The 72,089-nt window shown below is 36.9% G+C and overlaps 1 protein-coding gene across 1 annotated transcript; it reads left to right on the forward strand.

Moving 5' to 3' along the window:
* Window positions 1-24,632: 24,632 nt before the first annotated feature.
* On the forward strand, window positions 24,633-25,496 carry LOC149183960 (uncharacterized). The gene has a single exon (XM_089415159.1). The coding sequence runs from the start codon at window positions 24,633-24,635 to the stop codon at window positions 25,494-25,496; it is 864 nt and encodes a 287-aa protein (XP_089271285.1).
* The last annotated feature ends 46,593 nt before the right edge of the window (window positions 25,497-72,089 follow it).

The raw sequence follows: 72,089 nt of genomic DNA on the forward strand, positions 1-72,089 counted from the left end.
GAAGAAGATAAAGGTGTTGAGGACAGATAATGGTGGAGAGTTTTGCAGTAAGGAATTTTAACAATTCTGTAAGAAGTGTGGTATAGCACAACAGAAGACTACTCCATATACACCTCAACAAAATGGAGTTGTAGAAAGAATGAATAAGATGTTGATGGAAAGGGAAAGAAGCATGCTCAGTGGTGCCGGGTTAGGACAAGAATTTTGGGCAGAAGCGATGGATATTGTATGTTACTTGGTCAACAGGTCACCTTCATCAGCGTTGGAGGATAAGACTCCACAAGAGGTATGGATTGGTAAGAAACCCTCTCTTTCACATCTGAAGGTATTTGGATGTGATGCATATGTACATGTTCTATAGGAGAAATGAACCAAGTTGGATAGTAAATCTGAAAAGTGCATCTTTATTGGGTATAAGGATGGTTTAAAGGGTTATAAGCTTTCGAACCCAATCACACGAAAGGTTCTGTATAACCGAGATGTGGTGTTCAGAGAGGTAAAAGATGTTATTAAACATGAAGTCCAAACAAAGGAACCTGAGAAGATAGAGATTGAGCTAAAGGAGGAAGAATCAGACTCTACAGCAGAAGAGGAATCAGAAGAAGAAGAGCCATAAACTCTGGTTGTGAGAAGATCAATTCGAGAAAGAAGGCATCGAGAAAGGTATAGTCCATCTGCTTTCTATTCAAATTTTGCTTTGTCTGTTACTGATGATGATCTCAGATCTATGAAGAAAGCAGTGGATTCAGAGGATGGAAAACTATGGAAAGAGTCCATGGTTGATGAAATGGAATCTTTGCATAAAAATGAGGCTTGGGATCTAGTGGAGTTGTCTGCTGGAAGGAAACCGATTGGCAGCAAATGGGTATTCAAAAAGAAGACAAATGCAGAAGGAAAAGTGGAGAAATACAAAGCTCAGTTGGTAGCAAAAGGTTATTCCCACGTGTCGGGAATTGATTTTGGTGATATTTTCTCTCCTATTGCCAAGGTAACTTCTATTAGATTACTTTTATCTGTTGTTGTTGCTTTTGATTTTGAGGTAGAACATATGGATGTGAAGACAACATTTCTTCACGGGGATCTAGAAAAGGAAATCTACATGAAGCAACTTGAAGGCTTTGTGGTGAAGGGTAAGAAAGAACTGGTATGCGAGTTAAAGAAGTCTCTGTATGGGTTAAAATAGTCACCAAGAATGTGGTATCAGAAATTTGATACATTTATATGGGGACTTGGCTTCACCAAAAGCAAAGCAGATCACTGTGTGTATTTTAAATTAATTGGTGACCATGTTATTTATCTTGTCTTGTATGTGGATGATATGTTGTTGGTTGGAAATGACAAAGAAATTATCCAGGATTTGAAGACCTAGTTGTCCTCCAAATTGGACATGAAAGATCTTGGTGCTGCAAACTATATTTTGGGCATGAAAATTAAAGGAGATCGAGCAAAGAGGAAGCTATGGTTAAACCAGAGGAAGGATGTCGAGACAATACTGCAGAGGCTTAATATGTAGGATAGTAAACCGGTGAAGGTTCCTATTCTTGTAGGTGTGAGGTTATCTGTTGAACAGTATCCCAAGACACAAGAAGAGGAAGAGGACATGTGCTGAGTTCCATATGCAAGTGCAATCATTAGCTTGATGTATGCAATGGTCTATACTAGCCCATACATTGAACATGCAGTGGGAGTATTGAGCAGGTTTATGTCAAAACTAGGGAAGGAGCATTGGACAACAATGAAGCAGGTTTTTATGTATTTGTGTGGCACCAGTAATTATGGTTTGTGCTGCTACCAAGGAAGACTAGGATTGGAAAGAATGTTAGATATTCGTGGCTTTGTTGATGCAGACTGGGCTGGAGATCTGGATCAAAGAAGATCTACAAGTGGGTATGTGTTTAACCTATTTGGAGGTGCAGTCAGTTGGATGAGTAAGAAACAATCTGTAGTGGCACTATCAACTACAGAGGCAGAATACATGGTAGCCACTCATGCAAGCAAGGAAGCAGTTTGGTTACAAAGATTGTGTTCAAGTATGGGGTTAGTACAAGGAGCTATAAGGATAGATTGTGACAGCCAAAGTGAAATTTTCTTGGCAAAGAACCCCGCATAGTATTCAAAGAAAAAGCACATTGATGTTCAATATCACTTTGTGAGGGATATCATAGAAGACAAAAATATGTTGCTGGTAAAGGTGGAGACTTTGAAGAATACTGTAGATGCATTGACAAAATCTGTGAGCTCTGAGAAGTTCTCTTGGTGTAGAGAGACAATGGGCATTTCAGGGCTAGAAAAATGCCTAAGCTCTCTTGTGGCCCCCTATGGAAAGAAAACAACAAGTGGGAGAATGTTGGGTTGTGTTATATTCTTTCCATGACTAGCCCGCGTAGTTAACCAGGGGGTTAGAGGGGGGCCAGAGCCCCCCTTTGTTGCGCCAATTGTGTACCGTGGGGGCCGGGGGTCACAGGGGGTTTGAGGAATACCCGTAATCCCACTTTATGGGATCCAGGGCAACGCCCCATAAAATTTTGGTTTTGGACCCTATGTTAGGTTGGGCGGACCCACCTATGGTTTTGTGCATAATTTTCGCACATGTTTTTTTGACGTGATGGTTTTCGATCCATGGTATTGGACATGATGGTTTTCAGACCATGGTATTGGATGCTTTGGCATGTACAAATATGTATTATAACATTGAAAGGAATATAATGAAAAATCAAACTGGTAGTCCCGGTTTTGGAATCCAGGGGAAATTACTGTGTATATGTGTTTTATGTGTTATGCTCTCGCATTGTTTATTTTCTGTGTTTTAGAATTCGTATGCAGGTAATTTCTGTACGGGGTTAAAACCTACACCCTCAAAGAGTATTTTGAATTCTTTGATCTATTTCTTCTTCTATTTCGTAAGTTGGTTGCATAACATTTAGTATCAGAGCTTGGAATTCGAGGGTTTCACTGCTCCAAACATACCATCGTGGAATTTCGCTATAATTTTTTCTATGAAGTTTAAGAAGCTAAAACTAAAACCCATTTGAGAAAAAATCTTGATGAACCTCGTGGCTGAATTTTAGATCTTGGCTTGATATATTTGCGAATATATGTGATAAGGAATTTAGGGTTTTTGGAGGCTCCAAAATTCGATTTCAAATAGGTCACCTTGGGAAAATCATCATAACTTTCTCTCTAAGCATCAAATTCAAATTTCGTTAAAAATGACAGAAAGAGGACAAAATGTAGTTTGTTTTATGTCATTTTCAGGGATGAAGGTCGAAACAGTGACACGTGACACTTCATACAAGTTCACTATACTGAATTAGTCTATAATCAAGTCATCGTGGAGATTAGGCATAACTCTTTCTTTTCGAATCTAATCGTGATCAGACCAGTGGGGTTAGAAATAAGAATCAGAGGTATACCACGTGATGAAATTTTAGAACTTGGAGATCCATAATTCCAGAGTTACAATCATTTCAATATCGAGCTCCTAAAAGAAAGAAAAATATATACAAGGAAGTTTGATGGAAAAGGACCGGTAACTTGGATACTACAAATGGAGCAACATTTTGATCTACATGGTGTGAACCGTTACAAAATGTATGCAATGCATCTTTATATTTAGAATCGATTAAGTTTGTATGGTATAAAGGACCTTGTTCTCATAAACCACTTGTCACTTGGTCAATTTTCACGAAGGAAATGATAGCACATTATGAGGATACAAAGAGCAACACCTTCTTTAGCCAATTGATAAATCTCAAACAAAAGGGTTCAATGGTAGAGCACATTGAGGAATTCCAAAAATTGAATATAAGGGTAAATGATATTCCAAAGAAGCATAGGATTGAAGTCTTCATAGTTACTTTAAAGGACAACATCTAGCATGAGGTTTGCCTTTGGGAACTTGATTCATTGGAAAAGGCATTCAGGGTGGCCAAAAAAGTGGAAATAAAAATTATGGCAACAAGGAAGTATACTACTCACAACTCTAAAGACGAGAGTGTTGTTGCTCCTAGCCTTCCACAACCTACAAGGTTGACACCACAACTGTTGGAGGAAAAAAAAGCAAAATGGCTTTGTTACAGTGTTGACAGAAAATACACTAAAGGTCATAAGTGTGCTGAGAAGAAATTATTTTACATAGATTATGAAGAGGAGGAAGAAAAAGAACAAGAAATGTCAAAAGAAGAGGATACACCAAGAACCCACCCCAGAGAAAGAAGAAATGAAGCTGACCATATCTTGTAATGCATTGACAGGAATTACCACTCCTCAAACTCTCAATATAGAAGGACATATCAAGAAGAAGAAGGTAATAGTGTTGATTGATTTAGATAGCACCCATAATTTTATTCATTGTAAGATAGCCAAGGAATTGAATTGCTTCCTATATCCAGAACCAGAGTGTCAAGTGATGGTTGCAAATGGAGGAATCATAAATTTCTCTGGAAAGTGCCATAATGTCAAGATATGCATGGAAGAATATGTATTGAATAGTCAAATGGTTTCCATTCCAATGGGTGGTATTGATGTTGTACTAGGAGTCCAATGGTTACAATCTTTGGGTACGATAGGTTTTAATTTTCAAGAACCTTTTTTGAATTTCTTTTTTGGAAGGAAAGGAAGTTGAATTAAGGCGTATTGCAGGGAAACCAAGAAAGATAGTCATTTCTAATGGCATGAAAAAGCTTAACAATGGGGCGTAATTGCACAATTATGTTCACTAGAGATTCAAACAGCGAAATCATCTATTTCTACAGATCTCAAAAAAGTATTTGGAAATCATTCTAAGGTTCAAGCATTGGAAGATCACATCGAGCATCAATAAGAAGTTCTCCAACTCTTAAAGGATAACCTCACTTCAGTGCATAATTGAATGAAACAACAGACATATCAACATCACAATGAAATAAGTTTTGATCTAGGAGACTAGGTATTTTTGTGGCTACAACCATAGAAACAAATGTGCCTCAAGCAAGCTAAGAAGGATAACAAACTATCACCAAAGTATTATGGTCCTTACAAGGTGTTTCAAAATATTGGTACCATGGCATGCAAATTGGAGCTTCCTACATCTTCCCAAGTGCACCCAGTTCTCCATGTTTCATGCTTAAAGAAGCTTATAGGTGACAAGCTTCCATTTCAAACAATATTTCCACAACTTGATGAGGAAGGAAAAATCATATTGGACCCTAAATCAGTCACGGAAATAAGAACCCGACAACTATGAAATCAATCAATTTCAGAGTATCTCATCAAGTGGAAGAACTTAATAGCTGGAGATTCCTCATGGGAGGATGATAATTTTATAAATAAGCATCCAGAACTACTCAAGCATCGAGGACAACACTTTTTTGGAGGAGAGGGACATGTTAGGTCCCTATACTACTAGTGTAGCTCCTTATTGTTATTAGTGAAACCCCTTATTGTATTGTTGTGCCCATGTAGTACCCATGTTGTTATTATTGTGCCCCATAGAAGTCCACTATTGTTATTGTTGTGCCCTTACAATATTATTGTTATGTTGGCTTTGATTATATTCTGACCCCTTAGACTCCTATATATAGAAAGGAGGTTTTTCCATTTGTATCATCCAAGAATTATTCATTTGTGTAATGTAAAGGAGATTTCCCCTCTCCAAAAGGATTATTTTGAATTTTTTGATCTATTTTTCTTCTATTTCGTGAGTTGTTTGCATAAAATTTGGTCTTAGAGCTTTGGATTTGAGGGTTTCACTGCTTTAAACATATCATCGTGGAATTTTCGCTATAAATTTTTTTCTACGAAGTTTAAGAAGATTAAATTAAAACCCATTTGAGCCAAAATTTTGATGAACCTTGTCGTTGAATTTAGGATCTTGGCTTGCTATATTTTCAAAGATATTTGCTAAGGAATTTAGGGTTTTTGCAGGCTCCAAAATTCGATTTCAAACATGTGACCTTGGGAAAATCATCATAACTTTCTCTCTGAGCATCATATTCAAATTTCGTAAAAAGTGACAGAAAGAGTATGGAAATTAGTTTATTTTGTATCATTTTTAGGGCCGAAGTTAGAAACAATGAGACGTGGCACTTCATACAATTTCGTTATACTGAACTAGTCTATAGTCAGGACATTGTGGGAGATTAGGCATTACTCTTTGTTTTAGAATCTAATTGTGATCAAACCAGTACCACACAATAGAATTGTAGAACTTGGGGATCCAAAATTACAGAGTTACAATCATTTCAAGATCGAGCTCCTAAAAGAAAGAAAAATAGATATGAGGAAGTTTGATGGAAAGGATCCGGTAACTTGGATACTATAGATGGAGCAATATTTTGATCTACATGATGTGAAACTGTTACAAAATTTATGTGTTGTATCTTTATATTTAGAACCGAATTAGCTTGTATGGTATAGAGGGATTTGTTCTCATAAACCACTTGTCACTTGGTCAATTTTCACGGAAGAAATGATAACACATTATGAGGATACAAAGAGCAACACCTTCTTTAGCCAATTGATAAATATCAAACAAAAGGGTTCAATGGCAGAGTGCATTGAGGACTTCCAAAAATTGAATATAAGGGTAAATGTTATTCCAGAGAAATATATGATTGAAGTCTTCATAGTTACTTTAAAGGACAACATCTAACATGAGGTTCGCCTTTGGGAACCTGATTCATTGTAGAAGACATTCCAAGTGGCCATAAAAGTGGAAAGAAAAATTATGGCAATAAGGAAGTCTACCACTCACAACTCTAAAGATGGAAGTGTTGCTGCTCTTAGCCTTCCACAAACTTCAAGGTTGACACCAAAATGGTTGGAGGAAAAAAGAGAAAAATGGCTTTGTTATAGTGGTGATATCAAATACACTAAAGATCATAAGTGTGCTAAGAAGAAATTATTTTACATAGATTGTGATGAGGAGGAAGAAAAAGAATAAGAAACATCAAAAGAAGAGTATATACTCCAGGAACCAACCCCAAAGAAAGAAGAAATGAAGCTGACCATATCTTGTAATACACTGACAGGAATTACCACTCCTTAAACTCTCAAGATAGAAGGACATATCAACAAGAAAAATGTAATAGTGTTGATTGATTTAGGTAGTACCCATAATTTTATTCATTATAAGATAGCCAAGGAATTGAATTGCTTCCTATATCCAGCACCAGAGTGTCAAGTGATGGTTGCAAATGGAGGAATCATAAATTTCTCTGGAAAGTGCCATAATATCGAGCTATCAATGGGAGAATATGTATTGAATTGTCCAATGATTTCCATTCCATTGGGTGGTATTGATGTTGTACTAGGAGTCCAATGGTTACAATCTTTGGATACGATAGCTTTTAATTTCCAAGAATTTTTCTTGAAATTATTTTTGGAAGGAAAAGAATTTTGACTAAGGGGCATCGCAGGGAAACCAGGAAAGATAATCATCTATAATGGCATGAAAAAGCTTCTAAAGAAATAAGAATGGGGTGTAATTGAACAATTATTTTCACTAGAGGTTCAAACAACGAAATCATCTATCTCTACAGATCTCCAAAAAGTCTTGGACAATCATTCTAAGGTTCAAGCAATGGAATATCACATCGAGCATGAAAAACAAGTTCTCCAACTCATAAAGGATAACCTCACTTCGACGTAGAATCAAATGAACAAGTAGATCAACATTGCAGTGAAATAAGTTTTGATCTAGGAGACTGGGTATTTTTATAGCTACAACCATACAAACAAATGTCCCTCAAGCAAGCTAACAAGGATAAGAAATTATCACCAAAGTAATATGGTCCTTAAAAGGTTTTGCAAAATATTGGTACCGTGGCATACAAATTGAAGCTTCCTGCATCTTCTCGAGTGCACCCAGTTCTCCATGTTTCATGCTTAAAGAAGGTTATATGTGACAAGCTCCCAGTTCAAACAATATTGCTGTAACTTGACGAGGAAGGAAAGATCTTATTGGACCCTGAAGGAGTCATGGAAGTAAGAACCCGACAACTATGAAATCATTCAATTTCAGAGTATCTCATCATGTGGAAGAATTTACTCATTGAATATTCCACATGGGAGGATGATAATTTTATACAGAAGCATCCAAAACTACTCAAGCGTTGAGGAAAACACTTTTTTGGAGGAGAGGGGCATGTTAGGTCCCTATACTACTAGTGTAGCCCCTTATTGTTATTAGTGCAACCCACTTATTGTATTGTTGTGCCCATGTAGTCCCCATATTGCTATTATTGTGCCCCATAGAAGCCCACTATTGTTATTGTTGTGCCTTTACAATATTATTGTGATGTCAAATTTGATTATATTTGTACCCCTCAGACTCTTATATATAAAAAGGATGTTTTTTCATTTGTATCATCCAAGAATTGTTCATTTGTGTAATGTAAAGGAGGTTTCCCCCTCGAAGAGCTTATTTTGAATTCATTGATCTATTTCTTCTTCTATTTCGTGAGTTGGTTGCATAACATTTGGTATTAGAGCTTTGGATTCGAGGGTTTCGCTGCTTCAAACATACCATTGTGGACTTTTCACTATAATGTTTTTCCTACGAAGTTTAAGAAGTTGAAATTAAAACCCATTTCAGTAGAAATCTTGATGAACCTTGTGGCCGATATTAGATCTTGGCTCACTATATTTTCGAAGATATGTTCTAAGGAATTTAAGGTTTTTGCAGGCTCTAAAATTCGATTTCGAACATGCGACCTTGGGAAAATAATCATAACTTTCTGTTTGAGCATCAGATTCGAATTTTGTAAAAAGAAACAGAAAGAGGACAAAATATAGTTTGTTTCATGTCATTTTCAGGGCCAAAGGTCGAAACGTGACATGTGGCACTTCATACAATTTCACTATACTGAACTAGTCTATAATCAAGTCATAGTGGGAGATTAGGCATAACTCTTTCTTTAAGAATATAATCGTGATCAGACCTATGGGGTTGGAAATAGGACTTGGAGGGATACCACAAGATGAAATTTTAGAACTTGGAGATCCGAAATTATAGAGTTACAATCATTTCAAGATCGAGCTTGCGAAAGAAAGAAAAAGAGATATGTGGATGTTTGATGGCAATGATTCAGTAACTTGGATACTACAGATGTAACAATATTTTGATCTACACGATGTGAAACTATTACAAAATGTACGTATTCCATCTTTATATTAGAACTGAATCAGTTTGTATAGTATATAGGGATTGGTTCTCATAAACCACTTGTCACCTGGTCAATTTTCACAGAGGGAATGATAGCACATTATGAGGATACAAAGAGCAACACCTTCTTTAGCTAATTGATAAATCTCAAACAAAAGGGTTCAATGGTAGAGCACATTGAGGACTTCCAAAAATTGAATACAAGGGTAAATGATATTCTAGAGAAGCATAGGATTGAAGTCTTCGTAGTTACTTTAAAGGACAACATCTAACATGAGGTTCACCTTTGGGAACCTAATTCATTGGAGAAGGCATTCAGTGTGGCCAAAAAAGTGGAAAGCAAAATTATGGAAACACCGAAGTCTACCACTCACAACTCTAAATACACAAGTTTTGCTGCTCCTAGCCTTCCACAACCTACAAGGTTGACACCACAATAGTTGGAGAAAAAAAGAGCAAAATGGCTTTGTTACAGTGGTGATAGCAAATACGCTAAAGGTCATAAGTATGCCGAGAATAAATTATTTTACATAGATTGTGAAGAGGAGGAAGAAAAAGAACAAGAAACGTCAAAAGAAGAGGATATACACCAGGAACCAACCCCATAGAAAGACGAATTGAAGCTGACCATATCTTGTAATGCATTGATAGGAATTACTACTCCTCAAACTCTCAAGATAGAAGAACATATCAAGAAGAAAAAGGTAATAGTGTTGATTGATTTAGGAAGTACCCATAATTTTGTTCATTGTAAGATAGCCAAGGAATTGAATTGCTTCCTATATCTAGCACCAGAGTGTCAAATGATAGTTGCAAATGGAGGAATCATAAATTTCTCTGGAAAGTGCCATTATATCAAGATATCCAAGAGAGAATATGTATTTAATAGTCCAATGATTTCCATTCCAAAGAGTGTTATTGATGTTGTACTAAGAGTCCAATGGTTATAATCTTTGGGTATGATAGCTTCTAATTTTCAAGAACTTTTCTTGAAATTTTTTTGGGAAGGAAAGGAAGTTGAATTAAGGGGTATCGTAGGGAAACTAGGAAAGATAATCATATCTAATGGCATGACAAAGATTCTAAAGAAAGAACAATGCGATGCAACTGCACAATTATGTTCTCTAGAGGTTCAAACATCGAAATCATCTATTTCTATAGATCTCCAAAAAGTCTTGGAAAATCATTCTAAGGTTCAAGCAGTGGAAGATCACATCGAGCATTAATAAGAAGTTCTCCAACTCTTAAAGGATAATCTCACTTCAGTGCAAAATAGAATGAAACAACAAGCATATCAACATCACATTGAAATAAGTTTTGATCTAGGAGACTAAGTATTTTTACGGCTACAACCATAGAAACAAATGTCCCTCAAGCAAGCTAAGAAGGATAAAAAATTATCACCAAAGTATTATGGCCCTTACAAGGTGTTGCAAAATATTGGTACCATGGCATACAAATTGGAGCTTCTTGCATCTTCTTGAGTGCACTGAGTTCTCCATGTTTCATGCTTAAAGAAGGTTATAGGTGACAAGCTCCCAGTTCAAACAATATTGCTGGAACTTGATGAGGAAGGAAAAATCATATTGGACCCTAAAGTAGTCACGGAGATGAGAACTCGACAACTACGAAATCAATCAATTTTAGAGTATCTCATCAAGTGGAAGAACTTACTCGTTGAAGATTCCATATGGGATGATGATAATGTTATAAAGAAGCGTCTAGAACTACTCAAGCATTGAGGACAACACTTTTTTGGAGGAGAGAGGCATGTTAGGTCCCTATACTACTAGTGTAGCCCATTATTGTTATTAGTGCAACCCTCTTATTGTATTGTTGTGTCCATGCAGTCCCCATATTGCTATTATTGTGTCCCATAGAAGCCCACTATTGTTATTGTTGTGCCCTTACAATATTATTGTTATGTCGGTTTTGATTATACTGTGACCCCTTAGACTCCTATATATAGAAAGGATGTTTTTCATTTGTATCATCCAAGAATTGTTTATTTGTGTAATGTAAAGGAGGTTTCCCCCTCGAAGAGGCTTATTTTGAATTCGTTGATTTATTTCTTCTTCTATTTCATGAGTTGGTTGCATAACATTTGGTATCAGAGCTTTGGATTCTAAGGTTTCACTGCTTCAAACATACCATCGTGGAATTTTCACTATAACTTTTTTCTACGAAGTTTAAGAAGTTGAAATTAAAATCCATTTGTTTTAATATTATAATAATAATATTAACATATAATAATATTAATTAATAATAATATATATTATTATATAATAATAATAATAGTAGTAGTAGTATTATAATAATATAATATAATAATAATATTAATTCATAATAATATTAGTAATACTAATTAACGATAATAATCTTAATAACAATAATTATTTTAGTAAATGTGGTTGATATACTCATAAGGCTTCATTTCTATCTATGACAGAAACCATTAATACATATATAATAAAGAATATGATAACAATAATAGTAATTTATTACTCATTTTTTATAACTGTTAAATAAATAATTACTTACTTTATTAAAAATAAATAAATTTTACTATTGTTTTTTATTCACTTAAACATTGGTAAATAATAATAATATGAATACTAATTAATTAAATAATAATAATGATAATTAATTCATTTCTACATAATAATAATTAATAATAATGATTAATTATTTGTCACAATGTGACATTGGATCATGGTTGAATTTCATATGGAGACAATCTTTGTCACAAAGCGACATTTGAGCATGCTTGACCATGGTTGGCTATGATTCACCATATTTGACCCAAAGGAATAAGAAACCATTGGAATTAATACTAAAAACCCAAGATTGACCATGGTTGTCCATTATTGACCATGGTGGACCATGTTTGATTCTATAAAACATGGTTGACCATGATCAATAAACCCAAGGGAATAATAAACCTAAGGCATAACAATTATAAACCCAAGGGATATAAAGCCCTAACATCAATATTATAAACTCTAAAATAAACATGGTTGACCATGGTTGATTTTCATATAGAGACAATCATTGTCGCAATCCAACGTTGGACCATGGTCAAAAATGGTTGACCATGATTGATTTTCATATTGAGACAATCTTTGTTAGAACGCAATGTTAGACCATGGTTGATTTCAATGTCTAGCCTTGTTTTGGCATGGTTGAACATCGTTGGTTATGATTGACCATGGTTGAAATTGATTAATCTTATAAACTCAATGCATTGATATTATAAACTGAAGGGATTAATACTAAAACCACAAGGGATTATGAACCCAAGGGAATAATACTAAACCCAAGGGACTAATATTATAAACCCAACACATATAAATGCTAAGATAAAGATTATAAACACTAAAATAAACATGATTTACTATCGTTGATTTTCATATCGAGATAATCCTTATCATAATTCGATGTTAGACCATGGTTGAACATGGTTGACATCATAATAAACCGTGGTTGAGCGCGGAATAATAAACCAAAACGATTGATATTATAAACCCAAAGGAACAATAAACCCAAGGGATTAATACTAAAACCCCAAGGGTTGATTTCCATATAGAGAAAATCCTTGTCACAATGCAACGTTGGATGATGGTTGATCATGATTGATTTTCATATCAAGACAACCTTTGTTAGAACACAACATTAGACCATGGTTGAGCATGGTTGATTTCCATATCCATACGGTTTGACCATGGTTGAACATGGTTGGCTATGACAGACCATGGTTTACCATGATTAATATTTATAAACCCAATCAATTGATATTATAAACCTAAGGGAATAACAAACCCAAGGGATTAATACTAAAATCCCAAGGAATTATGAACCCAAGGGAATAAGATTAAACCCAAGGGACTAATATTATAAACCCAACATATATAAACCCTAAGATAAATATTATAAACACTAAAATAAACATAATTGACCATGGTTGATTTTCACATTGAGACAATCCTTATCACAATGCCATGTTGGATCATGGTTGACCTTGGTTAATTTTTATATCCAGATAGTCTTTGTCACAATGCGATGTTGGACCATGGTGATCATGTTTGATTTTCATATTGAGACAATCCTGATCACAATGCCATGTTGTAACATGGTTAATTTTCATATCCACACAATCTTTGTCACAATACGACATTGGACCATGGTTGATTTTCATATCGAGACATTTTTTGTCAAAAGGCAATGTTGAAACATGTTTGACCACGATTGACCATCGTTGACATGTTTGATTATATATAACATGTTTGACCATCATCAACCATGGTTGATCATGATTGTCCATGATTGTCCTTGACTTTTTATGGAGAAAATTTTTGTCATAATGCGAGATCCAACCATGATTGACCATGGTTGGTTATGATTGACCATGGTTGATCATGATTGATATCATAAACCCAAGGGATTGATATTATGAATCCAAGGGATTAATACTAAAACCCCAAGGGATTATGAAACCAAGGGAATAATACTAAAACCAAGGGACTAATATTATAAACTCAACATTGGTAAACCTTGATATAAATATTACAAACACTAAAATAAACATGGTTTATTTTCATGGTGAGACAATCCTTGTGACAATGCGAGATTCAACCATGGTTGACCATGGTCGGCTATGATTGGTAATGGTTGACCATGATTGATATTATAAACCTAAGGGAATAATAAACCCAAGGGATTGATATTATAAACCCAATGGAATAATAAACCCAAGGAATTGATATTATAAACCCAATAGAATAATAAACCTAAGGGATTAACACTAAAACACCAATGGATTATGAACCCAAGGGAATAATATTAAACCTAAGGGATTAATACTATAAAGCCAATGTGTGATAAAATCTAAAGAAATTATTATAAACCCAATGTGTGATAAAAGCTAAATCCACTACTAATATTATAAACCCAACGTGTGATAAAATCTAAAGAAATTATTATAAACCCAACATGTGATAAAAGATAAATCCACTACCGATCTTCGAATGGAAATGGGAAATATTTTTTTTTAGATTTAAAACTTGGAGGGATTATGAAACCAAGGCAATAATATTAAACCCAAGGGACTAATATTATAAACCCAACATTGGTAAACCCTAATATAAATATTACAGACACTAAAATAAACATGGTTTATTTTCATGGTGAGACAATCCTTGTCACAATGCGACATTAAACCATGGTTGACCATGGTTGGCTATGATTGACAATGGTTGACCATGATTGATATTATAAACCTAAGGGAATAACAAACCCAAGGGATTGATATTATAAACCCAATGGATTAACACTAAAACCCTAAGGGATTATGAACACAATGGAATAATGTTAAACCCAAGGGACTAATATTATAAATAAAATGTATAAAAACCTTAAGATAAATATTAAAAATACTAAAATAAACATGGTTGAGGATGATTGGTTTCATAATGAGACAATCCTTGTCACAATGCAACATTAGAGCATGGTTGAACATGGTTGATTATGGTTGACCATTGTTGAATAATATTAAACCATAGTAATATGGACCCTTAGATCAATAAAACCAAGGGATTGATATTATAAACCCAAGGGAATAATAAAAATAAAGGTTAAAAATTATAAACCCAAGGTATATAAACCATAACATGAATATTATAAACCCTAAAATAAACATGGTTGGCCATGGTTGATTTCCATATAGTGACAATCCTTGTCACAATGCAACGTTGGACCATGGTTAACCATGGTTGACCATGATTGATTTTCATATCGAGATAATATTTGTCAGAACACAACGTTGAACCATGGTTGACCATGGTTGATTTCCATATCCATATGGTTTGACCATGGTTGACCATGGTTGGCTATGATTGACCATGATTAATGTTATAAAGCCAATGGATTGATATTATAAAGTCAAGGGAATAATAAACTCAAGGGATTAATACTAAAACCCCAAGGGATTATGAACCCAAGGGAATAATATTAAACCCAAGGGACTAATATTATAAGCCAAACGTATATAAACCCTAAGATACATATTATAAACACTAAAATAAACATGATTGACCATGATTGATTTTCATATTGAGACAATGCTTATCACAATGTCATGTTGGACCATGGTTGACCATGGTTGATTTTCATATGGAGACAATCTTGGTCATAATGCAATGTTCCACAAGACTTTCCACATTGGTAAATTTGTTTGATTTTCATATTGAGACAATATTTGTCACAAGGCGGCATTTGAACATGTTTGACCATGATTTACCATGTTTGACTATGCCTGATTCTATAAAACATGGTTGACTATGATGGACCATGGCTAACCATGGTTGACCATGATTTTCCATGATTTTTATATCGAGACAATTTTTTTCATAATGAGAGATTCGGCCATGATTATCTATGGATGACCATGGTTGGTTATGGTTGGTTATGGTTGACCATGATTGATATTATAAACCTAAGTTAATAAGGGATTGATATTATGAACCCAAGGAAAAAATAAACCCAAGGGATTAATACTAAAACCCCAAGGGATTATGAATGCAAGGGAATAATATTAAACCCAATGGACTAATATTATAAACCCAACATTGGCAAACCCTAATATAAATATTACAAACACTAAAATAAACATGGCTTATTTTCATGGTGAGACAATACTTGTCACAATGCAACAATCAACCATGATTGACCATGATTGATATTATAAATGTAAGGGAAAAATAAACCCAAGGGATTGATATTATAAACCCAATGGAATAATAAACCCAAGGGATTGATACTAAAACCCCAAGGGATTATGAAAACAAGGGAATAATATTAAATCCAAGGGACTAATATTATAAACCCAACGTATAAAAACCCTAAGATAAATATTAAAAGTACTAAAATAAACATGGTTGATTTTCATATTGAGACAATCCTTGTCACAATGCAACGTTGGACCATGGTTTAACATGGTTGACCATGATTGAACATGGTTGATTATGGTTGACCATTGTTGAATAATATTAAACCCTAGGAATATGAACCCAAGGGAATAATAACCTAAGTGATAAAAATTATAAACCCAAGGTATATAAACCTTAAAATAAACATGGTTGACCATGGTTGATTTTCATATCCATATGGTTTGACCACAGTTGAACATGATTGGCTATGATTAACCATGGTTGACCATGATTAATATTATAAACCTAATGGATTGATATTATAAACATGAGGGGATAATAAACCCAAGGGATTAATTCTAAAACCCCAAGGGATTCTAAACCGAAGGGAATAATATTGAACCCAAGTCACTAATATTATAAACCCAACGTATATAAACCATCATTAAATTTTAAACCATTAATAAATTAATATTAAAACATTAATAGCATAAACCTCAAGAATATTAATATATTAAAACCCAAGGTATATAAACTCCAAGATAAATATTATAAACCCTAAAATAAGAATGGTTAACCATGGTTTATCATGGTTGATCAAGGTTTATCATTGGTAAATGTGCTTGTGCTAAGATTATAAACACTAAACCCAATATAATAAACGAGAATAAACACTAAACCCAATATTATAAACCATAATATTAAATCCTAATTTATTCAATGTCACATTGCGACATTGATAAATTGCAATGTAATGTATCAAGCAATTAATGTTATAAACCCAAGGGATTAATATTAAAAATCTAATAGATTCATAAACAAGGGGAGTATTAATACTATAAACTGAGGTGATTAATACTAAATACTAGGATTGATATTATAAACCCTAGTATTAGTATTAAACCTCAAGAATATAAACCCTAATATTAATATTATAAACCCTAGGATTAATATATTAAACCAAAGATTAATATTATAAACCCTAACATATTATTATAAATATTAGTTATTAATACAAACACATATTAAACTCTAAGATTATAAACCATAATATATTATTATAAATATTAGTTATTAATATAAACACAAAGGATTAGTAAACTCAAAGGACCAATATTATAAACCCAAAGAATAATAATCCCAAGGGAATAATATTAAACCTTATGATTTATATTATAAACCCAAGGGACTATAAACCCTAGAATTAATAGTATTAACCCAAGGGATTAAAAGCCCTAGGATTAATATTATAAGCCCTATGATTATAAACCTTAATATTATAAGCCATAAACCCAATATTATAAAAATATATATTAAACCCTAATTTAGTCATTGTCATAATGAGGCGTTAAATAAATTGCAATGTAATGTATCATTGTGGCAATGATTGTCACATTTCTTATCGTATTTCGATGATGCTTCTCACACTGTAATGTTGGATATATTTACATAACATTCTAAGGTCACAACATTAAACCCTAATATTAAATCAAATATTATAAACCCTAACATTATAGAATGCAACATTATAAAAGCTAATCTTAATATTGTAATCTCTAGGATTAATTTTATAAACCTTACAATAAATATTATAAACCCTAGGATTATAAAATTGAATATTAAACCATAATATTATAAACCTTACAATAAATATTATAAACCCTAGGATTATAAAACTGAGTATTAAACCATAATATTATAAACCCAATATTATAAAACCTAATATTAAACCCAATATTATAAATCCCATTATTAATAACCAAGACCTTGATATTAATCTTAATATTATAAACCCAATATTATAAACCCGAATATTATAAACCCTTGTTTTATGACTTTAATTTTGTATTGTTGCATTGCGACGTTGAATAATTAGGATGAAGCTATGTTATATGTGGTATATCAACTACATTGGTATGAAGCAATGACAGATGAGGCATTCAAATTTACTTTATTGGAAGGGCATAAATATGATGTTTGTATTCAACTTTGTATTAATTAAATATTAAAACTTAATAACACAAATTAAACAACAAAAAATTATTATTAACTTTATTATCTATGTAAATTTATAAATATAAATACTAAGAGTTTGAATAAAATTAAATATGATTGGAGATACATGTATTACAAACAACATTTAACATGTGTGTATGAAATATGCTATGTTACTAATAGATTGACTTTTGTATATCAATTGGTCCTGATGATGAACCACACTTGTTGGTTCAAAACACGTTGGCCAAAAATTTCTCTTATGTGATTTCTACCAAAAGACTTTTCTTAAAAGCATAATAAGTAAATTAAAAATAAACACATTAATATTAATAGTATTGTTATTAATAATATGAATGTTATTATGTTAGTAACATTAAATGTTAATAATTATGAAAAAATATTATGATTAATAATTTTATTAATATCGTTTTTTTAAACATCATTAATATTGCATTAATAATGTTATTATAAAGTTTATTATTAATAATATTACTAATAATGTTGTTTTTAATGTTATTGTTATTAATGAGAAGATTTTCGGCAGAAATCACATTATAGTATTTTTGTCGATGCATTTCGAACCAACCAGTGTGGTTCATCGTCAGGACAAGTTGAAGAACCAAATCATGGCTACAAGTTAAATAGGGAGGGCATATCTTTCAATGGCTATATTTGACTTGGAAACAACTATTTTGACTACGAAACAGTTAAATTTGACTAGCCAAATTGACTGGACCGAGGGAGAGGAAAAGTTATTGAAGTTATGATTATTATCAGAATTATTGTTATATATATTACGAGCATTTGAATAAAAATAAAGTTCGTATTCAAATTTTTTGAAAATTAATAAATTAGTTGTCCAATTATAATAAAATTATATAAATGGTTAGTAAATCATTAAGGAAGTTAGTTTTTTGGCTAATTCAAAATTGCTAATAGGAATACTAATTAAATGATTTTGTGTATTGTGAAATAATTATAAAACAAAAACAATATATCGATAATATAGTAAGGAAAGATATTTAAAAATATACCTTCCTAATTTAATGTAAATATATAAGTAAATAGTCAATAAGTTATTATGCAAAATAGTTTCATTTATTATTAATATCATAAACATAGAATGTAAGAATTAACTCACAAGACTCTGACCTATTAATAGCCTATCTAAAAAACACAATTGAATGATCTAAAAAGGATGAATATATATATATATATATATATATAAATATATATAGACACTTGGAGGAGGGACGATGGAGACAGGACAGGAGAAATCGCGCGTTGGTTTAGGTTAGGGTTTCTGAACCCTCTGCAGCTGCTGAACCGCGATGCCCTCCGTTTACCTGCCATACTCTGATACCGTCTTTCCCTTAACCGCCGTGAACCCCGTCGTTTTCGTGCTGGAAGTTTAACGAAGGGAGCGATACTGTGCCGCGACAACCGGTTAACATCCTGTGACGGTTTGAACCTGCCCTGCACGGTCCGTTAACTGTGAACTGTCGTTTTCTCCGGGTTTCTCTACTCACCGAGGTGTCCGCCGTTCCGAGACGCAGCTGGCAATGGAGGATCTAGAAGCCGTTGATTATTCAGCTGACCCGATGGAAGGGGTCTCCATCTGGCGCTCACCCTTTGCCACATCAGAAGGTATGTTCAGTTCAGGCCTCTCCGAAAATTACTCTCCATTCTCGCTTGGTGATCAGTCGAGGTCTTATCCTGTGGTCCTCCTGGATGTACCACCGACCTGGCCTGCCCTCTCTACTCCCCCTCACTCTCCGGCAACCCTCGGTTTCATTTCCGGCTGCTTAAACCCTAACCCTGGTTTTGAACCTCCGGCATCTGGCTCCATTTCCCGACCGCTACATAACCCTCCCCTGCCCACTACCTCAGCCGGACTCTCCGGCTCTCTCGGTCCTTCTTCCGGAAGCTTCACCTCCGTACCTCCGCTCTCGGGCCCCCCTAATGTTACAGGCATCTGTGACCCCTCCTCCTCTCATCAGATCCCGGCACCGTTGAACGTTACTGCCCCTCCCCCCGGTCGCCCTCAGAACATTCCCCCCCCTCAGGGCCCTAAAAAGAAATACAAGTGTTTCAAATCCAAGGAGGACGATATCTTTCTCAGACTGGAGGAGGACATCCAGTGGGGAGAGACAATGGATTTTGCAAATCGAGTACTGGTCGGGCGCATCAGAGGTCGAAGCTACTCGGCAACACGTTTGAAGACCTGGGCAGCTGAAGTTTGGGGTCATCATTTGGTGGACATCCCTTTCGTGCAAACCTTCGTGAGGGGATGGTTCGCATTGAGGTTCGCTCGTGCTGATCATACCAACTGGGTCTTGTCCTCCTACTGGCACTTTGAACATGCCCCGGTGCTTCTTAAGAGATGGACTCCATTATTTGACCCCGAGACGGAGCAGATAGGCATCGGGCCCGTATGGATTCGGCTCCCAGGGCTACCTCTTCAATACTGGTCAGAAGATATCTTCAGGAGGATTGGCAATGCCATTGGCACCTTCATGGACTACGACAAATCTTACCAGCAGACAGGCATGATGGCTTATGCCAGGATACTCATTAACCTGGACACTAGGGGAGGACTACAAGAGTTCATTACCATTCAATGGAGAGACACGGCACGCAAACAGATCATTGACTACGAAGGCATCCCCTATCGCTGCCGTAGATGTCACAAAGTGGGACATCTCTACAGGGACTGTCCACTCCTTCGGAAAGCGGTGAGGAATGATAAGGATGGAGTGGCCGATCAACCCCTGGGCGACTCCCCCAGGCTGCATCCAGAGCAGAATCATGAGGAGCATGTGCATACACAGGATGTTGGTGAACCCCGGAGCACTCCAGAGGCAGCAGACACTGCTATAGTCTCCACTGCTCCTCCTCCTTCATCACCAGCTCCTGTGCGTCCAGCGACTGAACAAGCGGGCACTACGACAATGGGTAAGTCTTTTTCATCCCCCTCTCTGATACCACCTGTTTCATGCATATTGTTATCAGAAAATCAGTACTAAGGGCTGCAGCCAAGCAAGATTTCATGTAACTCTTTCAACCAGACTTTAGACTAAGGATTAGCCTCCTTAGTCAGAGAGGGCTCTCTCACAGACTTTTGATAAAATCAATCACAACAACAGATGGCTAACTCTTCACACATTTATGAGAATAAAGCTGGTTGGAAATACAAAACAACACTTCTTCCATTGGGCTCATGGAATCATACACTTCTGCAGTAAACTATTGATCACTTAATCATAGAAGCCAAGGCATATAACGTTTAACACTCAAAACATCTATCCAAAAAACTCAACTCATAAATAAGCACAGGAAGTCTGAGCACTAGGTGAATTCAGAGTGATTGCATATTTAGTGAGCTGTAAAATACATAAAAGATAATGACAAAACCACACATGTTCTGAGCCATAAACATATAATGAATCTTGGGAAGAAAAAGTAACTCTTGTATTACTGTCAAAGTTTTCTTACACAAGCTGATAAAAACTCTGTTTTTTTATAAAATCTCCAACCCCATTTACATCAGAGTTTCTCCTATATATAGGAAAACCAAACTAAAACTACCTTGAGTCTCCTCCTCCAACATGAGGGGAGCTCGAAGGTTCCTATTAACTATCCTTATCTATTTTAAACAAACTTATTAAATACAAAAGGTATTGCGCTGTAAATACATAGAGTCCTAATCACATTGACATTCTAACTCTATCTCCTCGTATGCATGATGCTTTTGTGAATGTTGCCACATGTCCTCTTTCTGTTTCGGTTGAGGTATCTTGAAGGAGAACACACTGAATGAGCTGGCCTTGGATTCCAGTCACGTAGATGGCTTCATTAATTAACCAAGGAAGGTGCTCTGTTTTCACGGCCTCTGTCTCCCATCACTCTTCATCACTTAAAAACATGTCCTATGCTCTTTAATTCTTCCCAAACAACGCATATCACCACACCTTTCAAATGAGCTGGAAGCCTTATGAGCTGAACAGGTGTACAAACCGGATCACCGAAGACTAAAACCAAAACCCTAATAATTCGGTCATAAAGTAGCTTTAGGAAAACTTTTAGCAAAAACAAAATATTTCACCTTTTTCTCCAAAACTCACACCTGTCACTCTTTGAATGCTTAGATAGCCTTGTATGGTCTCTTTCCTGCCCTCGAGGCATTCCTTTCAAAATTTGCTGACCTCAGCATCAACTTCATTGTTTTCTTATAAAACAGTCATCTACAGCAGTTTCGTAGCGCGCTACGAAACTGCTGTGTAAATTAAAAAAAAAACACAGTCTTCCTTTCATTCAAACCAAACTCATAATTGTTTGCATTGAGGCATATACGTTTTCAGTGTGATTCTTACTAATGCAAGTAACAACAATGAGCCTGACATCTTTGTCTTGGTGCCTTAAAAACTCTGGCTTTACCAATGCACTCATGGATGGAATCACTGCCACATTTGTCAACATTGAAATCTTCAAGGATGTTCCCATCCTCAAACTGTGTTAAAGATTTTTCATTGCAAGACAGCTGGTCACCTTTAATTTCACCCATATCATCCAAATGAGGACTGAATCCTTTGTTTTCAATTCTAGTTTGAGATTGAATTATTTAGCTTCAGCTGCTACGAAACTGTTGTTCTGCCTGAAAAATAGCTCTTGGGACAGAGCTCATAACTTCACACAGAAAACGTATTTGGAAAAACTGAAGGAGGCTTTTGTGAACCATTCCGTGCTGAACAAAAACCTCTTTTAGTTTTAAGGAACCTTACTCCAGCTGCCCAGAATCGATCCTTGAAGAAGATGTGTAAAACAGGAAATTAAAAACTGCACCTACAGCAGTTTCGTAGCGCAACCTTTAGTTACTCGTTTCTCCCAGCTCATAATCAATTTGAAGAAACTGAAAGAGGTTTTCCTAGTTCAGTATGTTAGGAATAAAAACCTCTTTCAGTTTTCTAAAATATTCTTTCAGCTGCTCTAAATACCTCCTGGAAGTTGACTGCTTAAAACAGATAACTATGCCTGTAACAAACATCTCCTACAGCAGTTTCAAAAACACAATCTTCATCAAAAACATGTTCTTCAGATAAAAATGATTAATGGCTTCATTACTGTATCTACTTGAAGTACATTCTGTGCTAACATTTGTTGGCCTTTCTGGAAAAGCATTGCCATGACTGCTGGAAGACTTGTTTGCAAATTTCACAAGATCCTTCCCACTGCTCGAAAGAGATGCAGCTGCACCTGAACAACAACAGGGTTTTTTCCTTGTAGAACGTGTGACATTACTCTCTTCAGCATCCATGTCACCTTTATTCCATGTGATTTCTTCAAAACCTTCACTAGAAATAAGATGAGTTTTAAGAGGATAACTAAAAGCACCTTGAACTAACAGCTGCTTGGAAGAGCTCCCTGTATGAACAGTTTTTTGCCGATGTTCAGTTTATGCATATGCTTCTTGTTGCAAAGAATTAGTTTGTGAAACAGAACATGAATCAGAGATATTTGCAACACTGGGATAACCTATGCTTCCATTAGAATAATCCTTCAAGGTTGTGCTCTCCATCGGAGAATGCATAGGGGAATCCTCACACAGGAGGTTTTCTTATTGTGTTTGCCCATTCCCTGTCAATATCTGTGCTTTGAGCGGGGCTGATGATACTTACTTCAGCAAAATCACTACAAAAATTCTCTCTCCAACTCATGCAGCCATTTCCCCCATTTCGTAGCGCAGCCAGTGCAAAATATGAATTATGCGCTACGAAATGACCTAAAACATGCCGCGCTGCGAAACTGTTAAAAAGGCTTTATGTGCATCAAACTAATGTGAGCGATTTTGAACTTTTGGCATTGGAATTTTCAGTGATAACACATATCATTGGGCATTACATCTCAGTACATAATTAGCTCAGATCCTATCTCCGCTCTATCATCTCCTGTAACTCATCGTTATCCCCTGGGCTTACCCCCACACTCCTCTCTCATTTGCTCCCTCCCGCTTCCTTCACCAGTGGCCCCCCCTTGCCTGCCTTCGCTGATAACATCGTCCCTCGCATCCCTCTCCATTCCTTCATCCCAGATATCCCCCCGTTATTCTCTTCGATCCCGTACGAAGGACAGAGGTCTTGATGTCGTTGGACTCGACCCTGTGATCGCTCCTATCACCCTCAAGAACTCCCGTGGACGACCCTCCCGCATAACCAAAGCGAGACACACTGCAGATGAAGAAGTTTCCCTTGGGCGACAACAAACTATCTTCAGGGCCCTTAGAGCGAAGGATGGCCCTCTATCCCTCCCCACATGAAGATACTATCCTTCAACTGCCGTGGGTTTGCTAGTTCAGCCAAAAAACTAGCACTCAGGAGACTGCTTATCTCATCTCAGCTGGATATTATTTTTCTGCAAGAAACTCTCTGTTTGGCCGAACCTCTTATCCATACCCTCACCTCCTGGCTACCTAACTGGACCTTCCATGCACTGGATGCGTCCGGGCGATCCAGAACATTTGGGGTGGTAGAGGTTACATTGGTCTAGACATTTTCGCTTACTCTATAGCGATGGATATTCGAATCATCAATGTCTATGGCCCTTGTGCTGACCGAGCCAACTATTGGCGGACTTTACTGGAATCTGAATTACTACAAGCGGACAACATTATACTTGGAGGTGATTTAAATTTTTCCCTTGGATTCTGCGAGTCATGGGGGCACATGGCGCAGGTCGATTCCCTAACAGATACATTATCCAACCTACTAGAGGAACACCAGTGGGTGGATATTCCATCTGCTAGAATTCAGTACACCTGGTCAAATAACCGAAGTGGAGAACAAAGCTTGGCCAGAAGACTCGACAGATTCCTTATTAAGGAGACACTGCTTAACAGACTCCCTAGAATTCGTCAATGGGTCGGAACGGGAGGCATATCCGACCATCGCCCTATATTCTTAGAAGCAGAGGACTTTAATCACAAAATCAAAAGCCCCTTCAAGTTTAATGCCTCTTGGTTACAGGACCCCTCTTATATACAATTGGTAAATAATTATTGGCAAAACAACCTCATCAGGGAAGATGAGGACCTCTCAGAGGGCTTCGTTAGAAAATTAACTGAACTCAAGCAGATATCTAAAATCTGGGCACATCAAAAGCGCATCCAGGATAATCAAACTCTGAAAGAGGCGGAAAGAGTCATTGCTGAGTTCGAGGATTCATCATTTGGGACCTTCCCCACCCCTGAGAGCAAGGAGCAGTACACCTCTCTCGTAGCGAAGTGCTCTCAAATTCTGAAAGAAAGAGAAGAAAGTTGGAGGCTCAGAAGCAGGGCTATTTGGCTCACAGAGGGGGATGATAATACAAAATTTTATCATAAATTTGCCAATGGTCGCAAAGCCATCAACGCTATATGGGAGCTAAGAAATGAATGAGGTCAACCTGTATCATCACAACAGAACCTGGCCAGACTGGCCACAGAGCACTTTAGGGGTATATATAAAGCTCCTAGAGATATTAATATCATGGAGATCATGAGGGTGGCTGAACTTTTCCCCAGATATGTTGAACAAGAAGAGTCAGATGAACTACTGAAGGAAGTGACCATGGAAGAATTGGAGGCTACTTTGAAATGGTTTAAAAAAGATAAAAGCCCCGGCCCAGATGGGTGGTCCATTGAATTCTACATCGCTTTCTTTGAAATCCTGGGGAATGACCTTCTGAAGATTGTAGAGGATAGCAGAAGGAGGGGCAGAATATCCTCTGCTATTAAATCCACCTTCATCGCCCTTATCCCCAAATCTAATGACCCGGTCTCCTTCGATGACTTTCGCCCCATTTCTCTCTGTAATTGCCTATATAAGATCATTGCCAAGATAATTGCCAACCGCCTCAAACCCATACTCTCGCAACACATATCTTCTGAACAATTCACCTTCCTGCACCACAGACAGATCCACGAGGCTATAGCCACAGCTCAAGAACTCATGCACTCCATGCAGATTAAAAAACAGAAGGGAATGATTCTAAAAGTGGATCTGTCCAAGGCTTTTGACAGAACAAACTGGTTGTATTTAAGGTTGCTGCTAACACATCTTGGTTTCCCCTATGAATTTATCAAATGGACGATGAGCTGCATCACCGATGTATCCTATAGTGTGCTTCTCAATGGGGAAGCTACTTCATTCTTCACTTCTGAGAGAGGACTCAGACAGGGATGTCCGCTCTCACCTCTGCTGTTCTTGCTTATTATGGAAGGATTAAGTAGAATTATCTCATCAGCTCGAGATAGGAATTTATTGACTGGCATTAAACTTGCGGATAACTTCTACCTCACTCATCTGTTATTTGTTGATGACATTCTGATCTTCCTGAATGGCAGCATTGGGGACTCCACTACCCTTCATAACTCTATACTTCTCTTCCAGCATGCTACAGGAATGAAGATCAATGACAATAAGTCCACGATTACCACAGTCAGCTGCTCTATACATGAAACCGCCTTTGCTACACAGCGCTTCCCCTTCATTACTCTGAATCTGTCGGATGGTATAAAGTACCTCGGTTTTAGACTGAAACCTATTGGATACAGAATAGCAGACTGGTCATGGCTCATAGCTAAAGTGGAAAAGAGGCTACAGGTATGGTACCACAAATATCTCTCTCGTGCAGGCAGATTGGTCCTTATTAAAGCTGTGATTGAAGCCACTCCAGTCTATTGGATGGCCCTAGCCTGGATACCAAAGGGCATATTGAATAGACTACAAAGTATTTGTTGCAGATTTCTTTGGAAAGGTCACCAGCCGGGGAGGCTCTTCGCCTGGGTCAAATGGGATACCATCGCCAAACCCAAGCGCTGGGGAGGATGGGGTATGAAGAGGCTCGACCTATTCTCCAGAGCATTAGCAGCCAAACTTGGGTGGCAGCTTCTCACCTCAAATGGTCTTTGGACTCGAGTTGCATATGTTAAATATATCAAGCCTCAGAATGTTTTGGACTGGATCTGTACACAGCAAGGAACTAACCAAAACATTTCCAATATCTGGAAAGCGGTTATTGGCACCTTACCTCTGCTACGAGAAGGAATCACTTGGCGCATTAGGGAAGGTAATGCAGTGCGCATTGGTCTGGACCCGTGGGTCGGCTGTGGCAATGCCCACAGGTTATCAGCTGACCTTATAAGGCACCTTCAAGACAGAGGGATTACGCACATTAAGCACATTGGAGATAATGAAAATTCCTCTTTCCTCCATCAGGCATGGACTACCGCTCAAGTGTTAGAAATTCCTGAACAGTGGCAGCGCGAATGGTTGGAGTATACGGATGCTCTCACACAAGCTCACATCAGGCTCACAGAAGGACCTGACGAGATCATCTGGGCCTTTGCCAAGCATGGAGCATACACCCCGAAGTTAGGATACTTAAGGCTCATGGAATCTTACAGGCCCCCGGATATACACCCCACCTGGAAAGCGCTCTGGAAACTTAAGTCAGCTCCTCGCACACGATTATTGATGTGGAACATTCTTTTCGACAAAATCCCTACAGGCACCAATCTCATGAAGAGATCCTTTTATGGACCTTTTCGTTGCCACTTATGCCAAGGGGAGGAAGAAAGCACAGATCATCTGTTCTTAAAATGCAGCACTACTCTACAGTTTTGGCAATCCCTCACCTCTCACTATCCGCACTTGAAAAATTGGCAAGGTAATAACCTCATGGAAGCATGGAATAACTGGTGCCAGAATCACACCGGGAAATCCATCAACATTCCTCTGCTGGCTTGCTGGGCAGTATGGATCGCGCGCAATCAGGCCATTTTTAATCTCAAATCCCCACACTGGCCCACAATCTTACACCATACGATTGCTGATTTTAACATGATACCTGAAGAGGAATCCTCTGCCCCACCTCGCATCATTAGACCTGCGATCATCGACAAATCTAAGCCTTGGGCATACTTTGATGGCTCGGCACAAGATGCGGGCTGTGGGGGAGGAGCCATACTTTATCTCAATGAAATGCATTGCTACAAGATACAAATAAAACTAGGCAGAGGCACCAATAACTTTGCTGAACTGTGCACGGCTAAACACATCATACACTTTGCTATTCATAAACAGTGCAGACACCTACAGCTGTTTGGAGACTCTAAAATTGTTTGCAATTGGCTGAATGATGCATCTCATTGTCATGCATTTTCATTGAGACACATTTTAGATGAAGCTAAAAGACTGATTGCTTCCTTTGAATCATTTGTCTGTCGACACATTTACAGGGAACAGAACATCGTCGCCGACCAGCTTTCCAAAGAGGCAGCGCACAGACAAGGAGATGATTGGTTGATTCAGGAGGAAATCGACGGAACATTCTACCAGCACTACCACAGACCTTTTGATGATCATATGGGAGATGGGCTATAAAGCCCACACACTTCAGTACCATTTTTGTTTATAGCATGTATATATTTCTACTGTCTAGTCATGAGTACAACTCTTCTTTTTGATATTATCAGTTTATATATAGCTCTCTGCGTAGAGCATGGACACAATTTTGATCACTGCTAGTTTTACTATTTTGGTAGTGCTCCCTGCGTGGAGACAACTTGTTTTCTCTTGCCAGATTTATAGACTGTGAACTTGATAGGCACTGCTGCCTCCATATGAATATGCTTCGGCATCTACAAAATGTAATTTCTTAATACTAATAGAAATTACGACTTTTTCCCAGGGGAAAATATATATATATATATATATATATATATATGGAGAATTAAATAAATATATATGATGAAAACAAAACCTTAAATCATTTACCGAATTAAATATATAAATAAATAGTTAATTAGTTATTATGTAAATTAGTTTCTAGGAAGAATCAACTCACGTGACCTAAACCTATTAAGTTGCCTATCTAGAAAGAAAACAAAGACCAATTATAAAAGGAATATATATATATATATATATATATCTATATATATATATATATATATATATATATATATATATATATATATATATATATAGGGAGTGAAGGAGAATAGAGAGACGAGAAGGAAAAAAGGACAATGATCAAACAAGGCAAGGAGGGGGAAAACCAAGGAAAGCGAGCCGGGGATGGGGGGAGAGGGAGGGAAAATATGGGGAGGCGGATAGGAGGAGAGGTCAGGGATCCAACAACTACTAATTTTCCCGTTGTCATCCCTATTGAGGTTTCTCAGTCTTCTTCCGATTTCTATGGCTTCCCTAAATTTCCGGTGATGGAAATGCGCCACCTTGGCGATAACACGGGCTTCCTCAATACATACATGGTGCTTCGTCTTCTCCACATGTTTAGCCAGGGTGGAAGACCATGTTCTCTTATGTTTTATATCGGCTGAGTGTTTGTTAATCCTTTGGTTAATAGAGCGACTAGTCTCACCAACATATGGGGTCCCACAGGAGAAAGGAATAACATATACACCTTTCATGTCCTTGGGGTCAATTTGGTCTTTTACCGATCTAAGGGAGTTACGTATGGTGTTAAGGGGTCTAAAGGTAGAGGGAACATTATGCTTCCTTAGAATTCTAGCAATCTTATCAGTTGTCCCTTGGATGAAAGGGAGATGAACCCCTGAGACTTGCTCTTTAGGGTCTTTCTTGACCAATGAATTCTTGATGGTTTTGAGGAAAGTTTTCTCACCGAGGTGCCTACTATAACCATTATTGGAAAAATAATTAATAAGATGAGTCTTATCTTTATCGAGGCTTTTTTCATCAGAGATCCTAAGTGCCCAGGTAGCTAGCGTGTTCAGAACACCTAACTTTTGGGTGGGGAAATGATGGGAACTGGCATGAAGATACTGCTCAGTATGAGTTTTTTTTTTTTGAAACACTTGGTGGGAGACTGAACCGTCATCATTCCTTGAAATGAGAACATCGAGGAAGGGCAGTTTCCCATCAACTTCCTACTCTATAGTGAACTTTATGGAGGAGGACTGATTGTTGAGATGATTGAAGAAAAGATCCAACTCTTCCTGGCCATGGGGCCAGATGAAATTCGTGTCATCCACAATTCTCTTCCAAAGCTTGGGAAGGAGTCGAGCAGAAGACAAAGCCTTGGATTCAAAATATTCCCCCGTCCCCGGCTCTGTTTCCTTGGTTTTCCCCCTCCTTTCCTTGTTTGATCGTTGTCCTTTTTTCCCTTCTCGTCTCTCTATTCTCCTTCTCTCTCTCTCTCTCTCTCTCTCTCTCTCTATATATATATATATATATATATATATATAATATATATCCTTTTATAATTGGTTTTTGTTTTCTTTCTAGACAGACAAATTAATAGGTTTAGGTCATGTGAGTTAATTCTTCCTAGAAACTAATTTGCATAATAACTAATTAACTATTTATTTATATATTTATTTCAGTAAATGATTTAAGGTTTTGTTTTCATAATATATATTTATTTAGCTCTCCATATATATATATATATATCTCCTTTCTAGATCATTTATTTGTGTTTTTTCGATATGCTATTAATAGGTTAGGGTCTTGTGAGTTAATTCTTACATTCTATGTCTATGATATTAATAATAAATGAAACTATTTTGCATAATAACTTATTGACTATTTACTTATATATTTATATTAAATTAGGAAGATATATTTTTACATATCTTTCCTTACTATATTATTGATGTATTGTTTTTGTTTTATAATTATTTCACAATATACAAAATCATTTAATTAGTATTCCTATTAGCAATTTTGAGTTAGCCAAAAAACTAACTTCCTTAATGATTTACTAACCATTTATATATTTTTATTATAATTGGACAACTAATTTATTAATTTTCAAAAAAATTGAATACGAACTTTAATTTTATACAAATGCTCGTAATATATATAACAATAATTTTGATAATAATCATAACTTTAATAACTTTTCCTCTCCCTCGGTCGAGTCAATTTGGCCAGTCAAATTTAACCATTTCTCAGTCAAAATAGTTGTTTCCTAGTCAAATATAGCCATTGGAAGATCTGCTCTCCCTATTTAACCTGTAGCCATGATCTGGTTCTTCAACTTGTCCTGACGATGAACCACACTCGTTGGTTCGAAACGCGTTGACAAAAATACTATAATGTGATTTCCACCAAAAAATATTCTCATTAAACTTATGGATCATAGAAGCTTAAATTCAACAGTTATTATTATTATTATTATTAATTTTTATTTACCTTTTCTTTAAAAGATAAAAAACTTATATTATAAAAACTTAAAATCTTAAATTAATAAAAACCAAATACTATAAAAACCTAATATCATATAACCTAAATAAATTAAAATTATAAAATACTAAAATTATAAAAACCAATGAACTTGATATTTAATATTTAAATTAAATATTGAATTCTTTCAACATTTAATAACCTAAAATTATAAAAGCTAATGCGATCACTATCACATTTATGAACCTTATGTAGGAATTTACAGGGTAAGTTCCTCAGACAGAACACCAAAGGACACCGCTCACAACCAGATCACAGATCAATACACCAGTGTTTTTGACGTGGTTAAAACCCTCAAAGAGGGAGACAGTCCACGACCTGAGCCAACGCGGCCACTTCAGGCAATTTATTAATAAAAGAATGAAAATTTACATAAGCTTCTCTCATAGACGGATTACACTACAAATGATCCTCCATGCGCTTTAAATAGAAATCATGGACCAATCGGGCGTCAAGCCACGGATCAAGTGTCGGTAATACCGAGGAGAGAATGAACTGTCGGATCACTACATATCATGACCGTCGGATTGAAGTTACAAAATGTACATAGTAAAGAAACACACTTTACCTAACCCTATACTAGACCAAGTTGTACTTAACTATTTCCTATGTGTTGGAATATCCTAACATCCCCCCTTAAGAACAACTTGGGATAGGATTGAAGGATTTACAAATATGACACAATAGGAGAATGAAGGAGGCACTAGAGCCTATCCCCCCTTAGTGACAACTTCCTGAACTCCAAGCATAAATCGAAGTTTAGTGAACTTCGCCTCTGTGAGAGCCTTTGTAAAGATGTCTGCAACTTGATCATCTGTTGAACAATATTGCACTTCAAGAACATGGTCGTGAATGAGCTTTCTAATGAAGTGCATGTGCAGTTCAATGTGTTTGCTGCGCTGATGTTGCATTGGATCTTTGCATAGTTGAATGGCACTTTGATTATCACACCAAAGTGTAGTAGGATGCTGCTGCTGAAAGCCAAACTCTAATAGGATCTGACGAAGCCACAAGGCTTCCTTACTAGCTTCTACGGCACCACGATACTCTGCTTCTACTGATGAAAGAGAAATGGCACCTTGTTTCTTGCAAGCCCATGTAATAGGTCCTGAACCAAGAGTGAACACATAACCGGCAGTAGACTTCCGATCATCAGGGTCACCAGCCCAATCAGAATCAGTGAAACCAACCAATAGAGGAGCTGCTTCAACACTGTAATGAATCCCGAACTGAACTGTACCTCGAACATAATGAAGTATTCTTTTAGCTGCTTTCCAATGACTTTCATGTGGTTTTTGCATAAACCGAGCAACAAGGCCAACAACAAAGGAAAGGTCAGGACGAGTATTGGTTAGATACAAAAGTTTTCCTACAAGTTGACGGTATAAGGTAGCATCAACTTCAGGAGAAGTACAAGTGACTGAAAGTTTGACTCCAGACTGAAAGGGAGAAGGGGCTGGCTTACAGTCTTCCATGTGAAAATGGCGTAGAATATCACAAGCATACTTGGACTGGGAAAGGGAAATACCTTCCTTGGATTGCAAGACTTGAAGACCGAGAAAATAATGTAAGTGTCCTAAGTCTGTCATTTCAAATTTCCTTTTAAGGCTGGACTTCACATGGTTTATAAGGTTGGGATCACTACCAGTGAGGATAATATCATCAACATAAAGAACAAGAATGAGAAGAGACTTGCCCACTTTCTTGGTGTAGACAATATTGTCAGAATGACACCTAGAAAAGCTAGATTCTAAAAGAAAGCTATCCATTTTGGCATACCAAGCTCGAGGAGCTTGCTTGAGAACATATAGGGATTTCTTAAGTCGACATACAAGGCTGGAGTCTGTTTGTATAAATCCAATAGGTTGTTCCATATAGATTTCTCCATGCAAGTCCCCATGCAAGAAGGCAGATTTAACATCCATCTGATGGAATTCCCATTTGAAAGAGGCAGCAAGGGAAAGAACAAGGCGGATAGAGTTCATTTTGGCAACAGGGGAGAAGGTTTCAGTGTAGTCAATGCCTTCAACCTGTGAAAAACCCTTAGCAACAAGACGAGCTTTATGTTTATCAACTTTCCCATCTGGTCCATACTTGGTTCTGTAAACCCATTTGCATCTAACAAGTTTTTGTCCCTTTGGTAGAGGAACAAGATCCCATGTATCATTTGCCAATAATGAATGATATTCTTCATTCATAGCTGCTTCCCAATCTGGATGGCCTGAAGCTTCTGCAAAGGTATCAGGATCATAATTTACTGGAGCTTGAGCTAGTAAAGAAGAGGCTCTGTCAAACTGAGAACATCGTTGATCTGTAGGATCACTGGCGAGATCACCTGCTGCATCCCGAGTAGCACAGACCCATCATGGAAGCTGAGGAGCTGAAGGAGGATCCTGAGAAGGTGGGGGAGGATTGTCATCCTCACTTTCATCATCTGAAGAAGAAATATTTTCAAAAGTAGAAGAGATAGGGAGAGGTGGCACATACGTCGAACTAGGCTTGCAGGCCGATATATTTTACACAAATTTTACATCTCTTCTAATGATAACATTTTTGGATTTAAGTGGAATAAGTCTATAGCCTTTGACATCTTTAGAATATCCAACAAAAGTACATTTTTCACTCTTAGGTTCTAAAGCTTTATGCTTTTCATTTGGAATATGGGTCCATGCTTCAATTCCAAAAACATGAAAGTGACTTACATCTGGTTTAATTGAGCTCCAAGCTTCTTATGGAGTGATATTCTTTAAAACCTTAGTAGGAGTGCGATTTATTATGTAGTTTGCACAGTTAATTGCTTCTGCCCAAAAACTAAGACCAAGTCCTTTAGATTGTAGCATACAATTAGCCATTTCCTTTAAGGTGTGATTCTTCCTTTCAGCTACACCATTTTGTTGTGGAGTATATGGAACAGTATGTTGCATTTGAATTCCATTCTGAGTGCAAAAGTTGATGAATGTGTTTTTAACATATTCTCCGCCATTATTAGATCTTAGCTTTAGAATTTGATGTCCAGATTGTTTTTCAACAAAGGCCTTGAAGGCCAAAAATGTGTTAAATACTTCACTCTTGAGTTTTAAGAAGTATACCCAAGTGCGTCTGGAGAAATCATCAATGAAAGTTAAGAAATACTTGCAGCCAGAGAATGAAACAACTGGAAGTGGACCACATAAATCACTATGCACAAGCTATAAAGGGGTTGAGGCATGCCAAGAGGCACGCTTTTCAAAGCTGTCCCGATGATGTTTTCCGAGTACACATCCGGAACAAACACCATCTCTGCAAGATACCATTGGAAGACCTGGACCACCATATTTTCTTTACATAGATGCTGAAGGGAGCGATAGTTTAAGTGACCAAATTGTTCATGCCAAAGTTTGCTCACTTCATCGTTATGAGCAACAAATACTAAGGGAATATTTGATGACCCAAAGCTGTGAAACTTATACAACCTTGTAGAATCATCAGCAATGCCAGTAGCTAAAATCTGTTTAGGATCTCTTAGGTCCTTGATTACAACATCATGAGGTAAAAATTCAACGATTTTACCTTCACCTGAATGAGTTATCTGATATACAGATAGAAGGTTGCAGGATAAGGTTGGAACACATAATACATCATTAAATTGACCATTGTCTAGATGAACGGTTTCAGTCCCTACAACATTAAGAGATCTATCATCACCAACATATATATTTTTGGTGTTACAATCATTTAAAGAAGAAAACATGGCTTTGTTTTTGGCCATGTGATAAGAAGCTCCAGAATCAATGAGCCACTCATGAGAATGAGAAGAAGAAGATACATTTAGTGCATAACCAAACCGAGATGATTGACAACCACATGCAGAAAGTGCCATTCCCGAAGATGAATTTGAAGTTGAAGAGTGCTCCAAATGGATGTTATGTTTCTTCATTTCTGCGTCCAAGGCTTCCATCTTCTTAAAGCATTTGGATTCTAAGTGGTCATCTCGATTACAAAAGTTGCAATGTCTATCAGTATTCTTCCATTTGTTCTTATTTGTCTTATCATTTTGTTGAAATGATTTTTCATTTTGAGGCTGAGATTGTTTAGGACCCTTGTTTGGTTTAAAACCATTCTTTTTAGGATATGACTTCTTAGGATTCTTTGAATTTGGTTGTTGCCGAGCGGCTAACGCTTTCTTGGAAGAGTTTCCAAGATTAAGAAGACCAAGGTGTAAGAGTTTTTCTTGTTCTCTTATTAAAGAATCACAAAAAGAATCAAAGGAAGGGGACTTGTAGTCTTGTCCTTGAGAAATGAAGGCTTCTCTTGTAGAATGGAAGGTGGAAACAAAAACAGAGTAGGCTGGTCCCAACTTAGTAAGGATGGAGTAGATAATGTTACTATCTTGTTTCTTAACCTTAACACCTTCCAAGAGATATCTAAGGGTCTTGAACTTGGACAAGAAATCTTCAATGCAAGAAACATTATTGGGGTCCAATGTAAGCAACTCATTTTCAAGTTGATGGGCTATACGTTCATTTTTAATCCCAAAAACTTTATTGATCTATTTCATTGCTTCATCAGGAGTATCAAGTTCTGCAATATGGAATCTAAGATATGGAGAAATAGACATCCCTGTCAATCCACGTGCTTGATCTTGCCTATTTTCCCATTTAGCAGCCTTCTCTTCATCTTTCGGTTTGGTTTCTTGGCCTGAGGCTATTCTGTAGAGACATTTACTTCTAAGTAAATCCTCAATGTAGGACAACCATTGGAAGTAGTTGGTGCTGTCAAGAGTAACTTGGTATTGACTTTCCATTTCAACAGAAACTGAAGCTAAATATGCTGAAACTAAGTGTTCCAATGGATAGATCTCGAAAAATTAGGCTGGTTTAAAAAAAACGGCTCTGAAAACGGCTTCCGGATGAAGAAGTTATGGCTTTTTGAAAAAAAGTTGTTGAAGATGCCGACGAAGTGCGGGAATGTGCGGAAATGAAAAATCCACCCCCACAAAAAGGAGATTTGAACCCAAGACCTCTACTCTATTAAAATAGCTTTCAACCAAGTGAGCTATACAAAAAATTTGAGAGAGAGAGAGAGAGAGAGTTGAACCCAAGACCTCTACTATCTTAAAATAGCTTTCAACCAAGTGAGCTATACAAAAAATGAGAGAGAGAGAGAGAGGGAGAGAGAGAGGGAGAGAGAGGTTGCGTGCTTGCTTTGAGAAAGTTTTTTTTCCCTACAAAACAGAAAAACACAAAACCCAACACGAACATACAAAGAAAACGAGCCTTACGACTCGAAGTTAGCTTTAGCCGGAAACTAAATATTTTCCTCAATGTTTCTGATTTTCCGAGATCACACTAAGGCGCAGGGAAAAGAGCATACGCATGAGAAAAATCATTCCTTTCTGTTTCAGATTTGCCCATATCGCACAGGGTCGCGGGGCAAAGAGCATACGTAGAAATGAAAGGTTCAAATCCAGTAATAAAAAAAGCTAAATAAACCGAAACCGAAATAAACAAAGAGAAAATAACTGTAAATTGCAAATAAACACTGTATACCTCCAGATCTTAAAAATGACGCAACTAGGGCTATCGAAAACCCTTTTGCGTGAAACGAAAGGGGTTCCTCACTGGAACAGATGCTCCCAACACAATAGAGCAGTCCTCTTGGCCTGAAAGTAGTCAGAAACAATAGATCTAGGAAACGACAGTTGCATGCAGTTCTACCGGCTTCAGATTTGGATCACCAATGGACGCGGCCCTCAAATAGCTCTGATACCATGTAGGAATTTACAGGGTAAGTTCCTCAGATAGAACACCGAAGGACACCGCTCACAACCAGATCACAGATCAATACACCAATATTTTTGACGTGGTTAAAACCCTCAAAGAGGGAAACAGTGCACGGCCTGAGCCAACGCGGCCACTTCAGGCAATTTATTAATAAAAGAATGAAAATTTACATAAGCTTCTCTCATAGACGAATTACACTACAAATGACCCTCCATGCGCTTTAAATAGAAATCATGGACCAATCGGGTGTCAAGTCACGGATCAAGTGTCAGTAATACCGAGGAGAGAATGAATCGTCAGATCACTACATATCGTGACCGTCGGATTGAAGTTACAAAATGTACATAGTAAAGAAACACACTTTACCTAACCCTATACTAGACCAAGTTGTACTTAACTATTTCCTATGTGTCGGAATATCCTAACACCTTATATTTAATATTTATATTAAATATGTTTTGTTTTTCTTTTTAAATATTGAATATTATGCTATTAAATTAAATTATTAATATTAATAATTACTTTATTATTATTAATGTGTTTATTTTTAATTTACTTATAAAGTTTGGTCTCAGTGAACATTAACCATCATCATATTATATATATATATATATATATAATTTAACACTATTTTAACAATAATAATAATCATATAATATTATGTTATATAATTAGTTATCAATATAAATATGAAATAGTAAAGTGTGAAATTTTGGCCATTTCCTGGAATTTTAATGATTTTCATTATCAATAATAAATAAAATTACAATATTGTAAATATACAAAGCAAATGTATTGTAGGGAAATGCTATTTGAATCTCATAAAAGATGTTGAATAAAAAGATTATTAGGTGCCATTTTTAATCTTAATTGTAATTGACTTCAATGATAAATTGAGTTTCAATAGTGATAAATTTTCAAGGTGTTTTAGATGCGCATATATTCTTAAAAATTAATTAGAGATCTTGGAGAATGAAGCAATCCTATGAAAAAATGATGAATATACATTGTAGATTTAATTCTTCAACTTAATTATTGTGGAAAATAAAATTATAAAAACCTTATATTATAAAGATTTAAAAACTTAAATTGATAAAAGCCAAATATTACAAAAACCTAACATCCTAAAACCTAAATAGATTAAAATCATATAATACTAAAATTATAAAAACCAAAGCTATCACATTTATCAACTTGATATTTAATAAAATATTAAATTATTTTTAATATTTAATAACCTAAAATCATAAAAACTCATGTCATCTCTCACATACATATATTTTTTAAATATGGAATATTATGATATTAAATTAAACTATTAATACTAATAATTATATTCTTACTTTTAAATATATTTATATAATTAATTTAATAAAATTAACCTTCATGTTTTTTCCCCTGGAAAAATCCGTAATTTTTCATTATGTTGGAAAAATTACATATTGTAGATGCTATCGCATATGCTGTTTGTCGCTGTGGACTATGATCATAAGAAAAAACTATGAGTAACTATAACCAGATACACCTCGCAGGGCGATCTGCTATATTCATCTGTGTATACTATCAACTGTATTATACTTGATTTTAGTCTGTACATAAGCCATGCAAGGCCTTTTCACTTAGATCAAGTAATTTCAAAAAGTAAAATTTATGTATTGTTTAAGATATTAACAAAACCAAAAATAGCTTGGTCAGTGACCAGGATCCCTCTGATATATTGGATCTATATATGGCCGGTGGTAATACTGGTATTCATTTGTCCCTTGCTGCTCGGTGATCTCCCATTCGCCTCTGGGCATTAACACGGCCTCCTTGGATAACTTGTCAGCATGGCTGTTATGCTCCCTGTAGATATGAGAGCAAGAGATATTATTAAATTCTGCTTTGAAAATATTTACTTCATTTAGAATGTTGCTGAGTGTGTGAATGTGACAATCAGAAATGCCATTGAACCAATTGATAATAATCTTTGAGTCCTCGAAAATGTTTATATTGGTGCACTGGTGTCCCAAAGTGAAATTCAGTAAGTGGCACAATGTGGCAAGTTCAGCAAAATTATTTGTTCCAACACCCAACCCCATCTTGACTTTATAGTGATGTTGTTCGTTGATATACAAAATGAATCCTTCACCGCATCAGTGTTGATTTGCAGCCCCGTCAAAGAAAGCCCAGGGTGAGTTTTTATCAATGCACGGAGGAGGATGTGGTCGACGCTCTTTGGGAGGCAGGGGATCAGGCAGCTCCCTGTATGCAGATATTATCCCAGCTTCAATCTGTGGCCAATGCACAGGTCTGTTGTCAAAGATGTGACGGTTGCGGGCTTTCCAAATTTGCCAGCTTTGGCAGGTTTATGAGCTTTGTTCCCTTGTGCCTATTTGACCATACATCCCAAGTGTTGCTCAGGTCATTGCCTTCCCAGTGCCCATTATATTGAATTGAAGTGGATAATGAGCTCCATAGAGATAGTATAACATTATGACGCAGAAAGAGGTGTCATGTGGATTCAGATGCACATTTGCACAGTATGCACCAGGTGGGCCCTTGAAAGGCTCTGTGTGTGAGGTGTTCCCCGGTAGGCACCTTGTTTCTCAGCATACACCAGAAAAATAATTTTGTTCTTGGCGGGGCCGTGAGTTTCCATAAGCTTCTCCACTAGAAGTATATGGTATCTGGTTCCTTTTGTATATTTAGTGAGATGTATCTTGCTTTTGGAGTATATTTGCCATTTTCGGCCTGGCTCCATACTAATTCATCTGGTCCCTCTTTGATTCTGAGATGGGATTCAGCTAACGCTGTTGTGAACTCATGCCATTCTCGGTGCCATCTAGGTGGAAGATTTATTTGGTGAGTCGCTTTCCATGCCTGTGTAAATATCCCTGTGTTCTGTTGATTAGCAATTTGTGAAAATACCCTGATCTCCCGGGAGTGTAAGTACCTGATGAGATCTTGTGAGAGTGTATGTTTACCTCCACATTCGATCCACAGATCTAGTCCAATCCGAGCCAGGGTTCCATCATTTATCCTCCACACCAGATTGTATCTTATGAGAGGCAGAGAATGAAGCTGGGCCTTCCACACTGATGAGATACCTGTCATCTGCCAACTAGGCAGTCTGACCCAATCCATCAAGTCTTGAGGCTAGATGTATTTATGATATGATATATGAGCCCATAGATTTTGTCTAGTCAGCAGGGTCCAACCCATTTTGGCTGCAAGGGATTGTGCAAAAAGAGGGAGGTCTTTTAGTCCCCATCCCCCCCATCTCTTAAGCAATGCAATCTTTTTCCAGCTAATCCAAGCAAAAATTCTTTTGTCTTGATTCCCAGCCCAGAGATATCTGTTGCACAGTTGCTGTATGTGAGATAGGATATTCCTGGGTATCCAAGCAAGTGCCATCCAGAAAATTGGGGTGGCTTCCAAGACCGATTTGATAAGCACCAACCTTACTACCCTGGATAAGCATCTGTGGCTCCATCAGATGAGCCTTTTCTCCAGTTTTGTGACTAGCCAAACCTAGTCTGCTATCTTCTGACATGTGGGTTTTAGCCAATAACCCAGATATTTAAGACCTCTATCCAGTGGGTGGATATTGAAAGGGAATACCTATAGAGCATATTGAGATTCATGGACCGATGTACGAGCGAAGGTGATAGTGGATTTTTGATGATTTACCAGCATTCCAGTGGCAGTCGAGAAAAGGTGAAGGATCCTAGAGAAAGCCAGGGAATCTCTGATGCTACCATCCAGCAAAATAAGTACATCATCCACGAATAATAGATGAGTAAGGTAGTAGTCATCCAAGATCTTTAGGCCACTAAGGGATCCGTCCCGCTTGGCTGTTGCAATTAATCGACTTAATCCTTCCATGACAATAAGGAAGAGAAGTGGGGATAGATGACAACCCTACCTTAGTCCCCTTTCAGAGTGGAAAAAATGGGAGGCTGATCCATTTATGAGGACACTGAAAGTGGGGGAGGTAATGCAGGCCATGATCTAGGTGATGAAATTATGAGGGAGACCCAGATGGATGAGAAGCATCTTGATGTAAAGCCAACTGACAGAGTCAAAAGATTTAGACAGGTCGATCTTGAGAATGATGCTTTTGAGATGATTGGACCAGATTGAGTGAATTGCTTCTTGCACTGACCCTATGGCCTCATGAATCTGTTTATCTTCTAGAAATGCAAATTGCTGGGGTGCGATGTTCCTAGAGAGAATGGGTCTGAGGCGATTGGCAATAATCTTGGAGATGATCTTGTAAAGACAGTTTCACAGAGATATGGGTTGATAATCATCAAAAGATGATGGGGAGTCAGACTTTGGGATGAGAGCAATAAAAGTAGAGCTGATAGCATGATATAGGGTTCCAGAAGTTCTACTCTCCTCCACCACCTTCATTAGATCTGCCCCAGTATCTCATAGAAGGCTAGATAGAACTCAATGGTCCAACTGTCCGGGCCAGGACTCTTATCTTTCTTAAACCTTTTTAATGTGCTTTCCAGTTCCCCAGAGGTAACTGGTGCCAAGAGCTCTTATGTGTCTTCCCCATTTACAAATCTAGGGAAGTGGTTTGCCACATTTATGATCTCAGCCAGATTTGTGCCGGGAGGGCACCTGTAAATGTTCCTGAAATGTGAAGTACCTAGCCAGGAGAGCTTGTTGAAGGAGTCAGCTAGGCCTCCCTCAGGTAGAGGGAGATTCCAAATGGTATTTGTAACTTTCCTTCCCTTTGCATAATTTTGGAAAAATCTAGTATTGTCATCCCCAACCTTGAGCCAAATGGCTCTGCTTCTCAGTCTTTGTGATTCCTCCCTCAATTTGAGTATTTGGGCCTTTTGATTTTCCAACTCGATCAAGTGCACCTTTTTTTCCCCTGAGATGAAACCCAAATTTCAATCGTCCAATAAAGAGCTTAGTTAAGCTTCAATGTGGGTGAGCTGTGCATCTTCCCTGCTTTGCTTATCCTTTGCCCAATTGATAGCAATATGTTTCAGCCTAGTTAGGTTTTTGCAAAACCCTTTTGCCATTGATTCCTCTCTGTTGATGGGATTTGCAATCCAGAAATTAGATACCAATTTAATGAAGTCCGGGTCCTGTAACCATGTATGGTTGAATTTGAAGGGAGCTTTCGACTTATGGTGGGGACCCAGGATTTCTAGATATATAGGGGAGTGATCTGAAATACCTCCCATACCGACCCACTGCTCATAATGATGGATGTGTTGAAAGAGCGGACCCTTCATAAAAAATCTGTCAAGTCTACGGGCCAAAGCAACATCTCCCACTCTCCTGTTTCTCCAAGTGGGGAGTGGCTTGTGCATGGGGACGTCAATAAAATTGGTCTGCTCCAGAAGATTTGTCATGTGCCTTGTTATAGCATCTACCTGAGCCGAGGACCCCCAGGATTCACTGAAACCCAAGGAGAAATTTAGATCCCCACCGATAATGATGTGATCAGGAGCCAGTAACGAGAGATTTAGGAAATGGTGCCAAAAATGCTCTCTCTGATGGCAGGGTCCATATACATTCACAATGCGAAAGGTTTTACTGAGTTCAGCAGAGAAGACATCAATGCCCATGAATCCCAAACCCCCCCATGATGCATCAAACCTAATGGACCTAGGGTTATAGCCTATAGCCAGCCCCCCCGATCTCCTAACAGCATCAGGAGCCATAAAGTTCCATCGCGGGGCCAGAGATTTCAGAGATAGGGTTAGTTTCTTTGAGGCACTAGCCATGCCTCTACAATTGAAAGATAAGAATTTCATGGGGGAACGCTTCTCGGGGTATAGTTTGCTCTAAGGACCCCATTGAGAGTGGATTTCCGTCTGGAGGCTACCTCTGCCCCAACACGCAAGATGGCTTTGGATAGATTAGATTTCCTCCCTCTAGAGGTCAGAGGACCAGAACTAGGTATAGATAACCCTAGTTTGGCCAGTCTATTCGGGATTTCCTTGGAGTGGGATCGAGAACGAAGGAAATATTGATGGGTAATGGAAACCCCAGAGGATGTCGACGAGATGGAGGATGAGGAGGGCGAATGTAGTGATGGGGCAGAGTAGGCGATGAGAGGGGGGGACAACATATTACAGTGACCACGGAGATCTGTGCCGGTGAGACAACCATAGATGAACTATTTTCAAAAGCTATGGAGGAAGGGTTTAAAGAAATACCCAAGGCGTGTGCAGCTTCTATGGCAACACGAGCTCTGGTCATCGGCGGCGAAAAAGATCCATGCCCCATCGTCCCAGTCTTTTGTGGAGTTGATAGTGTTGCTGATGAAGGACCTGTGGGAGGACGAGAGATCACCGGAGAGTTTCCTCTGGATGGGATAGGAGTGACCTTGGGGGAGTCCTCTGGTTTTCGATTAAGTGGGAATTCTTTGTAAATATGTCCCACCTTATGACACCATCTGCAGCGAAACAGGACCCCTTCATAATCCAAGATCTGAGTCCTGCTGTATTTCCCCCACTGTAGAGTTATCATTTCCTCCAATCCTTCCCGAGTATCTAGGTGAACCAATATTCATGCTAGGGTTCGGTTCTTCGACTCCACAAATGTTCGATCATGGTCCAGATAAGTTCCAAGTGCATTCCCAATTTTGATAAGTACGTCCTCGCTCCAGTACTGTAATGGGAGCCCAGGCAGTCTCACCCACAGAGGTCCTGCCCCAATTTGCTCATGCTCCGGGTCGAATAAAGGGCTCCATCGTTTGAGAAGGACCAGGGCCATCTCAATGTGCCAGTACTTGGCAAGTACCAGATCTGTGTAAACTTCCTTTGCGAAATGTAGTGAAAACCATCCTCGGGGCAGTACGTGAACTTCCGGCAATTCTTTCAGAAGGGCACCCCAAATCTCCTTGACCCATTGCGTCAGCCTGTTTGCTGAGTAAGCTCAGCCTCGCACATGTCCAACCAGCACAGTGCGTGCCATGACCGCAGCTTCCCCTATGGCCGAGGTCTCGCCAAATCTGATAGTAATGTCTTTTGCGGTCGCTTTTATGCACTTTGTCTTCCTTTTTTTGGTCAGGGGAGCCGATGGATGGTCGACAAAAGGGTTCGGGACACCTTTAGGAGAGATATTTTTGGCAGGTTTTATAATCACTGCCGGGGTCTCGAAGTAGCTAGAGGGCCGCGGACCTGAAACAGGAGGGATTTTAGGGCCAGTTGTAGGGATATCTACCGGGGGCACAGAGAGGACTGTGGAGAAGGGTGGATGAGGGTCAAAAGAGAGCGAGTGTGGCGTGTAAGTGTTGAGAATATGCAGAGTGCCCGAAGATAAAGGAGGAGCTTCGAGACCTGGAGAATCGACAGGCAGCGGCTCAGAGAGGGACGGAGCTGCGCTATACCTGGGTAAAGTAACGACAGGTGAAACTGTTGGCGAGGTAAGGTCAGCTAATGGGATAGGGTCAGTTACTGACATAGAGAAGCAGGGGTTGCTGAAAATTACCCGATCCAGGAAAGGATCCTCGGAGTAATCCACTTGTTCTGTCTCCATATTTTCCCCCATTTCTAGCCAGTGGTCGGTAACGGATGGCGACGGGTGTGATGAAACGTTGAACGGCATCGGCAAGAGGTAGCAAAACGGCTACGGTACAGGCTACAGTCTTCAGTAGTGCAGTAAGCCCTAGGGAATTACCCTAATCTCGTAGGCTCCATCCTCCTCCCACCCAATCCCAAATTAACCTTCATGTTAGTGATAATATTAATAATATTTTTAATTTTAATTTGATTAATATAAATATCTAAGTTGGATTTTAACAATAATATTAATTATATAATGTTATGTTATATAATTAGTTATTAATATTGATATAAAATAGTAAAATATGGAATCTTGATTAACTATAAAGTTATAAAGACTTTATATTATAAAAATTTAAATTAATAAAAATAAAATATTATAAAATCCTCATATCATAAAAACTAAATAAATTAAAGTTATAAAATGCTAAAATTATAAAAACCAAAGCTATCACATATTTAATAATTTAAATATTAAATTCTTTTCAATATTTAATACCTAGAATTATAGAAGCTCATGCGATCACATTTATGAACATGATATTTAATATTTATATTAAATATGTTTTGTTTTTCTTTTAAATATTGAATATTATGCTAGATAAATGTCTTTCAAATTAATCACATCATTAAGATTTGGTCGACGTTTTGAACCAACTAATGTGGTTCATCCTCAGGACAAGTTCCTTGTCCTGAGGATGAACCACATTAGTTGGTTCGAAATGTGGACCAAATTGATGTAGGAGCATTCAGCCAAGGGAAAATCATTGTAAATATGGACATAGGGGGTCAAGCATTTTAGAGTTATTTTCCTAAGGCCAAGGGAAAATCATTGTAAATATGGACATAGGGGGTCAAGCATTTTAGAGTTATTTTCCTAAGTTATAAGTCAGTTTAATATTTAGGTTGATAAGTGTGATTAATTAGATATTCTCAAAATAAATAAATTAGAAACTAGGGAGAGATTTTAGGCATAAAAGCAATGAATGTGGACCATTAAGGAATAAGGAGGCTTTTCTTGATTTAAAACAGGAAAAGATGGAATAAAGCTTCAAGAGACTTTTTGTATGCATTGCATGTAGGAGTTAGAACTTTTAATGGAGTGATTTAAGGAAAGGATGGGAGTTAGCAATCCAATCCCAGTTTTATATATGGGTATGTAAGCCTACGGGCAAAAAGGAGAGAGAAGAGAGGAGAGAAGAGAGGAGCGGGTGTCGAAGCATTGTTATTGAACTTTCTCTCGGTCTATTGGAGATAATGGCCTTCTGTTAATTGAACTGTGTATGAGTTCTGTGCTGTGGGTCAAAGGTGGATGGATTTCTGTCAATATGTATGCGTGGCTTATCTCAATGTGTATTGAAAGTATTAGATTGCTTTAACATTCCCCGCATGATGCAATTACTATGAGTTTAATCATTCAGGGCGATTTCTTTTCATTGCGGCGATTGTCGAGTTTTTTCTTATAAAATTGAAGTAGAACTCTGTTTACACAGAGAAATTCCAATATTTCCCGCAGCGGAACAGTGCACGGACGGCAAATATTATCCTTATTAGTTCTAACCCTTATCGGGTCCGAACCAATATAATATCGCATCGGAAGGGCTTTATAACGGTGAATGGAGAAAGCTCCGAAGTCCGGAGCCGATTTATTATAGGGCGCAGCGTATAAGTCTTTCGGGTCCGAAAGGAGCCGTAGTAAGAAAGAGTGGGCAAGCTCTGAAATCCAAAGCCAAAACGTTATATATAATAATTGAAAGGGGCATCGGGTCCGAAACCTCAAAACTGTACATTCCGAGAACCGAACCCGAAATACTATATATTGCAGTTAAGGGGTTTCGGCGGGTCCGCAAGATCCATTACACTAACAAACCGCCAAAAGGGAATTTGCCGATATACATCGGACCCGAAATCCATATAAAAAGGTAGCATAAGGTGTATTGGGTCCGTGGAGGCCATGTATTATTGCGGAGTAGTGATTAATGAGACTGCCGAAAAGATCCGGAACCGAAATTCTTATAAAACGGTTCGGAAAGGGGCCATCGGGTCCGTCGTTTTGGAGGAGGGGAGGTTATTGGTTGGGGCGACCGCCGATAATTGGAACCGCTGAGATTATAAAGGTGGCATATAAAAACTGTCGGGTCCGCGACATATCGGAGGTCTTGCACCATAGAACTCCACCGATAGCAATCGCCGATGCGATATCGCATCGGGGATAAGGCGCGCAGTGTTTTAAAGTAATTCCTTTGAAATTATTGATCGATGGTGTATTGCATAAGTCCTCCCATAATAAAGCCACCGATATTGTTGGGAGTATAATCCCTCTTATAAGGCCTCCGATAGTGTGTTGGCATAATTCTTTTAGAATTACTGCCGATACAAATAAAGCCACTGTTTTGTTAATTAAGAAAGAGTTGTGGGTAAGAGAAATAACTGAAGCTATCAGTTAATGACTGATACGCATAGAGAACAAGAAGGAGAAGCTGACTCAGACATAGGAGAAATTGCTGCCAGATTAGAGAGGTTATCCCTAACGCGTGCACCCACGCCAGTGGTATAAGAGCCATCAACTGACATTGAATTGAATCTCAGGAGTGGGAGAAGGATGGCTTTTAGAGTTGGAAGAGGACGAGGATGTGGTGGAAGAGGATAGCCTGTTGCAAATGCTGAATTAATGGAAACAGTAGAAGAGCTGCGAACTAGATTGGATGCGTTAACTTCAGATAGAAACATAGATGATGGAGATGTCAGTGAGCCCGAAGTTGAAGCTACAGAGGAGGAAGCTGTACAGGTTACTCCTGAGATGAGGTTCTTTCAGTCAGTGTTGAAATCCACAGCCAGGCCATGGAACCAATTAGTGCTGGTATATCAAGGAGGACTGAATCCAGAAGAATTGATCGACTGGATTAATAGCATGGAGAAATTCTTCGATTATGAAGAAACGGAAGATGAGAGGAAAGTAAAGTTTGCTGTCACCAAGTTAATAGGCCATGCAGCGCTCTGGTGGGATGGTGTGTAGGCAGAAAGGAAGAGACTTGGTAAGCAGCCAATCAAGAATTGGAGCTAGATGGTAGCAAAATTAAGAGGTAAGTTTTTGCCGAGTAATTATCAGCAAACATTGTTTAGACAAATGCAAAATCTTAGACAGAGAGCTTTGACAGTAAAAGAATACACAGAAGAGTTCTATAAAGTGAGCATAAGAGCTGGAGAAGCCCAAGACACAGATGAGAAGGTGGCTAGATATCTGAATGGCCTTAGGATGGACATTCAGGACGAGATAAGTCTATTGTCTCCTAAAACAGTAGAGAAAGCTTATCAAATAGCGCTGAAAGTTGAGGAAAAACTCATGAGGAAGCAGTCTGCCCGAGGGAGAGGGACTTTCAGAGGAAAAGGAAGTCAAGGTGGTAGAGGAGGATCTACAACACCTAAATAAGGAGCTAGCAGTAGCTCAACCCAGCATGCACCCACAAGAGGTGATGCAAGAGGCAGAGGGAGTGTTTCTAGAGGAAGAGGAGGCAGAGAAATAAGATGTTACAGATGTAACAAGCTGGGACATAGAGATTTTGAGTGCCCAGAGAATGCAGACACAAAGAAGAGGAATGCAATTGTTGCTCCAGCTGAGGGAGAGATGCCAGTGGCAGTAGTAGTAGAAGAAGAAAATACACCAGAAAGAGGAGAATCTCTGGTAGTTAATAAAGTCTTGCTTAAGCCAGCAAAGGAGATGGCTGAACCGCCACAAAGGAAGACTTTATTTAGGAAAGTATGTAAAGTCCAAGGGAAATGTTGCCAGATGATCATTGATAGTGGCAGCACTGATAATTTGGTCTCTACAGAAGTAGTGGAGAAATTGAAGCTGAAGACAATGAAGCATCCAACACCTTATAAAGTGTCATGGTTGCAAAAGGGACGTCAACTGTTGGTAAGTGAACAGTGTGAAGTGGAATTTCAAGTGGGCAAGTACAAAGATAAAATTGTTTGTGATGTGATGCTAATGGACGTGTGTCACATATTGCTCGGAAGACCTTGGCAATATGACAAAGGAGCCATACATGATGGGAAAAGAAACACCTACAAGTTTGGAAAGGATGGTATCAATCATACATTGTTGCCTCTGCAAGAAGAAGATGTACCAGGACAGAAGACTAATCCAAAAAACCTGTTACTTGGAGGAAAGGAATACCTGGAGAAGATGATAGGTATACAGTTGAGTCGTGAAGAACTCAAAGCAGCTGAGTTGAAAGTGGAGGTTTCCATTGGTGAAACAGAAGAGAAGATCATTGATGATTTCTTGAACTATTGGGCAGATCCAGATCAGCTGGATAATGTGAACTCTTGTGTCTTTATAGCTGACAACTGTGATGTGATTACAGGTTTTACTGAGGAGGATGTGCAATCTTGTGAAGCTGCTACAATACAAGAGGAAGTTCTTATGGATGCAGAAGAAGTAAATCAGTCTGTAGCACGGATAAGTGAAGCAACAGTTGAGACTGTAGAACTTTGTGATTTTCAAACTGAAAGTTTGTGTGTGAATGCAGGGACTATAAGTGATGATGGTATGCTTCAACAATGCCACAGAGAAATTTCATTGTTGGAATACTTGTTGGAGAATCCAGAGTATGACAGGGAGATTGCAAATGAAAGAGTTCAGTACAGTGGACAAGAGCAGGAAGGCATCATTAAAACAGATGGTGTGGAAGAGAGACTAATGGACAGTCTCATGAATTTTGCTAAGAATTCGAATCAGCATGTTGATACGCTGACAGAGGAGAAGGAGAAAACAGAGCAGCAAATTGAATTGTTGCCAAAAGAAGATAAGGCACAATAGCCTTATGTTTTTAATTTTAACAAGTGTTTTGTGAGTGCAGGTGATGTAGAAGACAATCCATCATTTTGAATTTTCTTGAGGGAAGAAGAACTGTTGAAAGAATATGAGACAGTCATGTCTCATATGCAGAAACTTGTTTCCATGGGTGACAATAAAGAGTTGGCTTGCTTAAATAGCCAAGAGAAGACTGGTATACGGAATTTTGGAGCTGCTACAATGTTTGAAGAACTTGATTTGATTGAGAAAATCAATCAAGATGATGGTGGACAATTACTGAAGATTGTCAAAGGGGAAGATGAAGGTGGTGAGCCAAAGAATGTTTCAGAGGGTCAGGAAGTTTGGGAGGAAGCAACATCTATGGTGGCAGCGGCAACAACATCTATGGCAGTAGTGGTAGCAACATCTATGGCGGCAGCGGCAGAAACATCCATAGTGACAGTTAGAGAAGCATATGGGATGACATTTATGGTGACAGTTGAGACAACATTGACAGCAGCAGAAGAGGCACTGAAGCCTTATGGTTTTTATTCAAAAAATTGTTTTGTGAATGCAGGTATTGTCGCCGGTGCTGAGGAACATTTGACTCAGTTGAGCAGTCAAATGAAGGGAAAAGAAGTTCTCTGTTCCAGAAGACAAGAGGGTGTGGATGATCGGGTGGCAGTCAGAACAGAAACAAGCATAGAAGCAAGAAGTCAGCCAGTGACAGTACAGATAGAGAGAGTAAAAACTGAGCAAGCCGTCTTAGCTCAGCAGACAACAAGAAATCAACAGCTGGGAGATTTATTGGACCAAGAGATTGAAAGCATCAGAAAATTGATGATGACAGTATCCCGGAAGAGGCCAACAATAGTAAAACAAAGAAGAAGCAACAAAACAAAGATAGCAGAAGATTATGAAAGCCTAATCAGTGCGGCGGTGCAACATAAAGTGTGGAGACCTGGAGAAGAACAACAAACAGAAGCAGCGACAAACGGAAAATTGCAGCACAAGGTATGGGATCCAGGAAGACCAAGATCAAAAGACACATGATCAGGAGATCATGAAATTTTTCTACCTTGGGAGTCTGATGCAGGAGCATTCAGCCAAGGGAAAATCATTGTAAATATGGACATAGGGGGTCAAGCATTTTAGAGTTATTTTCCTAAGTTATAAGTCAGTTTAATATTTAGGCTGATAAGTGTGATTAATTAGATATTCTCAAAATAAATAAATTAGAAACTAGGGAGAGCTTTTAGGCATAAAAGCAATGAATGTGGACCATTAAGGGATAAGGAGGCTTTTCTTGATTTAAAACAGGAAAAGATGGAATAAAGCGTCAGGAGACTTTTTGTATGCATTGCATGTAGGAGTTGGAGCTTTTAATGGAGTGATTTAAGGAAAGGATGGGAGTTAGTAATCCAATCCCAGTTTTATATATGAGTATGTAAGCCTACGGGCAAAAAGGAGAGAGAAGAGAGGAGAGAAGAGAGGAGTGGGTGCCGAAGAATTGTTATTGAACTTTCTCTTGGTCTATTGGATATAATGGCCTTCTGTTAATTGAACTGTGTATGAGTTATGTGCTATGGGTCAAAGGTGGATGGATTTCTGTCAATATGTATGCGTGGCTTATCTCACTGTGTATTGAAAGTATTAGATTGCTTTAACATTCCCCGCATGATGCAATTACTGTGAGTTTAATCATTCAGGGCGCTTTCTTTTCATTATGGCGATTGCCGAGTTTTTTCTTATAAAATTGAAGTAGAACTCTGTTTACACAGAGAAATTCCAATATTTCCCGCAGCGGAACAGTGCACAGACGACAAATATTATCCTTATTGGTTCTAACCCTTATCGGGTCTGAACCAATATAATATCGCATCGGAAGTGCTTTATAACGTTGAATGGAGAAAGCTCCAAAGTCTGGAGCCGATTTATTATACGGTGCAGCATATAAGTCTTTCGGGTCCGAAAGGAGCCATAGTAAGACAGAGTGGGCAAGCTCCGAAATCCGGAGCCGAAACGTTATATATAATAATTGAAAGGGCGTTGGGTCCGAAACCTCAGAACTATGCGTTCCGAGAACCGAACCCGAAATACTATATATTGCAGTTAAGGAATTTCGGCGGGTCCGCAAGGTCCATTACACTAGAAAACCGCCGAAAGGGAAGTCGCCGATATACATCAGACCCGAAATCCATATAAAAAGGCAACATAAGGTGTATCGGGTCCTTGGAGGCCGTGTATTATTGCGGACTAGCGATTAATGAGACTGCCGAAAAGATCCGGAACCGAAATTCTTATAAAATGGTTCGGAAAGGGGCCATCGGGTTCGTCGTTTCAAAGGAGGGGAGGTTATTGGTTGGGGCGACCACCGATAATCGGAACCGCTGATATTATAAAGGCGGCATATAAAAACTGTTGGGTCCGCGACATATCGGAGGTCTTGCACCATAGAACTCCGCCGATAGCGATCACCGATGCAATATCGCATCGGGGATAAGGCGCGCAGTGTTTTAAAGTAATTCCTTTGAAATTATTGATTGGTGGTGTATTGCATAAGTCCTCCCATAATAAAGCCGTCGATATTGTTGGGAGTATAATCCCTCTTATAAGGCCTCCGATAGTGTGTTGGCGTAATTCTTTTAGAATTATTGCCGATACAAATAAAGCCATTGTTTTGTTAATTAAGCAAGAGTTGTGGGTTAGAGAAATAACTGAAGCTATCATTTAATGACTGATACGCATAGAGAACAAGAAGGAGAAGTTGACCCGGACATAGGAGAAATCGCTGCCAGATTAGAGAGGTTATCCCTAACGCCTGCACCCACGCCATCACAAATCCTAATGATGTGATTAATCAGAAAGACGTTTATCTACAATATGGATCACAAAAGTCTCAGATCTAGAATATTGTGCTATTAAATTAAATTATTAATATTAATAATTACTTTATTATTAGTATTAAATATGTTTTGTATAATTAATTTAATAACATTAATATATATATATATATATATATATATATATATAAAAGTTAACATTATTTTAACAATAATATTAATTATATAATATGATGTTATATAATTAGCTATCAATATGAAATAGTAAAGTGTGAAAACTTGGAATTGGAATTATAATGATTTATTCATCAATAATAAATAAAATTACTATATTGTAAATATATAGAGAAAATGTAATGTAGAGAAATGATATTTGATTGTCATAAATGAGGTTGAATAAAAATATTATTAGATGCCATTTTTAATCTTAGTTGTAAATGAATTCAGTGATAAATTGAATTTCAATAATGAGAAATTTTTAAGATGTTTTAGATGCCCATATATTCTTAAAAATTAATTAGAGAGCTTGGAGAATAAAGTCATCCTATGAAGAAAATGATGAATATACATTGCAGATTTAGTTCTTCAACTAAATTTTTGTGAAAAACAAAATTATAAAAACCTTATATTATAAAAATTTAAAAACTTAAATTGATAAAAACCAAATATTACAAAAACTTAATATCATAAAAAATTATAAATTACTAAAATTATAAAACCAAACCCAGCACATTTATTAACTTGATATTTAATAATTTAAATATTAAATTCTTTTTAATATTTAATAACTTAAAATCATAAAGGTAATGCCATCACACACACACACACACACACACACACACACACACACACGTCCTTAGCTTTCCCATTTGCTAGGCGGAAATCTTAAAAATTGGAGGTCATGTCCTCATCCCCCACATGCACAATATTTTCAATCAAGCGGTCAAGCAAGGATTCCCTAAACCATGGACTCAAAGCCTCAATATCCCTATTTTTAAAAGTGGGGATACAAATAACCCCTCTAATTATTGGACAATTATGATCAACCCTCTCTTAGCCAAGTTATATGGTATTATTTTGGAAAAGATGCTGAGCATATGGCTTGAAAGTGAAAGTAAGCAAGCTAAAGGCCAAGCGGGTTTTAGAAGGCAACACTCAACAACGAACCACCTCGTTACACTTAGGATCATGTTGTGGAGGAACGCTGCAATGATAAGTCCAATCTCTTTTGTTTCTTTGTGGACTTTAGAAAGGTTTTCGATACGGTTCCTAGAAACAACCTATGGAATATATTAGAAGAGTGAAAGGTTCCTTTTGAGTTGAGAGCTGCTGCTATAAGGTTATATGAGAATGTAATTGCCAAGTTAAAGAGAAATGAGGGGCGGTCGAAAGATATTTAGTGTAATATCGGAGTTAAATAAGGCTGCCCCCTCTCCCCTACCCTATTTGGCATTTACATCGACAAGCTACAAGGTTATTTAGAGGAAGCAGGCTGTGCTGGCATGATTTTAGCTGGGATAGTCATCATCCTTCTTCTCTATGCTGATGATATTTTTCTTCTCGCAAGGTGCCCATATGATCTTGATAAGCAGCTTAGACTTCTTAAGGATTTCTGCTCTACCATGGGTATGACTATTAACACTAACAAAACAAAAGTTATGATTATCAAATCCAAGAAGGACACTTACGCTAATTTTATGTATGATAATAGTAACTTGGAGGAAGTGCCTTCTTACAAGTACCTAGGAATTGACATTCATCATAAGCTCAACTGGAACTATAGCATTGAGAAAAGGATTAATGGGGGGTGGAAAGCTTATTTTGGTCTTGAAAATAATTGTAAAATGGAAAACCTCGTAATGTGGGATAGAAATAAATTCCTCTTTGAAAATTTAGTCATCCCTGTTATCTTATATGGATGTGAGGTTTGGGGTTGCAACATTCTAGAGAATCTTGGAGAAATATTGAGCAAATCCGAAAGAATTTTACAACGTATAACCTCAAAATTAAAAGCAATACACCCTATCCTATTCTCCTTATAGAAGTGGGTCTTTCCCCTATCGAGAGCCTAGCTATGACTAGGCTTCTGTTGTACAAGCACAAACTCAATAACATATGAGACAACAGACTTCCTAAGTTAGCTTTAAATTCTAGCCAAAACCATCTAAGGCTCAAACGAGGTTGGTATAAAGACACCAAGGCTTGGTTAAACCATTGGGAGATTGACAAGAATGTTGCATTGAAAAACATTAATAACATTACAAATATTGTTACTTCTAAGTTCAAAGCAAAAATGTGGTGTGAGAAAGATTTAGCAGCTAAAAGAAAATTAAGATATTATAAGGAGGTCATCAACCCCCCCATAGAAGATCAAAAGTATCTCTCTATTTTAACTATCTCAAAGAAGAAAATTAATATATCCAAGATTAGAACGAATTCTCATGAGCTCCATAGTGAAACTGGTCGTTGGGAAGTTCCTAAAACACCATGGATGGAAAGGATCTGCCATCTCTGTGAGAAAATGAGCATCGAGGATGAAAATCACTTCCTCTTAGAGTGCCCCACGTACAACCACATTAGATCTCAGTTTCATAATCTTTGTTGCAATAATGACCTTCCTAGCCTTTTACGATGTCAAAATTATAGTGAGCTCGAGAGGCTTCTCTCCAAGCTTTTTGAGCATAAGAATAAAATCTTAAATCAAACTAAATAATTCGTTTGTTTAGATCTGATAGATCAAAGTTTGGTCTCAGTGGACGTTAAGCACCATCATCATCATCATATTTTTAAATATGGAATATTATGATATTAAATTAAATTATTAATATTAATAATTATCTTCTTATTTTTTTTTCACTTCTGGTTCACGGATACTCGGGTCAATGGGTAGCCGCTACATCCAGGGTTGTTCAACACTGAGTGGACGCACCCGAAGGCATCAACACCCCTCGGCCTATTTACTGACCTAACCCCAAGAGCTTTCAGGATTTGACCCTGTGACCTCCCATTGGCGAGGCACTTGATTTGACCGATTGAACTAACTCTTGAGGCTCTAATTATCTTCTTATTGTTAAATATGTTTATATAATTAATTTAATAAAATTAATCTTATTGTCAATATTAATATTAATATTAATGTTAACATTAATTCTAATTCTAATTCTAAATTGATTAATAAAAATATTTAAGTTAACACCATTTTAACAATAATATTAATTATATAATATTATGTTATATAATTAGTTATGAATATTAATATAAAATAGTAAAGTGTGAAATCCTCGTCATTTCCTCTAATATTAATGATTGTTTACATAAATAAAATTAAAATCATAATATTGTAAATATAAAAGCAAATGTAATATAGAGAAATGATATTCTATGCTCACAAACTAGGTTGAAGAAAATAATTTTAACGATTTTTTACATCAATAAAATTAAAATTACAATTTGCAAATGTAATGTAATGTAGAGATGTGATATTATCTTCTTAAAACAAGGTTACAAAAAATGATTATTAGTTGCCATTTTTAATCTTAATTTTAATTGACTTCGGTATTAAGAGTTTCAATACTGAGAATTTTTTAAGACGTATTAGATAGCCATATATTCTTAAAAATTTATTAGAGAGCTTAGAGAATGGGGCAATCCTCATGAAAAAATGATGGGTATACATTGCAGATTTAGTTTTCAATTTAATTATTGTGGTTTTAAAAAATATTGAACTTATTGAAGATAAAAATAAATTGATATGATAGATAATTTTAAAGGGGAGAATTAAAAAAATATATATATTTAAATGTTGGAGATCAATCACTATTATCTATCATCAACAAGATTGAAAATAAAATCGTAAGGTGCTCATTATTAACCCATGAACAAATAACATGTAACCTCATTATGCAATAGCCAATAATTATTAGTTGGGAAAACAATTAGAAGTAGGTAGATAAATAACCTGATTATGCAATTACCAATAATTATTAGTTGGAAAAATAATTAGAAATAGGTAGATAAATAAATTCTCATTGTAAATAAAGGCTTTAAAATAAGAGTAGAGTTCATGGATTCCTACCAAAAATATGTTCATGTAGCTCCCTAGTGTACACCACATTAATAATCAATTAATGCTCCATAAAATTACAATAATTTAAACATCCATTCAAAGCAGCTAGGTCAATATCCGTTCAATACACTTGAATTGGATAGATAATGCCCATTACTTCAAAACATGTATCAACCTCATAGCAAAGGAAAACAACCATGCAATTCTACAAGCACTGTCAACATAAAAAACTTAGTGGAAAAGGCCAATTCTTATTAGTGCAGATCTTGTAGCAGTTAAAATGAGAAGATCAAAGAAATTTAAATTGATTGAGCTTCTGTTGTGCCCTTCCTATGTGGGTTGCCAATTTATTCTACATTAAAACAATATTTTTACCATGATTTAAAACAATTCAAAATCACTCCATTGTTTAATCATATCCAAAAACTTACCAGAATAATTTTATTGATGTGAATTGATCCTATCATTGGCGCTCCACCACCTATAGTTGGGATTATCTTCTTTAGAACAAGAGAAAAAAATAACAATTCTTATATTAAATAAGCTTTTACATTTCCAGAAAATATATAACCACAATGTCTGTGAAACAAAGAAACACCAAAATAGGAAAAATAATTTTTTAAAGAAAAAGAAACAAAACACTCAAGAGCAACCCTTACATTTGCTTCAGGATCTGTTACAATGTGAAAAAAAGAATTAGCATTACAAGGTTTTAAGAAAAATGATAAAACACATGATAATGTAATATATTAAACAAAGTCTTTCAGTAGAAATCACATGAGAGAATTTTTTGGCCAATGCGTTTCGAACCAACAAGTGTGGTTCATCATCAGGAGTAAAATTCACTAATTTACCTTGCATAGTTTTCAACAATCCAAAGAGTCAGGGTTCAACACAATTGAACATGCACCATAATTTAGTGATCCATGAGATCTCTTATGCAACCACTAACCACAAAATGGCTAGGGAATTCGTAATGCATAGGCACCACCAAGATAATGGAGTGGCGAAGGGAATTTGTAACGCATAGGGAGCCATTGGAGTAATGGAGTGTCCAAATCACTTGGAAAATGGTTGAATGACATACATTTGAGAATATGAACAGTTTCATTTTTTTTTTTGTTAATTATGATACGTGGTTATAAATAATAGGAACAGTGAAATTTTAATCATGTTTTGTAAAAAAATAATTTTAGTTTAAACATGTGATTTAGATATGCAAGAAAGTTATTGTTTTCAATTTCATTCATTGATGGAGTTGCAATCACGAGAATAGACTGACATCTTTCAATTTAGGCTATCAGATAAAAAAGATTAATTAAAAAAATGATTAAAGTGACCAATTCTAATAGGAAGACAGCTATCCGCATAATTAGTATCATTCTACTTCTCAAATACATAATTTATTTATGTGAATTTGAAAAAAAAATATATGTTCAAAATCTTGTATATTTTTAATTATTTAACATAAACTTTTATATATTTTAATAATTTAATTTCTAAAATTAATATACATTAGGAAAATTATTATAAAATATAAAACAGCTATGTATTATATTATCGTGTAAATTAAGCCACTCAAGTCACTCACTACCTTTTTAATACACATGAAAATTTTAGTTTTTTATATTTTATTATTTCTTTTCATATAAAAGAGAAGTATTTTTAATGGATACATCAGAAATATAATAGTATTTGTGAACCTTAAACTGGTGAAATAGATATCAAATTGCTTTGAGGGCAAGCTATGCATGATCACCTTTTAGGAAAGAGTTTTTGATGTATGAGAGAGTGAATGATCATGTAATGTATAGAGTGGTTTATGTTACATTTAAATAGAATAAGTTAACGTTAGAATTCAATATTGTGACTATGTTGGGTAAAGACGTTGATTTTGGAAAATTTTATTTTAATTTTTTAATGATGAAAATAATTGGAAATTTTATTTGAGCAAAATAGTATAGGAAAAAATTGTAATAATATCATATATCAAATTTAGATAACAAAGAAAATTGCAATAAAATTGTTCACATAAATAAATGTGATGTAAAAAATATATTTAATTTATTTGATCAAATAGCATGAGATCTTAGGATTACTTATTTTCTTTGTATAATAATAATAATAATAATAATAATAATAATAATAAAAATAAATAAAAATATTATTATTTTAGATTATTTATATTTAATTAAATTAAATATTAATATTATTTGTTTTTTTATTATATCTAAATTTGTTTTATATATAATTATATTTTTTTATTCAGAAAATATTTTATATTTATTTTAAATGGGATAAGTGTTATATATATATATAGATAGATATATAAATATTAAAAAACAAGTGTTAACTCAAAGTTGAGTAAAAAAAATTATACATCTCTTTTATATGGAGATATATTATGTTTCTCTGCCCAATCAAATTATACAATTTTAATTCATGATAATTTGATTATTATTATTAAAGAAGTGTTGGAGGGCAAGGTAGTTCTTGCCACTTAAGTGAATGTTATGCATTTATAAAAAATGCAAATTGATATATGAAGTAGAAAAGTTAATTTCTTACCAAGGGATATGGACGTGCATAAATTTTGGTGGGTAGTAATCACTACTAAGTTGGCACATTCACACTTTATTTCCATCTTATTTCTATTCATTTTTTATGAAAATACTTTTTAAAATTATGGTGGGCCTTAAATGATGGTAAATAGGTTATTTACATGAGTATGAACTATTTTCAAAGATTTTAATTATGAAACTTAACAATGAAAAATCATTGCACAAATATTTAAAAATCATGACATAAATATTGCAACTACATCTAGAAATTATGGCAAAAACTATGAGACACTTATCCACATGGTACAAAGGCTATACCTTCAAAAGTATGGTCCAATCAAATGTTGGAAAAACATTTTTTTTCAATATTGAGAATTTTTTCTTTTCTTAAACATTATAACTTGGATTGATCAATGCTAAACTAATAGTGATAAATAAGAGAATCAATTGTTATAATCCTACCATGGCAGAACTAATAACACCATTAAACTTATAAAATATTTTCTATTTTAAACTTTAAAATAATGCCAACTTGGTTAACATATATACAAAAGACTATATTGTTAGTTAAAATTATTATAATAATTAACACAATTGTATGCTATTACACACCTTTAATAATAAAGATTGGGCTAGATTCATGTCAAATAATTTATTTACAAACATAATATTAATGTTATTAAATAAATTTATTAGGTACATTTGATTATATTTTTTAATAGAAAATATATATTATAATAATAAAAATAATGTAAAGAATTAAAGTTTTAGTGGAACATTAATATCTTCAATATCATATGTTCAAATAAAGCTTTCTTCTTATATTTGATAAAATAAAATTATATTATTATTTTAATTTATAATTTGTTTTGTTCATTTAAATGGTAAATTTATACTAACATTTATAAAATCATTTTTTTATTAATTATAAAATGTTGTTAATAATTTATAACAAAACATAATATAATATTAATTTCCATGTTTGTTTCATTTCTGGTGATCATTAATGAGCATTATCAAGCATGGATGGAAAGGATTGAAGGAATGGGAGTGGAATGAGGATCTCTCTACTTGGAATATGAGTGTTTACAATCAGCATAAAAAACATCAAGTCAGATGATGGTTTGGTTTATGGATCGTTTTAGCTATATGGTAGAGACATCCAATGTCTGATCACACCATGCTTGTACAATTGCTCTGAAGGTAACATGAAATCTTGTATGGGGACGGTGGAAACATGATTTTTCCTCTTTGCCATTATCAAGGCAGTCTTGCAGGCCTCACAAGACATGATTTCATTGGTAGGATTGGTTTCTTCAAGCTTCTTCAAATGAAATTTTATATTTATAGGCAGGTGGTGCTCTATCCTTTCTCGTCGCCACAATCCATATCTAAATGGGGTACGTCTTAACTTGTTTTGTCTTAGTTAATCCCTATTTCTTAGCTCTATAGGAAGCTTTTTCCTTTGATTGAATTTTTAAATTCAATTTGGGACACTTCAAGTTTGTTATGTGGTTGGGCCTCTTTGGTTTATTCCTGGGTTAATTCAAAGGTATGGGGTTATAGGTATGTTTTAAGGTGGACCAATAAAAGGGTAGTAAGAGTTCCTTTGTGGGGTGTTTCCATAGGTATTATAAGATGTGAACATCTTATCATTAGCTTGAAGGGTGTAATATAAGTGACCCTGTATGATAAGGACACTTAACTAACTATGAGGGGGGATCTATATGATAGGTGAGTTAGCTTAATGCCTCCATATCATCAACATGGAGGATATGATGACATCTTGAGTGTGGTCCACACTAACTCTCACAAGTGTTATTACCATGGGAAGGAGGATTTACTCCGTATGGGTTGAATTGCAAGATGGATCTAATGAGTCCATAAAAAATATTAGACACCCATGATTTGGGTTGGTTGAAGGTTTTTGGGTGAGGAGCATGAGGGGTGACTATATACAAGTATCCTAACTAAGAATATGTAAGCTCAAAATATTGTGATTTTATGATGGCTAATTCCTTATTTTGAGGCACGCTGATATCAACACCTTTTTCTATTTGGAAAAAGAGACTTGAGGAAGAAATCTAAAATAAGATTAACAAGAAATTTAATTTTTCAGACATTGTGGCATCTATGTCATTCGTGCATGTGATCCTTGATATGGATAGATGAGGTTTGTATAAACTTAGTGAGGATTTCTAGTCCTAGGTCACAAGATACTAGTAACTAGAAAAAAGTGAGAAAGGCCTTAGCTACGGATGATTTTTTTTGCGAGCATTAGTTTTCTCACTATTGTACCATCTGGATAAGGGTTTGGTTAAGGTGTGTTGAAAGAGTCTTAAATGAATAAAGTCTTAAATGATTTTGTTTAAGGAACACCACAAATGAAAGGTTATAATGTGGTTATCTAGGTCATCTCCTAGATTCCCTTTGAATTTTAGAATATATGAAGGGAGCTTGGTGGGCATGGGAGGCCATGCTATATTATGCGTGGTGGGGTCATTAAATATGGGAGATTCATCAAAGAAATAAATGGAAAGTTAGGAGTGGGAGATTCCATAACAAGAGTTTGATGACTAGTAATTATGTGAGAAGGGAAGTTAATTCAAGGTACAGTGGCACTAAAAAAAGTTGCTCCTAATACTAATGATCCTAAAAATGTAGTATTAATTGATGATGGTTAAGGGGTATATCAAACTAGCAAAGAAATAAGAAGAAGGATACCTCCCAATAGTGGTGGGATGCATTGTATACATTGAGAATATTAAGGTGTGAGGGCATCCCCTATTGTTCTTAATTTGTGATAAAGTATGTGATTTGTTTAGTGGAGGAGGATTCAAGTGTTTTTTGAAAAAGGAATTGGTTGAGTTAAAGCATAAAAACCAAATCAAAGAAAATTTATGTTAATATTTATTGTATCTCCTTGCATTTCAAATGTTTTGATTAATTTGTATAATACTTTTTGTTGGTAAAAATAAAAACAACCAGACAAGCGTGAAGCCCTATGAGACCTAACATCCTTTTGCTCAAAAAGTAACTAAGCCTTAAAAAAAAAAAATTCAACAATGAGGCATGATGATCTAGATTTATGCAGAAAAAAAATGAAATAGAGATTCAACTAGAAAAAAAGAGCTACAATGAAAACTGAACTTCAATTCGTTAATAATAAATACTAAAAATTGTTTACATGTAGAATGGAAATAAACTAGCTCGGGTGATGGCAGTTTATCTCTAAGAAGAGATGTGACGACTACATGCCTATGAACTGTGTTAGAATGAGGCTCCATGACCTTTTTATTATTGAGAAAAAAGGGAAAACCATAAACATCCTAAAACCTAACCCTAGGAGATGAAGCGGAAAAAGTTTGTGGGCCCCTTTAGGGTTAGTTGGTACATCAACTTCCCAAGGTCGTAACTTTGGAATACAATCTCCATTTGACACATAATATACATCATTAAAGGATTTATCCAAAGACAACAACTTTCGACTACAAACCCCTATTATAGGCCAAGGGTATTCCCATTTTCCAAAAAAAAGTCCATTTAGGGCCTCAAAATGACTTTGAAAGTTTAGGACCTGAAAAACTGCCAAAAATAGTAAATTATGTTGCAATTAAGGAAATTGAAATAAACAGTGTTGTGGGGCCAGGTAGAATAGGCGGGTCACCACCAATATCCACCTAGATCAGTCCTCCCCCATTAGGAAGCAATGGTCCCTATTGCATTGAGTGCTTCTATGAGATGGGGGAACTTTTACTGAACTTGGCCCCTGGTGAGCCACTTGACGTGTGCGGAAGTTGACTAGATGACAACTTGATATAGTTGGATCCTCTGTTAATGTTTGTTTTTGATCTATGTATCCATGATCCGATTAGTTATGGTTTGTTCCATGCAGTCTGGGTTGAGCTATGTTGGTGTTAGTTGTTTGGTAATGTTTGATGTGTCCAACAATGGTGGAAAGTATGGCTTAAGGAGGTCCACCTTGAACACTAGGTGCATTCCAAGGAATAGGGGAATGTTGAGCTTGAAAGTGATGTCTCCCACAACCTTGGTGATGATGTAAGGCCCATATCGAAGTGGTCAGAGCTTACGATGGGCTCTGACAAGGCATTCTTCCCACAAATGCAACCAAACTTTGTCTCCCACTTGAAACTTATGTGGCACCTGATGCTGACCATGTTGTTGTTTGTACTTGGCATTGGATTTATCCAATATGTCATGAAACTGCTGGTGGATGTGTTGGATGCATTCAATAAACCTGATTACTTTACCATCTTCAAACTGTACATATGCAGATTCTACCTATGTAGTCGCATGAGGCATGACAACATCAATCAAACATTATGGTTGAAATCCTAGACCCACTTGAAAGAGGTTACGACCCATCGAGCTATAGAGAGCTATGTTATACCCATGCTACACATAGGGAAGGATATCATCACATGTTTGTGGATGCTTGGAGTTGTACATGCACAATATGTACATGATCATCTTGTTGACAACCTCTGTTTGGCCATCAGTCTAGGGATAAAATTTTCCAAGGCCTAAAATATTGCAAAGCTCTGTTAGAGTAGTTAGGGATGACCAATCTCGAATGACTTGGATATTAGCCAGATCCACATGCACACCTTTCTCATTAATGAAGTAACCCATATATTGGATTTGGCTCATGCCAAAGGTGAATTTCTCCAAGATGGAGCATAGTTTGTGTTGTGGCAGGGTTTGAAGGACTTGCCTAATGTGTTGTAAGTGCTCTTCCCAATTCTCGCAGAATATGAGAATGTCATCCATATATTTAACCACAAATGATTTGTTAAAAGGCTGTAAGATGTCATCCATCAACCTGATAAAAGTTGCATGGGAATTTGTCGACCCGAAAGGCATGACCAACCACTCAAAAAGACCCTCATTGGATTTGAACGCAGTCTTCCATACATATGTGGGCCCTATTGGAACCTGGTGATAGCCAGACTTTAAATCGATCTTGCTGAAGTACTTGGTCCCCTTGAGCTAGTCAAGAATGTCATCAATCTGTGGGATTATATATCTATTCCTAACATTGATTTTATTTAGTGCTTGATAATCAATGCAGAGTCTCCAGGTCCCATCCTTCTTCTGTAAAAGTACAATCATGATCCTATAAGGTGAGGAACTTGGTCAGATGTGCCCTTTTTGCATCAACTCCTAGATATTTTGCTTGATTTCTTTATTTTCTAGAATAGAGTGGTGGTATATCGACCCATTTAGTAGGGGAGATTTGGGAGTCGAATTTATTTAATGTTTAACCTAAGAGTGTAATGGTAGCCCTGTGGGTGAGGAGAAGATGTCCTTGTATTCTTCCACAACCTTATCCACTTGTTTCTGCTGCTTGGTGGAACCCTTCTCAAGGACCATGGATGTAGCCACGATCTTCCCCTTACTTTGAGAGAAGATAAAAAAGAAAACAAATTTCTTAGTCTGCGATATGATCTTACTGCATTACTTAGTATAGATCAAAGAGATGGTGGTAGGCAGGGCTACCTTCAGTATCCTGTATAACTTACTTTCTAAAGTAATAATAACAATGCAAGGCCTAGACTCATACACAACATGTCACTTCCATAAGTATGGTTGGCCTAATAAAACATCACACATTTCAAGAGGAGTGACATCACACAATATCTCATCCATGAAGAGTTTGATTTTATAAGGAAGGTGGCATTGTTTTCTGACACATAGAAATCACCCTTGATGGATCCACCCAATGGTATATGGCTGCGGGTGTGGTGTGGTTTGTAGGCTGAACTGCTTAATGACCTATGCTAAGATGAGGTTCTCTTGGCTCCCGTTGTTGATAATGAACCGCAATGGAGACCTCTTCATCCACATCTATGAGTGGAAGAGACGCTCCCCTTCCTCTAGATATTCCAATTCAATCTCGTAGGCCTTCGTGGTGGAAACAATGGCACTGGGCTCTACATCGATAATCTACTTCCTTTTGTCATTCTCCTTTTTAGGTTTTGAATCAGAGTTGGAACATGTATTTTACTCTGAAGCCTTCATCTCAACCACTAGTGTCTGTTTGGCGTGACACTCACTTGTGTTGTGAATGGGGCTCTTGTGGAACTCACACCACTTTCCTATGTCCTTTGTCTTCGTGGTGTTATTCTTTGCTTGCGACTTCGATGGGTTGTCCTAGGTCATCCCACCTTTGCTTTACCTTAGTTATTTGGTTTAGGGGCACCTTTTCCTTGCTTCAGATTCAAAAATACAAAGTCCTACTTCTTCTCTTTGAATTTCTACTCGACCTTGATAGCATATTGGTGTGCGACGCCAAGCGAGGAGATATACAGGAACTCCATCTTGTCCTAGATGTATTTGTGTAGATAGCCACTCGAAATTATTAATACCCAACTTCATGCGAAGGATATGAAAAATATTTGTGAGCTTAGACACATCTTGGTCCCTTCCCTACCGCATTGTGGTCCATTTTATGTAGTTACCTTCATATCTCCCAACAGGGTAATATTGTTCCTTGACGACATCTCGGAAGGTATTCCAAGTGGGTGCGGCTAAAAATAGTGAGGGTTCCCTCTTGTCTCTCTGCTCACAGTAAGTTTACCACCAGTCCTTGACATGGGGGGCAACCTTGAGGAGTGCAAAAGTAATCTTATTCTTAATGGAAAAATCATGGACCAAAAATATCCTTCCAGCAGATTCAACCATCCAGGAAATCTACATCTATCTGTCCTTCAAATATAGGAATTTCAAACTTAACTTGTACCTTGAAGGGGGTGGTGCCCCCGAGGTGGTTGCTGGATGAAGATGCTTCACCTGTTGATACCCCCGTCAATTTGGGAAAATTTATCCATCATCGCGTTCCTCTGTTGCTTGAGGGATTCTTCAAGAACCATTTTGAAAGGCTCTCTTTCTCCCTCACTTTTATTTTCTTCTGCCATGGGAGGTTGTCATGATCAGCGAGGACGATCTTGCAAGGGTTCAACTAGTTCATGTCCTAAATCCTTATACTCGATCTTGTTGGGGACATGTATAGAAAAATAGCATACCGCTCTGATACCACTAATCCAAATTTATGCAGGAACGAAATGGAATAAATATTCAAAAAAAAACACAAAGCTATAGTGAAAACTAAACTTCAATTCATTAATTACAAATATTAACAAGTGTTTACATGCAGAATGAAAGTAAACAAGCTTGGGAGATGGTAGCTTTTCTTTGAGAAGAGATGCGACCAAAACAACATTCCATGGTTATTAATAGAGAAGTAAAGCGATGATCTAAAATAAGTCATTTGAAGAATTAAATTTCCCATAGGATTTTCCTTAAAAATAAATAATATCTTAACAAAGAAAGGTGAATTTGGTGGGGTAAAAACACATGATTGACATACCTTCATTAAGGTAATTATTTTGGTATATATATTTCTATATTGGTATATATACATCTTTATGGTTTTTTTTTTTTCTAATTTTGATTAAACAAATAACGATTCATTTTTAAACAAATATGAATCGTTAGTTTGGGATTATGAAGTCTTAAATGCAAATATGGTGCTTCGTTTTCTCAACATGCTCAACAAGAGCAGAGGAACTAGATTGATAATGTTTAATATTATTAATATGCTCTTGAATCCTTTGATTAACATATCGACCTATTTCACTAACATATGGAGCACCATATGAGCATGGAATTAAGTAGAAGCCTTTCATGTTAGAAGGGTTGACAAGATCCTTGAAATACTTTAGCCAAAATTAAGTTCTCCAAAATCGGATGAGTATAATAGATCCAAAACAAAAATAACAAGCTTACAAATGTCTCTTAACAAAAACTCCTAGTCTCTACTCCCATTTTAGATTTTGTAGAAACTTCCACACACACACACACAGATAACTCTAGTAAAAATGCTCTAAGTAGAACATGTTGTAGCTCATAGCTTCATTAGGTTTTTGATTAAGGAGCTCTAGCTCTTACTCATTGATTTATAACTTCAAAGAGACATCACACAATATCTTCCTCCTTGAGTTCTCCTTGTAATAAATTGTCTAGAGTTATCTTATTTGAGGTCCTTAAGTTGACATTCTTTCTTAGAGAAACAATCAAATTCCTTAACATGGTGCATTTTGTTTCTAGGTTACTTATCCTGGACCTTCTATTAAAAAGTGAAAATAGTGGACTTATTATTATTGATCATCTTCACATGTGCTTGTAAATTTTTGTATATTTATCATTTATCTTGATATTCGATAACTTCAACTATGAAATCAAACAAACACTAAGATAAAGAAACTTGAAATAAGTGAAAAAGGTTATTAGAAACCAAAATTATCCCATGGAGTAGCAAAGCACCAAAACTAGAGACAATTATATGTTGGCATTATGACACAGGTGTTGTCCTTGATGGCAACTCACTTAGAGGTATGATACAGGTGGCAACTCAATCAGATGACAGATCATAGTACAGTAGGTCAAGAGAGATGTATACACAGGTTAACCTTGATGAAAGTGCGTATACACGCGGATGAGCAGAACAGAAGACACGTATACGTACACACGCAGGTTCACAGAAGAAAAGGCGTGTACATGTTGGAAAACTAAGTTTTGGTCCGTGGTATTTGGTCCATGGTATTTTGGTATTGGTCCATGGTATGTGGGCCGAAGTGTTGACCCCAGGTATTGGGTCCAAGGTATTGGTTCACCATGGTTTTGGACCATGGTATTGAGAAAGGCCTAAACCTATATAAGGAGAAGATCATTAGGCCAAGGGGTGTGCAAGTGTGCAAGGATTGAATATCTGATGAAGTGTGAGATCTAGTATGCTAGTTATGGGTTTGTGATGCTTAGCTTGATCTGAACCAAGGATGCACCTATGCAGTTGATGATGGATGATGGATTGGGATCATGAGGCTTGGAATGTATTATCATTATGTGGTTTGATCATGGATAGACTAGATCTGAATTATTGACGCATGTTTTATTGTATGAATGTTATGATCTGGGTATGACTGATGTCTGGAACAGCTGCAAAGGTATGAGTAAATATTTGCAGATCTGTACACGGGTTGGCTTTGGTGAAAGTGCGTATGTACGCCAGTTTGGTTCTTCATAGTAGCGTATACATTATGAGATATGATATTTGAAGTTGCAGTTGGATCTGGTTATTGTTGTAGAGTTCTGTTGTCTGTTCTATGTTCTGGTGACTGTGTTTTTGACAAGGTTTCAGTGTTTCAGTATTGGGTGACTAAGAGATTAGTGATGCAGGGGTAGTTGATGGGTGTTTTGCAATGGTGATTGATTTTGTGCTTCAATGTTGTTGATGGGTCCAGTATGAAAATTGGATGAAACGTGGCCTTCAGATTATGGTGTTATGCTTCAGGAGTATCCAGTATGAAAATTTATGAAACGTGGTCCCTGGAGGAAGAAAGAAGATTGTAGCCTACAGTAGGCCGACACCTACGTACTGGTAAACATATCGGCCAATACAAGAGCCAGGGGTTTGGAGCTCCCTTCCAGTAGCAGCTGGAAAACGAGTGAAGGTTGGAGCCTTCAGTAGGTCGGCGCCTACATACTAGTAAATGAATCGGCTAGTACAAGAGCTAAGGGGGTTGTAGCTCCCTTCCAGGAGAAACTGGAAAACGAGAGAAGGTTGTAGCCTTATGCAGGTAGAAGCCTGCGTACTGGTATAAGATTGCACCAGTACATAAATATTGTAAAAAGAAGTTTCTTATTAAAGGAAGATAGAGACGAATTGTAGCAGGTGGTTTTCACCCACATTGGGTTTCCACCTTATATCATGGTGTTCATGTGTGCTCCTTATGTGTGATGATCGATTCTGTTTTACTACACCTGTTTACTATTAATATGGTTAATAATGTTTTGATGCACTCATTGAAGATCAACTAACTGAATCATAAGTTTATTGGATATACACTAGTTGCATTAAACACAGTTGCGTATACACGCGAGTATCCTTAACTGAAGTAGCGTATATGAATCTGAGTATGAAAATGAAAAGATTATTGATTTGCTAATACTGATTCACCCCCCCCCCCCCCTTCTCAGTATTATTTCCAACAATTGGTATCAGAGCAGGTCCTTTGGTAGAAGCTTGATCGCTTGAAGGAGATCCGTAGAACAATGGGAAAGAAAGCACGTCAAAAGAAGAAGACAGCTCAAAGGAACAATGACAACCTGTCGTTGAGTGGAAGCAAGTATTCAGATCCTGAATCACCTCAAATTGAAGATGGACAAGCAAATGAAGCATCAGATAAAATCATAGATCAACAAGATCTACCTAGCAAAAGGGAGAGTGCCCTTAAAGAAGAAATTATTAGCTTAAAAGCTCAGCTGGAATGTGCCTTCAGAGTTCGTCAAATGCTGCAGGAGCTGAATGAAGAACAAGAAAAGGAGATTCTCAAACTAAGGCAACAAATGGAAGAAGGAAGAAAGTCTGAGGAAATTTTGAAGAAGCAATGTCTGGAAAAGGAAGAACAACATCAGGTTGAGGTAAATATCTTGAAAGGTAAATTAGAAGAAAAGGATAAACTATTACGATTTCAAGACAGTACTAAGATTTTGGATGATATTCTTAGTAGTCAAAGGTCGCCTGCTATCAAAATTGGTCTTGGTTTTTATGAATCTGTTGAAGGTGAATCTAGATCACAAGGTGAGGCAAGGAACTCTAATGAGAAATCTGAAATGCTCAACAAGGAGATGAGAAGACAACCCCATCAACAACCAAGGAAAGAAATTCCTCAAAGAATATCTTTTGCTCCTAACTATGGAAGTGATAGACGATTATTTCCTCCAATGAATAATGTTGAATGTTATGTATGTCATAATCTTGGACATGTTGTAGCCAGATGCAGAAGTAGAATGGTTCAAGACCATCACTCAGAAAGATCATCACGTTCCAGATACTTTAAGGGATATTGTTTTTCGTGTAATATGTTTGCTCACAAAGCTGTTGATTGCTAGAGAAGGAATATGAAACATGTAAGATGTTATGCATGTAACAAGCTTGGACACATAGCAAAGGAATGCATGAGAAGATTTTGAGCACCATACCAAAAGGAGAAAACATCATCACAGTTAAAGATATGGAAGAAAAAGGAAGTACAGCCAGAAAGATGTGGCATAGCAGAGTACACAGACATGACAGACTCAGAGGAAGCTGAAAGTGTGGAACATCAGTGTTCTAAATCTCATACGCAGGTATCATGAAGACAAGTCGCATATATACGCGAGTTAGACGCTGCACAGTCGCGTATATGGAGCTCTGAAGAAAAACAACAGAACAGACTCAGGAAATGGTTCTGTCGTGGTATATGATGGTTGGCACAAGCTCAGGGGGAGCATATGCTTCGAATAATGCATTGTTGGCATTATGGTTAGAAGTCCTTGGTGATGATTCTTATTGACATATCTTTCTACTGATTGTTGATTGACCAAGAGAATGGATTGCAGGTTAAGATGCTTATAGTGCAGATCATATAGTGCTGATAACTGTCATGATCTTGTTTAGGTCCTTGGTCTTTTTGAGTCATATGATGTATCTTGTTACCCCACTATGCATGGGATGGATGATGTGATGGTTCTTGTGTTTGAGTAAAAAATGGTGTATCCCCACTTGGTTGATTGATGTATGTATGAGTCTTTAGGAAGGTCATTGGCAATGTATGTATAGAGTCATGTTATGCTTTTGTAGACCTTGCATGTGCTTGAGGGGAGCATGGACGGATTGGTACATCTTGACATGTACAAAGGGGGAGCTCAATCAGAAACTTCAGCATGTACTCAGGGGGAGCATGGACATCAGAATGTATATCAAAGAAGAGAATATCTTGGTCCGCCCTTTACCCTTGAAGTCAAAGGGGGAGAGTGACTTGGTGTGGTTGTTGCCATCAAGTCCAAAGGGGGAGATTGTTGGCATTATGACACAGGTGTTGTCCTTGATGGCAACTCACTCAGAGGTATGATATAGGTGGCAAATCAATCTGATGACAAATCATAGTACATCAGGTCTAGAGAGAGGTATATGTAGGTTAACCTTGATGAAAGTGCGTATACACACGGATGAGCAGAACAGAAGATGCGTATACATACACACGCAGGTTCACAGAAGGAAAGGCGCGTACATGTTGGAAAACTAAGTTTTGGTTCGTGGTATTTGGTCCATGGTATTTTGGTATTGGTCCATGGTATTTGGTCCGAAGTGTTGACCCTAGGTATTGGGTCCAAGGTATTGGTTCTACATGGTTTTGGACCATGGTATTGAGAAAGGCCTAAACCTATATAAGGAGAAGATCATTAGGCCAAGGGGTGTGCAAGTGTGCAAGGATTGAATATCTGATGAAGTGTGAGATCTAGTATGCTGGTTATGGGTTTGTGATGCTTAGCTTGATCTGAATCAAGGATGCACCTATGCGGTTGATGATGGATGATGGATTGGGATCATGAGGCTTGGAATGTATTATCATTATGTGGTTTGATCATGGATAGACTAGATCTGAATTATTGACGCATGTTTTATTGTATGAATGTTATGATTTGGGTATGACTGATGTCTAGAACAGCTGCAAAGTTATGAGTAAATATTTGCAGATCTGTACACGGGTTGGCTTTGGTGAAAGCGCGTATGTACGCCGATTTGGTTCTTCATAGTAGCGTATACATTATGAGATATGATATTTGAAGTTGCAGTTGGATCTGGTTATTGTTGTAGAGTTCTGTTGTCTGTTCTATGTTCTGGTGACTGTGTTGTTGACAGGGTTTCAGTGTTTTAGTATTGGGTGACTAAGATATTGGTGATGCAGGTGTAGTTGATGGGTGTTTTGCAATGGTGATTTATTTTTTGCTTCAATGTTGTTGATGGGTCCAGTATGAAAATTGGATGAAACGTGGCCTTTAGATTATGGTGTTATGCTTCAGGAGTATCCAGTATGAAAATTTATGAAATGTGGTCCCTGGAGGAAGGAAGAAGATTGTAGCCTACAATAGGCCGGCACCTATGTACTGGTAAACATATCGGTCAGTACAAGAGCCAGGGGGTTGGAGCTCCCTTCCAGTAGCAGCTGGAAAACGAGTGAAGGTTGGAGCCTTCAGTAGGCCGGCGCCTACGTACTAGTAAATGGATCGGCTAGTACAAGAGCTAAGGGGGTTGTAGCTCCCTTCCAGGAGAAACTGGAAAACGAGAGAAGGTTGTAGCCTTCTGC

Source organism: Pinus tabuliformis, chromosome 3_2 (genome assembly GCF_031772625.1).
Source record: "Pinus tabuliformis cultivar Carrire ecotype Pingquan chromosome 3_2, CPIR1, whole genome shotgun sequence".
NCBI lineage: Eukaryota > Viridiplantae > Streptophyta > Pinopsida > Pinales > Pinaceae > Pinus > Pinus tabuliformis.

Excerpts from the sequence above, each read along its gene's own strand:
- LOC149183960 (XM_089415159.1), top strand. The coding sequence starts at position 24,633 with ATGGATATTCGAATCATCAATGTCTATGGCCCTTGTGCTGACCGAGCC.